Source organism: Mytilus edulis, chromosome 5, assembly GCF_963676685.1.
Source record: "Mytilus edulis chromosome 5, xbMytEdul2.2, whole genome shotgun sequence".
Classification (NCBI taxonomy): Eukaryota; Metazoa; Mollusca; class Bivalvia; order Mytilida; family Mytilidae; genus Mytilus; species Mytilus edulis.
The window spans coordinates 56,148,780-56,220,868 of record NC_092348.1 but is presented as its reverse complement, the minus strand read 5'-3'; the positions used below and the strand labels follow the sequence as shown (position 1 = coordinate 56,220,868).

At 32.2% G+C, this 72,089-nt stretch overlaps 6 protein-coding genes across 6 annotated transcripts; 4 read left to right on the top strand and 2 right to left on the bottom strand.

The window, feature by feature from the left end:
• Nucleotides 1-8,208: 8,208 nt before the first annotated feature.
• Nucleotides 8,209-19,196, bottom strand: LOC139524024 (lysosomal phospholipase A and acyltransferase-like). Its single transcript, XM_071318548.1, has 5 exons — nt 19,066-19,196; nt 13,610-13,763; nt 12,240-12,358; nt 11,402-11,500; nt 8,209-8,515 (listed from the first exon to the last, which is right to left on the bottom strand). Exons 1-5 carry the CDS (start codon nt 19,139-19,141, stop codon nt 8,238-8,240), a joined length of 726 nt encoding a protein of 241 aa, XP_071174649.1. The 5' UTR covers nt 19,142-19,196; the 3' UTR covers nt 8,209-8,237.
• Nucleotides 19,197-36,873: 17,677 nt separating this feature from the next.
• Nucleotides 36,874-46,459, bottom strand: LOC139524023 (lysosomal phospholipase A and acyltransferase-like). The gene is made up of 7 exons (XM_071318547.1): nt 46,235-46,459; nt 43,894-44,050; nt 42,480-42,598; nt 41,951-42,049; nt 40,472-40,699; nt 37,823-39,584; nt 36,874-37,079 (listed from the first exon to the last, which is right to left on the bottom strand). Exons 1-6 carry the CDS (start codon nt 46,308-46,310, stop codon nt 39,070-39,072), a joined length of 1,194 nt encoding a protein of 397 aa, XP_071174648.1. The 5' UTR covers nt 46,311-46,459; the 3' UTR covers nt 36,874-37,079; nt 37,823-39,069.
• Nucleotides 46,460-50,645: 4,186 nt separating this feature from the next.
• Nucleotides 50,646-53,052, top strand: LOC139524028 (apolipoprotein D-like). Its single transcript, XM_071318553.1, has 4 exons — nt 50,646-50,795; nt 51,342-51,469; nt 52,212-52,297; nt 52,728-53,052. Exons 1-4 carry the CDS (start codon nt 50,685-50,687, stop codon nt 52,949-52,951), a joined length of 549 nt encoding a protein of 182 aa, XP_071174654.1. The 5' UTR covers nt 50,646-50,684; the 3' UTR covers nt 52,952-53,052.
• A 2,978-nt stretch (nt 53,053-56,030) lies between these two features.
• On the top strand, nt 56,031-59,310 carry LOC139524027 (apolipoprotein D-like). The gene is made up of 4 exons (XM_071318552.1): nt 56,031-56,204; nt 56,553-56,677; nt 57,412-57,497; nt 59,009-59,310. Exons 1-4 carry the CDS (start codon nt 56,046-56,048, stop codon nt 59,233-59,235), a joined length of 597 nt encoding a protein of 198 aa, XP_071174653.1. The 5' UTR covers nt 56,031-56,045; the 3' UTR covers nt 59,236-59,310.
• Nucleotides 59,311-61,797: 2,487 nt separating this feature from the next.
• On the top strand, nt 61,798-64,022 carry LOC139524029 (uncharacterized). The gene is made up of 3 exons (XM_071318554.1): nt 61,798-61,970; nt 63,140-63,275; nt 63,690-64,022. Exons 1-3 carry the CDS (start codon nt 61,865-61,867, stop codon nt 63,925-63,927), a joined length of 480 nt encoding a protein of 159 aa, XP_071174655.1. The 5' UTR covers nt 61,798-61,864; the 3' UTR covers nt 63,928-64,022.
• Nucleotides 64,023-67,024: 3,002 nt separating this feature from the next.
• On the top strand, nt 67,025-70,085 carry LOC139524026 (uncharacterized). Its single transcript, XM_071318551.1, has 4 exons — nt 67,025-67,211; nt 67,806-67,984; nt 69,158-69,293; nt 69,753-70,085. Exons 1-4 carry the CDS (start codon nt 67,078-67,080, stop codon nt 69,988-69,990), a joined length of 687 nt encoding a protein of 228 aa, XP_071174652.1. The 5' UTR covers nt 67,025-67,077; the 3' UTR covers nt 69,991-70,085.
• Nucleotides 70,086-72,089: the final 2,004 nt, after the last annotated feature.

The window sequence follows — 72,089 nt, the reverse complement described above, 5'->3', positions numbered from 1 at the left end:
AGAATAACCGATATGGCACTTACTTAACAAACATAGATCAGATATTTCTTCGCTTTCTTTGTTTTAAATGAAAAATTTAGTACAGAATTGAACATTTTATGAGTTGTAACAGTAATACTGTGTGTACCAAATTAGAGAATCCTAAAAATTTTTTTTTTATTAACCTTCATAATGTGTCCTCTGAAGTTGATCGAAACAAAATTTTAACTTAAATTAAAAAAAAATATTCTAAGAACCATCAATTTATATTAATGGTATCACAAATTGCAATCTCTATAAACTAAATCAGTTTAAAAATTATACATGATACCTTATCATTAATAAGATAGATACAATTGCAACAATACTTCTAAACAAATATTTTCACCATTACCGTATGGGAAAAATTTCCAGATGTACATTGATTTCATTAATTGAAATCCAAGATGTCACTCTATACACGTGCATAAAAAACAAGTTTGGAATTTGAAATGACTGAAGGAATTCCACAAGCAGAATAAATTTTAACAAAAGGAACAAAAGGATTAAATAGGTATCTTCTGTCGTAAAGTTAGGCATAGTCATCAAATAGTCAGTCTCTTCAAAAGATGAAATATCCAAATCAATAAAGGTCAATATATTGCAAAAATCTCTAAGAAAGCATTTCTTGTTTGTACCTACTGACAAAGGACTCTGTAGTGTGATTTACGTACAATATTGTTATACTCAAAACTGAAAACACAAATTCATGAAATTTCAACTTCTATTGAAGATAAGATCGAAGATCAAAACAAAATTCAACAATGACTGAACTGAAAGTTGGAATTGATCACCTCCAGAATCAACACTATATTTGCCTTCTAAATCTTAGTCACTAGATGAAAAGCAGACAATATTTCACCCAATATAATAAATGAACAAATATTTAAATGATAAGACAACAAGATTTTTCCAGGTGAATGCATTTGAAATGTACTTGAAAGTATAAGACTGCAACTATTTCTTTTAGAAGGAATTCATTGGTAAAAACTGGTGAAATTAACATTCTCTTTATACACTAGCAAATTAACACTTTTGGAAAATGATAATTTTCCTTCTAATCTCCCTTCGTGTCATTTACGTATCCTAAAATGAACTTTATCCAAAATTCGACAATGAAAATGGTCACTTTGAGTATATGTCAAAATGACACATACCCACAAACACAAACATAATACCTTTTCAAATTTTGTTTAGAAGGTATTGAACTTAGTCAAAAGGTATAGAACCAAAAAAATAAGATGACTTTCCAAATCAAATTCGTTATCAATAAACAGCTGCGCCATGAGCAAATGATAAGCCTGTCAAATTTTCAAAGAATAAAGTTCAATAACTTCTAAAAGAGGGACGAAAGATACCAAAGGGACAGTCAAACTCATAAATCTAAAACAAATTGACAACGCCATGGCTAAAAATGAAAAAGACAAACAGAAAAACAATAGTACACATGACACAACATAGAAAACTAAAGAATAAACAACACGAAGCCCACCAAAAACTAGGGGTGATCTCAGGTGCTCCGGAAGGGTAAGCAGATCCTGCTCCACGTGTTGCTTATGTGATTACAAATCCGGTAAATAGTCTAATCGGGAAGGTCATATTCATGAAAGGGAAGGGGATTGTAGTTACGACGTAAGGAACATATCCGATATCATTTGTGAAACGGTTATTCCATAACGGTCAACCAACTCGTGATGGCGTCCGTAAAATTTACGAAGGGATGATTTCAACTTCACCATTTGGAACTCTTGGTTTAATAGCTTCCTTGTGAGTAGCAAACCTCTATCAAGAAAATCATGATAGGAAATGCAAGCACGGGAATATCGTATCAATTGGGAGATATATACCCCGTATGCAGGTGCTGCTGGAATGTTGGTACTTAGAAATGGAAAGTTCACAATTGGAAAGCTGAAATCATCTCTTTTCCTGCATGAAGTCAGCCTCATAATAATAAAGAAACAAGTCGGCGAGTAGAGGGGCACAGTTTGTTCCCATTGGAATGCCGACAATCTGTTGAAAAACACGCCCCTGAACGTAACAAATATGTTGTCAATCAAGAAATCAAGCATCTTGATAATATCAGTTTCAGAGAATTTTTTGTTTGAATCAGAGTGATTCTTTGCAAAGTAGGATTTATCCCTCTAAGTGTCATATCAGAAAATCATGAAAACTAAAGGGAGATTATCTTAAAAGATACAAAGCAGTCACCAGAGTTTCATGATAACTGCACAAGGTGTTGACCAAAAAACTTGCAAATCCACCCTTTTTTATGAATAAAATTACATAACTCTGAAACGCAAAATCTAAAATTAATAAAAATCGAAAGGGAGCTTTACGTCGATAGATATGAACAATTCATCAAAGTTGCATGCACATTGATGAAAGCGTTTTTGTGTTATTGTTTTTCGGAAACTGGAAAATACCCCCCCCCCCCCACTTTTTTATTGAAAAAATTTAAAACTCAGAAACTTATTTAGATAAAAAAAAACAAAAGGGAGCTCACGTCAATACTGAATAGATATATACAACTCATCAAAGTTTCATGACAATTGGTTCAAATGTTTTTGAGTTATTGTCTGGTATGGTGACGACAGAAAATGGCTTACCATAATATGTCCTGTAAAAAGGCGTATAAAAACATATAACTATTTTTTTTACATTTAATTAAAAAAAAAGGTGATAGAACAAATATTGACAAGTAAACAGTACATTTAAACTGAATAAATACATTATTTTTTATGGAAATATTCTGTATAAAGCACAAAAATGTCAGTATTCACCTCAGAAACTAACAAAACCTTTAAATAGACTTATCAAGAAGGGATATAGTTACGATACTGTTGTCAGGTCACTAAAGATTGCTTATTTTGGCGTTAATATTGATTCACTTATAGGGTCTTTGCATCAGAACTAAACACATTTATTAAAAAAACAATTGTTGGCATGACACGGGTTATGTTCTTCTCATATATGTTATGATGGTATGATACTAAACCCCTAACGGGAAGGATTGTGCCTGATATTCATATGATGAAATCGTAATGTTTCAATCAGTTTAATTGAAGTCTGGAGCTGGCATGTCAGTTAACTGCTAGTAGTTTGTTGTTATTTATGTATTATTGTCATTTTGTTTATTTTCTTTGGTTACATCTTCTGACATCAGACTCGGACTTCTCTTGAATTGAATTTTAAATGTGCGTATTGTTATGCATTTACTTTTCTACATTGGGTAGAGGTATAGGGGGAGGGTTGAGATCTCATAAACATGTTTAACCCCGCCGCATTTTTGCGCCTGTCCCAAGTCAGGAGCCTCTGGCCTTTGTTAGTCTTGCATTTTTTTAATTTTAGTTTCTTGTGTACAATTCGGAAATTAGTATGGCGTTCATTATCACTGAACTAGTATTTATTTGTGTAGGGGCCAGCTGAAGGACGCCTCCGGGTGCGGGAATGTCTCGCTACATTGAGGACCTGTTAGTGACCTTCTGTTGTTGTTTTTTCTATGGTCGGGTTGTTGTCTGTTTGACACATTCCCCATTTCCATTCTCAATTTTATTAACAGTCAATAATCAAACACGGCAAATTTGGAATGGTAAAACTCACATTTATTTTTCAAATAATAATTTACCATTTTACACTCCTGACACAGATTTACATTACAATGCATTCACACATGTGTTAATCATTTAATTTCAAGAGAGCAATATTAAAAAACAAAAGTTCAAACTACGATCAATCTAAGATTAAATCATTCAAGTCAAACTGTTTATTTGAAAATCACAATATTGTTTTTATTTTAGTCTAAGAAAAATACAATAGAGTTGCTTTCTTGCAAGAAAAAGGTTTACAAATGCCACTATTTGATACAAGTGAGACTGTGGTATACTAAGGATTTATATAGTATGCCATTTGAATCTTTGGATATACAAAATTTATCAAATGAAGATAAAACTTGTTGATACACAACATGATACATTTTGTGACAGTTAAAAATTAAGATAAGATAAGAAAAAAAATCTTTCAAAAAACTCACACAAAGAGAAAACCCAAATTTTTATATATTAGTCACTATTGAAATCTGAATCAATCATATATTCATAAAATGAAATGCACTTCTCATAAATGTTAATACTATAGTAAAGAATATCATGGGTTCAAATGGTATAACACAATTCAGAAAGACTTCATTAAAAAGTAAAAACACAAAAATACTGAACTCCGAGGAAAATTCAAAAAGGAAAGTCCCAAATCAAATGGCAAAATCAAATGTTCAAACACATCAAACGAATGGATAACAATTGTCATATTCCTAACTTGGTACAGGCATTTTCTTATGTAGAAAATGGTGGATTGAACCTGGTTTTATAGCTAGCTAAACCTCTCACTTGTATGACAGTCGCATCGAATTCCATTATATTGTTAACGATGCGTGAACAAAACAAACAGACACAATAAGTAAAAATGTCAAAAAAAAAGGGTACAGCAGTCAACATTGTGTTATCATCTTAATGACGTAATCACTATAAAAACAACAAATGTAACGATGAAGCACAAAAAGGCATACATTAAATTTAACATCCTCATTTTGCTTATATTATACAATTGTATTTATCTATGTAAAATCCACCCATAAAGGATGGAAGTTTTTCAGCACTAGTGTAAAGTTGCGCGATTGAAATTCGCACAGGTTGACATAAAAAATAATTTTGTCGTTTAAAGTATGACGGAATACATAAATGCATAGGAGCCTCTGGCCTTTGTTAGTCTTGTATGATTTTAAATTTTAGTTTCTTGTGTATAATTCGGAGTTTAGTATGACGTCCATTATCACTGTACTATTATGCATATTTTAGGGGCCAGCTGAAGGACACCTACGGGTGCGGGAATTCTCGCTACATTGAAGACCCATTGGTTGCCTTCGGCTGTTGTTTGCTCTATGGTCGGGTGTTTGTCGCTTTGACATATTCACCATTTCCTTTCTCAATTCTATAGTCACGTAAAGTAGATATAACAAAAAACAGACTTAAGCTGCAGAAGTATTTTGAATAGAATTAATTAATAATTGTAAAAAATGACAGACAACTGCAAAGCAAAAGTTTGAAGACACCAATTCATCCCAAAAGATTATTTAATAAACATAAATCTTTAGTTTAAACAATTTAATATCAACTAGGCAAAATAAACTTGAAGTTTATCATCCATTCATTTCATTGAACGCTGACATAGTGAAATATGTTTATACTCCTCATTTGACATCATTTAATATAATTCTTTTTTTAAGATCCATACATATTCCAAATTAACAAAGAAAAAGGAGTTGTTATAGTGAATTTATAAACATGTTTTTACCTACTCTTTATCTAACTTCTTAAATAAATCATCTTCACTTCAGTCTTTGGTTAAAGGACTTCTTTATTTTTTCTAAATATGGTATAATTCAATAAAAAGCTTCGTTGAGCGCAGCCTGATACGACAACAAAGGTCGAACCCTGAACAGTAGGGGCAACTTTGGACACAATATTCAAGCTTGAAACTGTCTGAATTTGAATTGTGATCAAAGTTTTGACATAATAAAGGTTTCTGACACAAAATAAATATGGTAAAAGATCTGACAAAATCCATTGCCTAATACTGTGCAGTTGAAGATTTCTTCTTGAAACTTTTCCAAAATTAGAAATTTGAAAAGTTTTGAAAACAAATATGAATACCCGCATTGTAACAATAACCACAAAACTCAATCCCAGCCTTTCCTTTGTAGTATGGAACCTTGTAGTACAATTTCATACACTTATACAAAAGTTTTGTCTGGAAACTAGAAAGATGCTTGTCTTTGGCCCCTAATTCCTTCATGTTTTGGGCAACTACCCTTAAACTCAATCCCAGCATTTCCTTTGTGATATGAAACCTTGTGGTACAATGTCAGAGAGATCCATACACATACACACAAGTTATTGTCTGGAAACTTAGAAAACTGCTTGTTTTTTGCCCTTATTTAACCCTTAATTCCTGAACTGTTGGTCCTATAACCCCTATATTGAATCCCAACCTTCTACTTGTGTTATTAAACATTGTGGTACAGTTTCAGAGCAATCAAAATACCTACACAGATTTTATTATCATAAAACTAGAAAAAATGGTTGATTTGGGCCCCATTTGGGCTCCTAATTCTTAAACGGTTGGGACCATGATCCCAAAAATCAATTACAATCTTTCTTTTGTGGTATTGAACCATCGTTAAAAATTCAAAGACAACGCAATTTTACAAAAAAATGAGATGAAAGACATATGATTTTCATTGGGTTTTCTGAAAGATATATGTAAACTGTTTCAGATAGGGTATTTATTCATGCGATTGAAATTCTACTTTTAGCCAAATTTTGGGGAAATATGTGACATCTTTTCCCCCCTTTTTGCAATATTTTATAGCAAATACATGCAGATTGTTGCCATGGATACACCCAAAGAAATGATAATTTACCATTTTATACACTGCATATAAAATCTATATTATCAACTGTTTATTGCTACCTTATGTGATCCCAAAGATTTTTTTTGCGGTCGTATAAAAATATAAAAATGATATCTTGTTTCATTTTTAAATTTTCAAACAAGCAAATATTTTGAATGGTCAGTTTTGTCTTGAAATCATAAAATCAATCTGACACTGATGTCAGATCTCTGACCTTTTGTTTTGACATTTGAATTACACATGAAGAACAGGTGTTTGACTCATGTGTGTTTTACCAATTGATCATCAAGTAAAGATTATGTAAAATCACCTACCAATATAAATAATATGTGATATGGCTGTCAATAAGAGAATGGTCCACCAAAAAAATAGTATGTTACTATTGACAATTGTTTTACAATGTCATTTCGGGGCCTTTTTCAGCTGACTATGCGGTATTGGCTATGCTCATTGTTGAAGGCCTTATGGTGACCTATAGTTATTAATTTCTGTGTCATTTTGGTCTCTTGTGGAGCGCTATCTCCTTGGCAATCGTACCACATCTATTTTTTAAAATGTTTATATTTCTTATTTTACATTCTTGTACATTGAAATTGTAAAAACCCACTGGTTATTAGCTATGATAAAATTGAGAAAGGAAATGGGGAATGTGTCAAAGCGACAACAACCCAACCATAGAGCAGACAACAGCCGAAGGCCACCAATGGGTCTTCAATGTAGCGAGAAACTTCAAAGACGATATGGTATAATGAAACGTCATGTAATCTTAAATTACTGAAGATTCAGGAAACCAGTGGAATTTGTGCCGTTTTTTTATGTTTAACTACATATATATGCATAGTCCAAATAATTATGACGTCTTGAAAGGCTATTATAATTTTTTCTTTGACGCCTTTCTTCGAAGTAAGGCGTCAAAGAAAAAAATTATAATAGCCTTTCAAGACGTCATAATTATTTGGACTAATATATGCATATTTCTTTGAAAATTGAAAGATATTACATGGACGTTCCTGATTATTTCCACAGAATAATACAAAACATCAGCAGTGTAAAAGCAAATAAATTTAATAGTAGTATTGATGAATCAATCACATCTAAATGATTCATTTTATTTTCCTATATTCTATGTAATGATACATATATTTAAGCTTACACAGTAGAATACCACCGAAACATTAACTCTAATTCATGTGTTATATACAAAAAGTAAGATGTACCCTCACGTATACAAAAAAATATTTTACAGAAAATTATTTTTTACCTGAAGCATTATATTTTGGTACCAGAAATATCAATCCTATTTCGAATTTTTACAACTTATAAAAGAAGAAATAGTGCATTTATGTGATATAAGTTCGATTGTATAATTTACTTTTCAAATAATATGTACAATGGATTTAATATTTTCTGAATATTGATACTGCTGCAAGTCAACAAATATTTAAACAGCACTGTCGTTAAGATATCTAGTTTGTAGTTGTATATTTTGCCAGTTCAAGAAATTTTGGAAATCAACCAAAATCCTTTTACAGAAAGTAAATAAAAAAGGCTTTTTAATGCCATCATACATCCATTTATTGTTACATCAATACCGGCAATGTTTATTACAAGTTTGTAGCTTCAGTTTAAATTATTTCATTTTTGTCATGGCCACAAGATTAGGGAAATCTTAAATTAAAAGTATTTCTGGACATATTATTAGGCTTTCATCTTTTACATTGTACTAATTCAAAACATAAATGTTGGTGATCTTTCAATCTACTCTCACATATTTAATGCCTTTTACAAAAAAATATGTCTTACCTGAAGCAAAGAGTCTTAGTGGTTTAACAGATCCTCCCCATACACCAGCTAATGATATAAATGACTGAATAAATTTATCTTTCCATGACGGTGGCTGGTGGTTAAGGAAGTACAGTGTGGTAGGGTTCCCCATGCTATGGCCTAGCAAGACAACTTTAGTATTGTTGTTTAGAGCATATGTTTCCTCAACCAAATTTCTCAAATTCTGGTAAAAATCAGCATATTCATCTACAAAAGGGACAGTTTTCTTTATACCCGAATAGCAATCACATTTTAATACTAAATTAATGTTATACAACAAATTCTGTTTTTACATTACGTCCTATTTTACTTCTTTTCTTCATGAATTTTTCATGTTCAATGGGAGACAACTCACGGTGTTTTTTTTTTTAGATTGATAGAATATTATCTCTATGTTTCTGGTGTGTAAGAAGATTTTAAAGTACAGCTATATGCATTAAAAAACAAAACCATCAAACCGCTACCACTGATAAAATTCATACAAAACAATGTATATGAGAGTTGGCCATTTACAATACTCCAATAGATTTGTTCTGTTGTTCCTTTCTATATGGAAGAAATATTTAACAAATTAAAAACCAATTGTTCAGAGAACAATTGAAGGTCTTTCCACCTCGATAATAAGAATGAAATTGAAAAAACGATGTTAGAAAATGTAACTTCTTGTTCATGTAATTTGATACTTCTAACTCATATGAAAAAATAGCATTAATAGGTATATGCAGAAGACTTAATTATTTTATAATGAACAAGAAAGAATTTTTAGCAAAGGTCAAAATCTAGAACGTCAAATTGACATTTGACCTTGACCTCAATTTCAAGGTCATAGGTCAGTGATCTCAAATCAAAAGACCCCAGGTCAATCACTTGTATGATTGTGGAGAAATACCAATTTCAAATACAAAAGGGGAGAAAACTCCTATAAGGGATAACCAAAACTCTTCGACTTAAATATGCTGAAGTTGCGCCTTTTTGTAAACAGTTATTTTGCAAACACATCATATCATTTACTGTCAGTTTCTTTGGAATAATGATAACAAGCAAATTCAAAATTTATTACATGACCTTAATTGACATTTGACCTTGACCTCAATTTTCTTCAAATGGACCAAGGACTTCATATCTAAAGACTGTAGGCCTCTACGACTTATAACGTATGAATTTATCCAACAAATCGCCTTTCTTAAATTTTCAAAGAGAAATAACTCCCATAAGATGTCTTCCGATCACTCAGGTCAATATAAACCAAATCATTCTCAAGAGTAGACGACCAATTTTGTGAAAACAGTTTGCTAAAATCTTTTACGGTTTTAGCGATATAGCGATAACAAGAAAAGAGGGACACGGGGAGATAACTCCTATAAGAATAAGTGTTCGGTCACGCAGGGTTAGTTTTGAAAAAAAAAATCAGAAGAAAAACAAAAGGTCTTTCCTCGAAAAGTGGAAAGACCTAATAATCAGAAGAAAAACAAAAGGTCTTTCCACGAAAAGTGGAAAGACCTAAATAATCAGAAGAAAAACAAAAGGTCTTTCCACGAAAAGTGGAACGACCTAATTAACTGAAAAACTTTAAAATCTAGCTTACATCAATTTCACTTTAATACCAACAGCCTATTGCAAAATTTTTTTGCTTGTTTTCAGGTTTCGATAAGGCCATAATTTTCTAGCTGAAACTTTAAATCATGATTAATTTACCTATTTCACAATGGATCATAGCAAATACAATGACTTGATAGGAAATACATCTTTTCGTTGAAATTTACGTTCTTGCGTTCTATTCATGACATCTCAAATAGCACCCATTTTGATTGTCAGTGAGAATTCGATGAAAACGGGTAAATTTACATTGATTTGTAGACAGGAAACAAAGAGCACATGCGTCGACATATTCTAACATAATCTTTGTTATGACATTTTACATTTTGGACTTGAATATCAAGTTTGTTGCACTCGATGTTTACTTGCACTAACATATACAAAATTTAGTTTAAATCCTATCACTTTATCAGTAATAAGGTTTAAGTACAAAGCAGAAGGTTCAAGAAGGGCTACAATTGGCCCTTAGAATTTTATGTTTTTCAATCTGACAGGACAAAATACAACAAATTTCACATATAAATTGTTTTTTTAACCATTCATACAAATGAAACTCTTTCTTATGGCACCTCACATTTTAAATCACGAAGTTATGAGATCTGCTTATATATGATTTGTGTTGTAAAGTTAGTTTGTGTATACATTTTCGAGAAATTATGACAGTTTTAGCTTAATTCATAAAATTTATGTTTATTTACCGTATTGCTTTTTTTCATTCAAATAAAAATATGATTTTCAATAGAAATTATGTAAAAACAAAACCTTATAAAAAAATAAGGCCTTTATAATAATAATGTTTAAATATATAAGATATCAATAAAATATCTTTCGAAAATATTTTATTACCTTAAAATCGTCAGATTCATAGTTAAGAATAATTTTCACAATATGAATGCCCTTTGTTTTCTTTAAAACGTATTTGGATGGTACATTGTAATTCTTAGAAAAAAACACCATTTTCCTTTATATAGCCATTAGCTATCACATTCAATGATTTTTTTAATTATGATAAGTCACAAAATTAGAGTCTGCAGGTAAAGGTGTCACTCTACCATAATATAATTATTTTGAAATGAGGTCAAGCTGACCTGTACTTGCTCTTGTTAACTATGAATTTTCAGTTCAATGACCAGATATCAAACGCATGACATTCCAATTCAATGTGGGAACTTACCAATAAGACTACTGACACACATATTAAAACTGATAAGTATTTCCACCTGTTCTACTGACATAATTAATAGTTAGCCTGATTTATTCCTGTGTAAAATATTGTAAATTCAGAAATTAGTGCCAATGTTTTATAAATGCGAATGATGCAACTGGTGAGTATAACAATAATAGGACTTGCCTTTTTGATATCTTATACATATTTCCCTGAAATTGCAATAATTGATATCGCGTTTTTGTCCATTTTCCAAAAAATGGCAAAATACATGCAAACAATAATTTCTGAATTTACAGTATAGTTTTTAATGATTAAGTTATTACGCTTACTTGGAGCCTTCCTGAAGTCATATGGAGCACCTCTAACTGATACCTTCCTCTTATATCCCCATTTTACCATGGCATTTACAATGGATGAAAAGTAATATGCTGAAAAAACCCAACACAATTGTTTTGCGAAAACATTCAATGAAAGACACAGTATTTCATGTCATCATAGTGTATTTTTCTAAAATATCATATTTTATCTAAAAATATTTAAAAAGTTTATAGATTACTTTTTTGAAGGTTTTGTGCAAATCATATTTGTTGTGAATAAATGATTCTTTTTTTCCAGTCAACTCAATGTTGCAAATAAACTCATCATAGATACCACGATTAAAAAAAAATGTATTTGCGCCAGACGCGCGTTTCGTCTTCAAAAGACTTATCAATGACTGTCGAATCAAAAACCAAAGCAAAAGCTGTAAGGTGTAAGACAGATCATCCTGGTCTGAATAATCAAGATCTGACACTTTTTAGAACTGATTAACTGCTTTTGACAATCCTAGTAGGAGTTAGCAACTGAGGCAAATACCCCAGCCTGTCTTTTATATATATTTTGAAATACAAAAATATCATATTATTTAAAAAAAAAAAGATACCTATACATGAAGTTATCATGATAAAGCTATTTCATGGAGAGATAACTACAGATATATGTAAAAGCAACATTTGATTAGTTTCAGATATCTATGATTCAATCAGGAACTTATCATATCTTTCATCTTACTTTTTCCAACCTTATCATATGTGTCCTTATGATTGAAATAGTGACCTATTCCAGCAACTCATCCCAAATTAGTGGCCCTATTCCCCTCACTCTGACATACCTACGTCATATACTTACGCAGACTACATTGTGAAGGGTCAAGCCACTCCACCGTCCGTGTATCTCCCCACCCTGGAATCTTTGTCTCAACACCCGGTGGATTGCGGGTTACATGTTTCTCCCGGTCATATAACAATCTGAAATTAAGAAACAATATATACAAAATTTGTATTGAATGAGGTTATAAATGAAACAAACAATGGGTAATGGAAGAACCTGAAAACATTCATACATATATCATATTTTCTAGAATTAGACTATTTACCGGATTTGTTATCACATAAGCAACACGACGGGTGCCACATGTGGAGCAGGATCTGCTTACCCTTCCGAAGCACCCGAGATCACCCCTAGTTTTTTGGTGGGGTTCGTTTTGTTTATTCTTTAGTTTTCTATGTTGTGTCGTATGTGCTGTTGTTTGTCCTTTTCATTTTTAGCCATGGCGTTGTCAGTTTGTTTTAGATTTATGAGTTTGACTGTCCCTTTGGTATCTTTCGTCCCTCTTTTTCTATACCAAAGATATCAATATATCATGTGAACAGCGACCTTGTGCATAACAATTTGAAGTTTTGGTACTTAACTACATAAAAATGACCACAATTTTATGCCAGTTGACATAACGACATTTGCAAAACAATCATTCATGGTCTTTGACAAATACCAGTTTGCTATTGCAAACCTAATCCATTGCATGAAAAGATTATATTTCCTGCAATGGCAGACATCGTAAAGTACGATTCATCATGATGAAGAAGCATCAACAACTAATATAATTATTTGAAAAAGAGGTAACATATAGTCCACTTCCCTGTACAACCAATCTGTCGTGAGGATTGAGTGATTGATTAATATTTAATGCGTTTTACAACACTATTGTACTATTTCATGGCGGTAATTTGTTTGGGTGTAGGATGCGAAAGTGCCCTGAGAGAACCACAGACCTGTGGAAGGAAAACTGACAATTCTAGTCAATTAAGACTGGACTGGAGCACACCTGTCATACGGGGGATTCGAACTCACAACATCAGTGAAAGTTGTATCATTCAATATATGTACATTTTAAATTAAATATTGCATATGTACAATGCATTTAATTCTAAGTATCAATGAACAAAGATGTCATTTGCAACTAAAATCACCAAGTTATTACTTTATTTGGTCTCATTATAAAAAGTCATTTTCAGAATGAGCGACAGGAAAACATCATTTTCCTGATGTTTTTTGTTTACATTATTTAACAAAATAATTCTTTAGTCTTTTCAAACATAGTCAATGCTGTATTATATATATTATACAGTAACCATATAAATTGTACATGTACCTGTAAAAAAATGTATCTTGTATCAATTTAAATAGAAAAATTTCGAAAACATTTACCTTTGACTTACTTCATGTTATCAGTGAAGCAATCTATTATAAAGGGAGCTAACTGATCGAGATTTAGCCATAAACTAAAGAAATCTGTATGACGAAAACACCAAAAATGAGGAGCAGTTGTCTTGTTCAGTTTTGCTACAAATTCACTTCCACCATCACCAGGTACTACAAAATATTCAAAGAAATGAAAAATTAAGTAAAGATTTTTTCTATATTTTATGATGTGTCCAGCATTCATTCTTACTTTTCTCATATCATGTAAAATGTATATCACCAAGTCCAAAACTTTAAAGGAAAAAATAAACCACATGAAAATTTTGATGCCGCAGCAATTCACTACGCATGCAAAAATTCAAGTATCCTCGACAGGAAAACTAGAAAGCCTAGACAATTTAAGACTAGCGACCATCGCCTTCAAATAATCACATCATTGTCAACGTGTGATGAAAAGGATAAGGTCCCTATTTCTAACAAAAATAATAAGGATTTATTGACCAATATTCCCATGAATCATACCTAAAACTATGACTAGATAGGAAACACGTCTATTTGCTGAAAATTTGTGTATTGGCAATCTTTTCATGACTTTATAAATAGCAGACATTTTTATTTTTCACAAAATTTCGATAAAAACAGTTACATTTTCATTGATAATTTGGACCAAAAAACATGTAGCAAACATCAACAAAAAATATCTTTTAAAATAATGTTTGTTTAGCCTGCGCGCACTGTTTTCTAAGCCTAAATTTGTTTGAAATCCAAAACGATTTTGTCAAATTTGATAAAAATCTCAATTTAAGGCCCAATATTAACTTATGGTTGCATTACATGTACATAATGTACCTTTACATGAAGGTTTGCCTTTTATCATGAGCACTTTAAAAGAAAATTCAGAATTACCGAAATGCATTTGGACACAGAAAATCATTATAAAACAATAGCTCCTTATGAATCCATTGTCATCTGTAAAATGGTGAAGATATAATTTTCTCCTCAAAGACAAGACTCCATTTCAAATGCAAAGGTCACAATTTGATTAATATTGATGATATTATTCATGCATCAATAATTATAATGTCATGTATCATGAATTTTCTGTATCATTAAGAAAACTATGAAGACTTGTATGATTAGACAAGCAAGAACATGAAGTAGGTCACTACAGGACCAGATAGCTCAACTTTAGAAGGACAAAATTTACTCATCCTGTAGTCAAAGACAATCAAACAAAATCTTCCATTTCGGTTCTTTATTTAGAAATCGGTTTGTGTATTTCCGTATTTAACATACATGTCAAAGGAAAATACCTCATATTAATGAGAAATAAATGAATTGTCAAAAACTTTTAAATCAAATCAAGGATAATCAGTTACAATGTACATACTTACTTTAGATTTCGAAAAATAAAAATGAAAACCATACTTTAAAATAAGCAATCAAATGACGCGTTTAGGAGTAGGTCCGGTAAGGGCCGATTTTGGCCCTCAAATTTCAGGTTCATCAAACGAAAGATTTTGGACCTTTTTTAAACATTTAGTGTCTATTTCAATTGACTCAATTAGTTTATATGAAAGATTTTAACTGATAAAGTCATTAAAAACGCTCCGATTCAAACTTAAATATGAAAAATCTATCACAAATGCCAAAAAAACGTCACTTTTCAGATGGTTTTTATAAAAATTAAAAGTGGCCGCATCCGTGTTCATCCTCAATCAACCTTTGTATATGTTATGTAATATCATCAAATACAACTTATGTTTCAATATTATGGATAAACACGAATGCGGCCACTTTCATTTAAGACGGAAACCTTCTAAAATTTAACTAAAATGCTAAAATTGTGAAGATTTCAGTAATTTAGCATGACTTAATGATGCTAGTACCCGATATATGTGCATTGTGTTGTCAAAAACAGGCCATATTTATGTAATAGAAGCCTTCTGCTTTCCAGTAAATAACTAAAAGATTAAATTTTCACAATTTTGTAAAACTGCTTTATTTTGGGGCCAAAAGGGGGTCTTACTGAACCTACTCCTTTTCCCAATAGAATAATTTAAAAGATACTAAAAGTTACAAATATTAATGTATAAGTGAAAAATATTAATGTGAACATTTGAATAAAAATAATGTATAAAGTTTAAAAGCATATATACAGTATCATATCCTACATGTCATTCATCAAATCTATATGATATAGAAAAGAATTCTATAAACTACAACATTGTGTTAATTTTTGTTCAACAAAACATGTACTGTACATCCAGAAAATGTCTGTCTTAATTTCCAATAATTATACTTCACATGAGGACAAGATCTTTTTATTTTTTCCATCTGAATTAATGTTCTTAAAAAAAATCAAGCACATTGTTTGTTTATGGTGTGATTAAAACTAGAACAAAATGTATAAAATTTACCATTAAAACTTCAAGATTTCAAAGTTTATTTTTCCACAAATTTAACTCTTTTCCTTACTAGATAATGTGCATATTCCATGTGAGGGTCATCAAATGACGGGAGACACAAGCATAATATTTTTTTTTATTGTATTAAACAACTACTGACCTGTACTACAAAGGTTAACAGAGTTCTTGTCTCATTCATTTTGGCCAAAATAAGATCTTTTGTCAGCTCAATATTTTTTTTCAAACGGAAATTTCTAAATTAAAATTTTTTTTCTCAATAAATCTGATAACCATTATTATTCCCACGATTAGAAATATATATCTATATGTATGTAACTTAGTCTTTTGCATAATTATTTATTGTAACATAAAGGAATTTGCAAACAAGAAACAAAATAATCATTGTTCTTCAGTGAAAATGGGTTTATTTTGAGTTAAACCAATACTTAAGAATTAAATGCTTTAAAATGCTTTAAAACATACATGTTAGAGTTTATAGTGCAAGTTTGAACGTGTGAACACTATTTGTATGAAGCTCAGCCTTTGGTTTCGTTTTTTCTATGCATTTTTTTAAGGTTGTCCGGAAGAGTATGTGCACTTATTAATGTTGTATTTTAAAAGCAAACATATATATCTTTCAGGATGCCTCAGCCGTAGTATCATAATTACGGAATTGATTAAAGTTTCCTAATCTTATTATAAATATATGTACATATATTTTCATTTAGCTTTAACAATAGGTACTAAATGTTTCTTGCCATTTTGGTATTTAAGATTTACAAAAATTAGGCATGTGACTGCAAAGGAGGGTCGAAAATACCAGAGGGAAAGTCAAACTCATAGATTGAAAATAAACTGACAACGCCATGGCTAAAGAAAAAAAGACAAACAGACAAATAATAGTATAGAAGACACAACATAGCAAACTAAATACTAAGCAACACAAATCCAACCAAAAACCTGGGGGTGATCTCAGGTGCTCGAGAAGTGTAAGCAGATCCTGCTCCCCATGTTGCACCCGTCGTGTTGCTTATGTTATTACAAATTCGGTAAATAGTCTTATTTGGTAAGTCACATTCGTGAAAAGGGAAGGATTATTGTAGTTTCGACATAAGGAACATATCCGATATCATCTGTGAAACGGTTATTCTATAACGGTCAACCAACTCGTGATGTCGTCAGTAAAATTAACGAAGGGATGATTTCAACTTTGAACTCTTTGTTTAATAGCTTCCTTGTGAGCAGCGATCCTCTATTAAGAAAATCATGATGGGAAAAATAAGCCCGGATATATCGTATCAATTGGGAGATATATACTTCGTATGCAAGCGCTGCTGGAATGTTGCTACATAGAAATGGAAAGTTCACAATTGAAAAGCTGAAATCATCTCTTGTGTCGTTAAGTTTTGTTTTCAATCGACCCTCATTTTCAATTTCTAGATGTAAGTCAAGATATGAGGCAGACTTAACTGTATCTGTAGTATCCTTTATCTCTTGTTCGATGGGATAGATTAGCTAGTCAACACATTTTGTATTATTTAGTGAGAGGACATCATCTATTAAGCGGAACATCAAGTTAAAGGATGTTGCTAACTTCTTATCTTTCTTCCTAAAAAACATCCTGTATGAAGCCAGCCTCATAATAATAAAGAATCAAGTCGACAAAAAAAGGGACACAATTGGTTCCCATTTGAATCCCGACAGTCTGTTGAAAAACACGTCCTCCAAACGTAACAAATATGTTTTCAATCAAGAAATCAAGCATCTTGATAATGTCAGTTTCGGAGAATTTTTTGTTTGAATCAGAGTGATTCTTTAGAAAGTAGGATTAATCCTTCCCCAAGACAAGATACTTGTATCTACGTTCGCCATTCTTTTTAATGAAACAAAGTAATACCAACTGTTTCAATTTGTCTTATAGTTTGGAATGGGGAATACTTGTGTGAAGTGTAGAAAAGTCGAATGTTTTAATACTATTGCAAGATGAGAGAGAATTGGATTGTATGTACTCTAAAAGATCTTATTTTAGTATACAAATCTGATTCACGCCACCTCTAGAATATGCAGTTTCACAATAATTTGAAACCGGCTTTGATTGCTGATAAAAAAAGATGTTAATAATTTGGAAAAAGGTTTCGTGGAGCACTTGGAAGATCCAGCAATTTGCCGTTGTTTGTATGGACACTTATGTAGTTTAGATATCCAATACAGTGATGGAAGATCCAGTTCTTTATCTTTGATTGAAATTCCAAAGGAACATAGAACAGACCTATGATTATCCAGGATTTCCTCTTTTGTATGTGTCGTGAGGGTATATGTTGAGTTTCCAAATAAATTGTCAATACCTAATTCATTTATTAATTAGTTTTTGTAATGATATTTACATACAAAAAACGATGTTGTTTGGGGCTTTATCTGCGGGAACAACAACATATTTGTCGTGGAGATAGGACAAGTGTTTTGCAACATTTTTGTCTCTAAAAATTGACGTAGCGTGGGTATTGATAGACCCATTTAGTTTCTAAATTCGGATTTGTATCAACGACCTCACAGCCTTAATTCATACGGAAAGGGTATCTATGTCTTCTTTCTCGCGTTTAGCCCATTGCCTGGCTTAATTTTCTACTGAATCGATCAGTATTTTGTAGTTGTATTTCCAATTGATGGATTAAGGCTCACAATATTTCGGACCTTTGGATAACAAATTTCGCAGGGAAGTGTTTAACGTGGCAAGCCGGGTATTTTATCTGCCTGTTATCTGATCAGAAAAAAACAAAACAATTTTTTTGTAAAACATTCATGTCATGGGATATATACCTTATAACATCGAACTGTATTGTAAAAAGAAGATGCAAGTTTGAGACAATTTTGAAATGTTTCCATGTTTTCTAATAAACAAGTTAGTAACGTCATGTTTTTCTTACTCATGCTAATGATGCTTCCCATCTGACATGTGCATGAACATTTGTCCGATTACCTGTAAATAAAGGCAACAGTAGTATACCCTGTTCAAAAGTCATAAATCTGTTAAATTATGTAAGCTCTAAAACAAAGATGTACATTACCTAATATCACAGGATTCAGGATCTTACATTCACAATAAAAGATTAATATCAAACAGGTAAATATCAAACGAAACATATTTGAAAAAATTAAGCTTTTAAAATCGTAATACTCGTTATATAAGCAAAGAATCATACGGAAATAATGATTTCCGGAAAAAGGAACTTGTGACACGTTAATCGTAACTTGTGACACGTTAATTGACAATGAGGTCACATCTTATTAGAAAGTGGTCACACATTATAATTCATACTAACAACGCATATTTTATAAGAACAGAATAAACAGATTTCCTCTCAATATCACTATTGACCGGATGAGGGACGAGAATAACCTTTCATTATTTTCTGTGTTACTGCACGGGACCAATATTTTAATTCATATTGCAATACAAGGGTGCACACGCTGAAATGTCTCGCATTCTATACTAATCATTGATATTATGTTGATAGTCCTAAGTAAAAAGCTAAGCTTAATAACAACTGTACCATAAACTTAACATTAACCAAGATAACAAAACAAAGACCAATGAACCTTGAAAATGAGGTCACGGTCAGATGAACCATGCCAGGCAGACATGTACAGCTAACAATGCTTCTATACAACATATTTAGTTGACCTATTACTTATAGTTTAAGAAAAATAGACCAAAACACAAAAACTTAACACTGTGCAATGAACCGTGAAAGTGAGGTCACTGTCAAATAAAACCTGCGCGACTGACATAAAGATCATTAAATATTTCCATACACCAAATATAGTTGACCTATGGCATATAGTATTAGATAAAAAGGACCTATGGCATATAGTATTAGATAAAAAGGACCTATGGCATATAGTATTAGATAAAAAGACCAAAATTTAAAAATTTAACTTTGACCACTGAACCATGAAAATGAGGTCAAGGTCACATGACATCTGCCCGCTAGACATGTACACCTTACAATCATTCCATACAACAAATATAGTAGACCTATTGCATATAGTATGAGAACAACAGACCAAAACACAAAAATTCAACTATAACCACTGAACCATGAAAATGAGGTCAAGGTCAGATGACACCTGCCAGTTGGACATGTACACCTTACAGTCCTTCCATACACCGAATATACTAGCCCTATTGCTTATAGTATCTGAGATATGGACTTGACCACCAAAACTTAACCTTGTTCACTGATCCATGAAATGAGGTCGAGGTCAAGTGAAAACTGTCTAACAGACATATGAGGACCTTGCAAGGTACGCACATATCAAATATAGTTATCCTATTACTTATAATAAGAGAGAATTCAACATTACAAAAAATTTGAACTTTTTTTTCAAGTGGTCATTGAACCATGAAAATGAGGTCAAGGACATTGGACATGTGACTGACGGAAACTTCGTAACATGAGGCATAGTATGAAGCATCCAGGTCTTCCACCTTCTAAAATATAAAGCTTTTAAGAAGTTAGCTAACGCCGCCGCCGTAGCCGCCGCCGCAGGGTCACTATCCCTATGTCGAGCTTTCTGCAACAAAAGTTGCAGGCTCGACAATATGTAGTATTAGTCCCAGTTTACAGATTGATATGGTCAATTTAAATTTAATTTATCATTTCAACGCATTTTCCTCGTTTATAACATCCCAATCTGGTCGTGAAATAAGAATTCCGTCTTATACACGACATTTGTCTCTTCGAAAAGTTATGTGACTTATATACTCATCTCTGAATATGTTGTTTACCTATATATCTTAATCAGAGACATTTACAGTCAGCCTTAAAATACCAAGGTTTAAGGTAGAACAAGAGGCTGTCACAACGACAGCAAACCGGATTTATTAACATTTATTTGTGTCCTGGCAATATCACAAGAACCATTACTGATGAATGGTGAAAGTGAAAATCGTCAATATCATATTTGAGCTCCATTTTGTCATCAGTATCAACATATTAAAATTTGAAAAGCTTAGATTGAATGGTTAATGAGTAAATGCAACAACGTGAATGGAAACGCAATTTTACAATCTTTCAAGAACCATAACTCCTGAACGATAAAAGTCAAAATCGTCATTATTGAACTTGACCTCTATTTTGTCATCAGTAACAACATATAAAAATTTAAAAGCTTTGGTTGAATAGTTCATGAGAAAATGCACGGACACGACTGGAAACACCATTTTTCAATCTTTCAAGAGCCGTAACTCCTGAACGGTTAAAGTCAAAATCGTCATTATTGAACTTGACCTCTATTTTGTCATCAGTAACAACATATTACAATTAGGGGAACTTTGGTAGAACAGTTCATGCGTAAATGCACGGACACGACTGGAAACTCCATTTTTCAATCTTTCAAGAACCATGTTGTGAAAGTAGGAGGAAGAAAAATATTTAAGAGACCAAATAGAAACTGGAGTCGTTAGACCATCTTCATCTGCCTGGTCATCACCTGTGGTTTTAGTCCGTAAGAAGGATGGTTCTGTCAGGTGGTGTGTTGACTATAGGAAAGTAAATGATTTGACCATAAAGGACGCGTATCCATTGCCAAGAATCGATATGTGCCTTGACTGTCTGTCATCTGCAAAGATATTTTCCTGTTTTGACCTTCAAAGTGGATATTGGCAGATAGAGCTGAATGAAAAAGACCACGAGAAAACAGCATTTACAACAAAATATGGACTGTTTGAATACACCAAGATGCCTTTTGGTTTATGTAATGCTCCGAGTACTTTTCAAAGATGCATGGAATTAGTATTTACTGGACTTCAATGGAAAACACTTTTAATATATTTAGATGACATCATTATATTCAGCTCCAATTTAGAAGACCACTTCAAACAATTAGACGAAGTTTTAAATAGACTTAGAGAGGCTGGACTGAAATTGAAACCTTCTAAATGTGACCTTTAGAAACCGGAAGTCCTGTCTCTGGGTCATATTGTTGGTCAAGATGGAATAAAACCGAATCCAAAAATTTCAGAATCTATTTCAAGTTGGAAGATTCCCGAAAATGTCAAAGAAGTTCAACAATTTCTTGGTCTTTGCAACTACTATAGGCGCTTCATTATACATTTTAGTGAAATTGCATCACCGCTGACTCAGCTCACAGGAAAAAATGTCAAGTTTGAATGGACAAAAGATTGTGAAGCAGCTTTCACCCAACTGAAGAATGCTTTAATGTCAACACCAGTCTTAGCATATCCAAATCCACAGTTACCATTCATTTTGGATACAGATGCATCTAATGTAGGCATAGGAGCAGTTTTGTCACAAGTGCAAGATGGACAAGAAAAAGCCATTGCCTTTGGTTCAAAGAAATTAAATAAAGCACAGCAACGTTATAATGTCACGAGGAGAGAACTTCTGGCAGTAATCACATTTGTCCATCAGTTTAGACATTTTCTTCTAGGGAACAAGTTTTTACTACGAACTGACCACAGTTCACTAAGATGGCTGTTCAATTTTAAAGATCCCCAAGGCCAGTTAGCCAGATGGCACGAAGTTTTGTCACAATTAAATTTTGACATTCAACATAGAGCTGGAATAAAACACACCAATGCCGATGCACTGTCAAGAAAAGACTATGATTCTTTTCCAGTACACGAAGACAAATCAGATGACTGGACTGAGTTCCATGATAAAGTAGACAATATCAAAGACATTGGAAGAACTAATGAATCAATTCGTGCAGTAACACGAAGTAGTACTAAACAAGCAAGAAAACCTGCCAACTGGTTACAGAAGTATACTGCTTCTGAAATGAAAGAACTACAGAGGAAAGACAATGATATTGGCCCTTTATTTACATGGAAGGAGTCAAAAGAACCGACAACAAGAGAACTGGTTGCTAGATTTAGTCCTGCCACAAGGAAATATTGTCTTAACTGGAATAATATCATAAGTATGGATAATGTATTGTACCAAAGATTAGTTCCAAACAACCCTACTGATGTACCAAAAATGCAGTTGTTGGTTCCTGAGATTTTAAGGTCTGAAATATTGTCGCTGTGCCATGATTCTATATTTTCTGCTCATTTTGGCATCAAGAAAACAACAATGAAAATAAAGGAACATTTTCATTGGTACAGAATGAGGGAAGATATAAAGCAACATATCAGACAGTGTCCATCATGCTGTAAACTGCGGAAAACAATCAATAATAACCATGCAGCTTTGCAGAATTATCATGTTGGATATCCAATGGACAGAGTAGCGTTGGATGTCATGGGACCATTTCCCAAATCCAAAAATGGCAATCGATTTATATTAGTGATCGGTGATCATTTTACAAGATGGATGGAAGCCTATCCATTGCCCAACCAATATTCCCATATCGTTGCCGAGAAACTTGCTAATGAGTTCGTTTCTAGATTCGGAATTCCGCTTGAAATCCATACTGATCAAGGGACTAATTTTCAAAGCAATTTATTCCAAGAATTGTGTAGGCTCCTTGATATCCATAAAACGAAATCAACCCCTTTTTACCCATCATCTAATGGCCTAATTGAAAAATTCAACCAAACTTTAGGAAAAATGATCAAATCTTATGTAGATGAAAACAAAAGAAAATGGGATTTCTATATTCCAATATTAATGAGTGCATACAGAAGTACTGTTCATCCCTCTACTGGTTTTAGTCCAAATAAATTAATGTTAGGACGAGAAGTGAACCTACCCCATGAGTTACTATATCCATTACCCCGTCATAATGCCCAGAAACCTGTAAATGAATACGTTCATGATTTGAGAGTTCATATGGAAGATATATACCATGTAGCTCGAGAAAATCTTAAACAGTCAGGGGAAAAGCAAAAACGAGACCATGATACGAGAATAATTGATAAACCATTTTTAGTTGGATCTCTTGTATTTAGGAAGAAACCATTTTTTAAAAAGCTTGAAAGTCCATGGAGTGGTCCATTTGTAGTTATTAAACAACTTAGTTCTGTAGTTTATCAAATCAGAGATTCCAGAAAAAGTTTTAATATCCATTTTGATAACCTTAGAGCATATGAATCTTCTGTTTTTCCATCCTGGGTTAAAAAAGTAAAGAAACAGTTTTTGTCCATGTAGCTGATTTACTTGTTCAACATTTTCCATAGTAACCGATACTTACCATGTGTTTTGTTTTCTGTTTATTGCAGATGGAAGATGAGAATGACCAAGCCACCTTTAACTGTAGGAAATGTGGAGATGAGATGAAATCATTAAAAGAAGCCATCTGGCATGTTCAATTTAATCACACAAACATATAACCACTGTCCTTATTTGTGTACCATATGTCATTTCAAATGTAACAGTTTAAACCGTTTGGAGAACCATGTTACAAAATATAAACTACATGCAAAATTAGCAGCTGATGTTCAAGATAGTTTAGACAATACATTTCTTAAGAAGAACACTGCTCCTTATAATGTTACATGGGGTAATCAGGGTACAGAAGATCTTGCCATCAACTATCCCGGGATCGTCATTGATGTGCAAGAAGAAGTGGTTGAAATTATTACAAACACAGAAACACCAATTAAAACCACAGATGCAGAGACCCAAACTGATACAAAATGTAACATGGAAGATTTTGAGAAACAACTAAAGGATCAAAGAAAAGAAGTATTGACACTTAGTGAGGAAGCAACATTTTGGAAGGCCAAAGTCCTTGCCATGAAGAGACAGCCAGAAGAGGACATAACCAAACCATCGCCACAGAAGAAGAGAAGACTGGGAAAAGAAAATAGGAAGATACAATGTGTGGTGTTCTTTCCGTACAAGTCACCTGTTGATAAACTGTATAAATAAATTTGACAATGTTTGAACAATATATATTTATATGTTGATGATTTATTGCTTTATGATTTAAATGTGTTGGTTTTAATTGTTATGAATATGCATTTACATAAGAGGTGATTTTTGAAATTTAGAAATTATGCATATTGTTTATTTTTCATGTCGTTATTGTAGATGTTGTTTTTTTACTGTAAATAAGGTACATATAGGTAATGTTTTAATTTCGAGGGCGAAATGATTTTTTTGAAAAGGGGGGCAGTGTTGTGAAAGTACAATTTACACGACGTTACGTTATATTTATTCCCGTACTTTCACTTTCCCATTGTTGACGTCAACTTCCGCCCAGCAATTGTTTATATGGTTTTAAAGAGTGGAGTTGATATACACCTCGAAGAATAAGAAGATTGATATTTGACTTGATATATATTTTATAAAAGGTAAACAGCATACATTTACACACTGTAGTATTTTACTGATCTCCGCATCAGGTTTTAAATATATACTTTGCCCTATTTATAGATCGTAGTTTCCCCTGTTAAATATAGCGCGATCGGCAATTCAAACACATTAACGTTGGTTGTTCATTTGTTATTATTCATTCGCGTATTCCTGTGTGAATAAACTGTGTTGTATATTTATTGTGTATTATAATAAAGTATTGTATTTTTACATGTTGTTTGCATATAAACGTAACTGCCGTATAAAGTTGTGGTAATTGTTAAATGAGACAAATATACTTGTTGTGAAGCCCATGTATGATTTTACCCGCTCGTACCCGTTTGTTCTATAAATAAGTAAGTTCACAACAAACCATAACTCCTGAGCGGTAAAAGTCAAAATCGTCATTATTGAACTTGACATCCATTTTGTTATCAGAAACAACATATTAAAATTTGGGAAGCTTTGGTAGAACAGTTCATGCGTAAATGCACGGACACTACTGGAAACTCCATTTTTCAAACTTTCAAGAACCATAACTCCTGAACGGTAAAAGTCAAAATCGTCATTATTGAAATTGACCTCCATTTTGTCATCAGAAACAACATATTAAAATTTGGGAAGCTTTGGTAGAACAGTTCATGCGTAAATGCACGGACACTACTGGAAACTCCATTTTTCAAACTTTCAAGAACCATAACTCCTGAACGGTAAAAGTCAAAATCGTCATTATTGAAATTGACCTCCATTTTGTCATCAGAAACAACATATTAAAATTTGGGAAGCTTTGGTAGAACAGTTCATGCGTAAATGCACGGACACGACTGGAAACTCCATTTTTCAATCTTTCAAGATCCATAACTCCTGAACGGTAAAAATCAAAATCGTCATTATTGAACTTGACCTCCATTTTGTCATCAGAAACAACATATTAAAATTTGGAAAGCTTTGGTAGAACAGTTCATGCGTAAATGCACGGACACGACTGGAAACTCCATTTTTCAATCTTTCAAGAACCATAACTCCTGAACGGTAAAAGTCAAAATCGCCATTATTGAACTTGACCTTCATTTAGTTGTCAGTAACAACATATTTAAATTTTAAAAGCTTTGGTTGAACGGTTCATGAGTTAATGCACGGACAACATTTGATTGCCGCCCGCCCACCCGCCCGACCGCCGTACATCCCCAATTCAATAACCGACATTTTTGTCACAAAAATCCGGTTAAAAAACCGACACAAGTGCCTGTGCTATTGTGTTCTATCCTTCAATTATCCTTTTTTCTTACAAAATAAAGAACTGTGTTGCAATTTGGTTAGAATTTTGAATAAACCGCAACTACGTGTTGAGCAATACTAACAATCAAGTTATAGAAAGTTTATTCGAATGCAATTACGTTATCATTATTTCGTGTTTCGTAAGACTCTCATGTGACAATCGAGTCCCAAAAAAATTTACAAAGCTAAATAAATATGAAGTTGAGGAGCACAAGAACTCAACATTCCAAAAGGTTGCCAAATACAGCAAATGTAAACTATTCCTTGGGTAGAAAATCCCCAGTGTTTCAAAAAAATCCAAAACTTTAAATACAGTGAATTTATAATTATGGCCATATCAGTGATAATTCTTGCCAACAAAAAAATGCTGTCTACTAGACTGGTGATACCATCGAGAAGGAAACCTACACCAGCAGTGGCATCAAGTGGTTGTAAATAAACTCGTCATAGATGCCAGGATGAATAATGTGTACGGCAAATTGTACAAAAACTCACCAGTGACGCTCGAATCAAAAAAGTTTAAAAGGCCAAATAAAGTTTTGTAAACAGTTAATTTATAAATATGATCATATCAATGACTACTGGGCTGGTGATACACCCGGGGAATTAAAACTCCACCAGTACTGGCATCGACCCAGTGATAGTAAATACTCATTATAGATACCAGAATAAAATTTTATATCCACGCCAAACGTGCGTTTCGTTTACAATACTCAGCAGTGACGCTCGAATGTTCATGTTTCTACTATTTGTTGTCATTTATTGTAACAAAATTATCATAAGCAATGAGAGAATTGATTTCTATGGCGTTTGCCGTACACATTATTCATCCTGGTACCTTTGATAACTATTAACACCACTGGGTCGATGCCACTGCTGGTGGACGTTTCGTCCCCGAGGGTATCACCAGCCCAGTAGTCAACATTTAAACTGAGGAATTCACATTGGACAAACACGTGTTTTTGATGTAGTCGCTGAACCATGAAAATAAGGTAAAGGACAATGGACATAAGACAAGTGTAAACTAGAAAACTGTTAATAATAAAGTCAATATTAGTGTCCAAGTCTGTGTCTCTACTCATGAAATTGGTGTTTTCGTGTTCTAATATCTTAAATTAAGATTATTCAGTACAGATAATTAAATAGTATGCCAGTGAAAAAATGTACAAAAACGAAAATTTAAGGTTCTAAAAAGTGTGCAATATTATCGATAGCAGACTAGGACCAATATAAAACATTACATTTCCGCATACGATTAAAACGTAAGCAGGTTCAAGTAGTAAGTACTTACTCCCATTCCCAATCTTTTACATTTGGCATAATCCCTTCAAAAATTATATTCAATTGTACATCATTTTAATCACAGTATCTATGATGAGTCTATTCAAAACCACTGGGTCGTTGCCACTGATGGTGGAGGTTTCCTCCCAGATTGTATCTGCAACCCAGTAGTCAGCACTTCTGTGTTAATCATTGATATGATAATAACTATAAATGAACGTTTACAAATATTGAAAGGAGTAGGTCCAGTAAGTCCCCTCTTTGGCCACCAAAATATAGCAGTTTTACAAAATTTTTAAAATAGAAACTTTAAGTTATTTATTGGGACGTAGAATGCCTGTGCTACATGCATATGGGCTGTTTTTGACAATACAATGCAGTATATCGGGTACTAGCATCATTAAGTCATGCTAAATTACTGAAATCTTCACAATTTTAGCATTTTAGTTAAATTTTAGATGTTTCCGACTTACATACTAGTAAATGTGGCCGCATTTGTTTTCTTTCTTAATATTGAAATGTAAGATGTATTTGATAATACATAACATATATAAAGGTTGAGGATGAACACGGATGCGGCCACTTTCATATTTGATAAAAAAACATCTGAAAAGTGACATTTTTTGGCAAATTTGATAGATTTGTCATATTTAAGCTAGAATCGGAGCCTTTATAATGAGTAAATCAGTAAAAAATCTTTCACATTAACTAATTGAATAACTGAAATAGACACTTAAGTGTTTATAAAGTGTCCAAAATCTTTCGTCAGATGAAAGTGAAATTTGAGGCCAAAATCTGCCCTTACACTTGTTCGAAATACCAAGGATTTTTTTAGATTGATTAAGCAGTAAATGACAAAACCTTTCAGAAATTTGGGTCCTCAATGCCTTCAACCTCGTACTATATTTGGCCTTGTTTGGTTCCTGTTCAGTGTTTTGAAGACGACATTTTAATCGGATAGTAGTGAGGATAACGCATTAACTGACAAAATAGAGGTTAATGTAATTAAATAGGGGGAAGATTCCTATCCCGTGAAGGAATTGTTGATTAATATGAGATTTAGCAAACCTTATTTTCCGATAAACAAGATGAAATATTCTTTGCATTTCCCATTACTTTTAACTGTTGTATTCATGATTTCTTTACGCACAGATAAAGAATGATGACAACTATGGACATATTCTCTCCAAAGGATCAAACACTGTTTAATTTCATATCAGTATTACATATTTTCGTACAATTAACGATTTTGCACTAACTTGATTAAAATAAAAACAGATATTTCTGGGAAGGCACATTGTATTAATAATACATGGGTGATGGGTATCAGAGCAACTTTTCACACTATAATGCACTATAATTCTCAATTACAATAGCCTGGGTGGCGGGTGCTGACAAAAACTGCCTTCCAACCCCCCCATACATTTTTTTCTGGAATAGCCCTCATTGAAATCCAAGATGTCAAATCACACAAATGCATTTCGAACAACTTTGAAATTATACATACCATAAGAAAGCACCAATGAAACTTCACTATCCAGAAAAAAATATAAACAAGAGGAACCGAGGTAAACAAAAAGTAGTTGCCTATGTTGTAAATGTAAGTAAGCATAGTGAGAATTTCCTTTGTGAGGTTTATATATTTAAATCAATAAAGGACAATAGGTCACAATATTTTCAATTGAAGTTTTTCTAATGTTTACATGCAGACAAAGTATCCAAGGTTGTTGTTTTAATTCAGAACTATATTCTTATACTCATAACTCAGATCACAAATTCGAGTATGTACTTCAATTTCACTGAAAATAAACAAAATTCAACGATGACCGACTTGAAATTTTTTAATGAACACCACAAGTATCCCATTTTGTATTGGCTTCTTAAAGGTTTATCACTAGGCAGTGCGTGAACTGGTGACAAAATATTATCGCCCCTGTAAACAGTGGGCTCTTCTGACTAGAGGTAATCGGTAAAGAATAGCGGAAAATGGTGTACATTGTTTACGAGCTTGAAATGAGCTAACACAGACGAACTGAGACGTGTCAACGTAATGTGAATATGATAATGCACCAGGTAATTTATTAATTGTTAAGTTTATCACATCATCGTATCTTCATATGATAGGTAAATAAGTGAATTTTCGATTTTAAGTGTCGTCAGGGTTCAAACCTGGAATCATGCCAACCTTTCATTATTTTTTTTTAATACTAACCTATAGTCGGAACATCTTGATTTTCTCCCAATTTGTAAAGTTAATTATGCTGCTTGACATATTTTTTTTGGGGAAAAAAATTGATATGCAGTCAAATGTGGCAGTTTTTAATATTTGTTGCTATGTGAAATAAAGGGAAGTAAATTAAAGTAAAAGAAGGCGCGCTTTTTCAAATAGTAAACAATTTAATTCAGATGCATAGTATTTTGTCAAATGATAAAGATTATCGTAGAAACTTGCTAGAAATTGATCTAATTTATAAAAGATATACAACGTGACATACTGAAATCTGAAAAGGGGTAAAACCACCATACCTTGAACAAATTCAGTTAAAAAAAGGGGGGGGGGGTAAAATGCTACGAAATTTAGATTTTATATATTTTTTGTCGACAGCCAAAAGATGATTTGATATGTAAACTAACTACTTTTTCAATTTCATTGTAAAGTAAAATTGGCTTTTTTTTGGGTCTCTGTTTATTGTGGTCTGATGTTTTCAGGTTCTCTTTGGATTGCCAAATAATATTATAATCATCTAATTGAATGTTCAAATTATTTTGCAGCGATGGTGTGTATGGAAGGAAGACTGTCATAAAACCCAACAGATCCGGATGGCCCTTTAAATAATTGCTTAACATCAATAGCGATGTAAGATTCAAGTGTTTGATTTAGCACAAGTTTAGCCAGGTTTTCCTTGTAATTGTGGCAGAAAAACCACTAGACAGTGTCATGCATTGAAAGGATATCAAACGGATATTTTATGGAATGATTCTCATACATATAAAATCATATGCATAGGAATGTGGAGCTAGTGTCTTTCATGCAGCAATTTTTAATTTCCAATATAAACTCTGAAAAGACAAGAGCATAGAAATGTATACCAATGAGAAACATTCTTTGTGAATAAAATCATTCCAAAACTTAAATGTGTCATTAGTGTTGCATTATTTATCAGTAGAGATAATCAGATTCCAGATTGTCCAACTGATGGTTTTTGTTTGTAATCATTTTTGTAAATCTTAGATGTTTTGACAATCCGGGCTGTGCATGTTGCCCGGCTGCCCCTTTCAGTGTGAGACAATATTTTGTTTATGATAAACAAAATCACTGATTCAAGACTGGAGCGGACCCCTTTTAGGCAGGGGGAAGATTTTTTTTTACAGAGTCAAACATTTTTCCTAATAATAATACATTGAGATTTAATATATACTTTGTTATATGTAGTGTGTAGATTAAAGTATTGCCAACAAAATTCATCAAATTTGGGATCATAATACTGTTTAAGAAAAACCCTTAGCCCCTGTACATCATAAAAGTTCATAATCTTCTGTAACACACGTGCATGATTAATTCGGATCACATATTTTCTATTCCGATGTTATAAGAATTCGAAGGTTCATATCATTTACAATATCATTCAAAAAATTTCTGGGATTTTTTTTTACTATCAACCTTGAACCTCGAGGTTACATTGTAGTAAAAAAAAAATCCAATAAAAACGTTGAATGTAAATGATATGCACCTTTAAATCCTATATTGTAGGACTCATGTTGTTCAAACATAATGTGTTGATCAATTATGTTATGATGATTTTGATAAACTTCACATTAGGTAATCTTTCACGTATATTGATTACATTATATCGAGTTGTCCCAACGATATACTTGTCGGTATGCTCGATCATACGAATTTACCGACATTCATATAGACAAAATGACACAACTTTGAAAAATTCTTGTGACGAAACTACATTTCGGAACACGTTAAAAATTGGATACCCAGAAAGCTACATTATTAAGGTTTGATATATATTTTTTTCAAAAAAAAAGAAAAATATGCAGGCAAATGTGGCAGTTTTTTACACACCCCTATGTTGAACAATAGGTTGTTCAATTAACAGCATGTTTGGCAATTAAAAAATCATATATTAACACATTTAGCTTTAACATATACTTTATTTATAGTGGTTGTATAAAAGTTATATAATGGTTTTGTGTTTTAAGAGATATTCATCCCTATGCATATCGGGTTTTATGCGTAAATTGTCTCTCCTGTTTTTAGACCTTTTCTATCTCTTTCATAAGAAGAGTGACTTTTCTATTGTTCTAGTGTCACTGGAAATCCCACTGTAGGGGTAAACATTTACAAAAAAAAAAGAGGAGGTAACCAAATTGTTCCGGGTGAAATAAATTGCAATTTAAATGTACTGAGAGTCTAAGATTGCAACAATTTTTTTTCTAAAAGAATTAAAATTAAACAATTATGAGATGTACGTATGAACAGACATACGTATAGATGGAAGAGGGTAAAACTTACTAACCCATGAACACAAACACATTCCTTTTCATAATTTGAGTATGTAGGTTTTGAACTTAGTCAAGCAGTATAGTAGAAAAATGTATAACTTTCAAATTCAAATTCATCATTTAAACCAGAAAGATATTTTTCATACATTTAATTAAATCAAAGATGATAAAACAAATATTGACAAGTAAACAGTACATTCAAACTGAATAAATACATTTACAATCAATTATCAAACCATGCAAATTTAGCTCAATTGAAGTGTAAAACTCACATTCATTTTTTTAAACAATAGTTTATAATTTTACACTTCTGACTCAAATTTACATTACAATGCATTCATAAATGTGTTAACCATTTAATTGCAAGGGATTGAGCAATATTAAAATAAAAGTTCAAACAAAGATCAATCTAAGATTAAATCATCCTGAAAACTTTTTATTTCAAAATCACAATATTGCTTTTATCTTAGTCGCAGAATAATAAAATAGAGTTGTTTTCTTGCAAGAAAAAGGTGTACACATATTATTACCTCTTGATACAAGTCAGATTGTTTTATACCAAAGATTAATATAGTAAAGTACGCCATAATACATCTTTGGATATACAAGATTTATGATATGCAGATAAAATTGATTGTTACACAACATGATACATTTTGTGCCAGTTTAAAATAAAATACAAATAAAGTAAGAAAACACTCATTCAATACTCATACATACACCAATATTTTTTTTTACATTAATCACTATTTCATGCTGTATCAATCCTATATGTATAACTGTAGCAATAGCACTTCTCTTAAATGTTAATACTTTGGTGAAGAATATGTAAATTCATATGGAATAACACAATTCAGAAAGACTCCATCATGTTATTTGAAACAAAATATTAATTGTAGAACACAAAGGACAACTGCAAATAAAAACTTGCAGAACTCCCACCCCTTTCAATCAAGGGTATTTAATGAATACAAATCTTTAGTAATACAAATATACTATTAACTAGGCATAAGAAAACTAGATATGGATCCTCCTTTCACATTAATCATTGAAACCTTTCATAGTAAAACTGTTGATGATAATGGTCATTCAGCATCATTGATAAAGTTTAGTTTAAAGATCCATAATTGTTTCCCAAAACTCCAACTTAATAAGGAAAAAAAGGGTGTTCCAATTAAATTTTCAACATTTTGTTGACCTACTCTTGATATGCCAACAAAGAACAAGATAAAGGGTTTTATTACATTGGTTGCAATGAATTACATTGATTTCCCAGTCAAATAAAAACCGATAATTTCACATGTGAAATAAACGTGGTTATTTCACTCTCTGACGTCATACAACAATAGGCGTTGTCAAGACGTCAACAACGTCGGATCAAAACATGTGTAGGAAAAACATATAGTTCCTTACATTTTCTACATTAATTTCATAAAAAAAGAGCCATTTGCCAATGTAATAAAAAGAATAACTAATCAAAGAATTCAAATATCGAAAAATATTCAACTCGTGACCGAACAACACTGATAATTAATGCTACGCGCATTCATGAATTAATGTGTTGTTCTGTCACTCGTTGAATATTTTTCTCTTTTTGAATTCTTCAATTAGTTATTCTATAAAACTTTTTTTCACTTTGGGTATTGGACCTATATAATAGGCAATATTAGTCTGCTTTTTTTTCTAAATAATTTTTCAAAAAATTAAAAATAATTTTATTTTTTTTCCTTAAGTTTTATTAAGGAAATACTTGTTTTAAATGGTTTACAAGTCGGACTCAAAATATTAAAAAAATAAAGCACTACCCTCAGATATGTGACCTTTGCTCTTGATTTTTATAACTTACACATTGAGAACAGGTGTTTGACTTTCTACCGATTAAAAAAACTTATGAAGAGATAAAATTTGTCATTTTCTTTTAGTCTTGTTAAACAACCACTTCAATTGAATATCACCTAAGGGTTGTGTAGAATCAATTACCAATATAAAAATGGATATGTGATCTGATTGTCAATAAGAGAACAGTCCACAAAAAAACTAGGATGTAAACATTGACAGGTCACTGTAAGACCTTCAACAATGATGATAACCCCATACCATGTAGTAAACTATAAAATCTTTGGATAACATCATAACAAAATGTGTACAATAGAAAAAAAATGCCTGATCCATAAAAGCCCTTTGATAACAAAATGTGAAACATTACAATAGAAAAAAAATGTGAAACATTACCACATTGGAAACTAAATGCCTGATTAAATCTAATAACAAACAAGTAATAACAGATGGCAACCAATAGCAACCACTGGTCTACAAGCTAACCCATGTTCTTTCAACGCTATGTGAAAATATAAACATACTTTTGTTGGCCTTTCAAAAATATGAAATCAGAAATCTACAAATAAAACTATAAAAAGTAGCTAAATAATGGGTGGCCAAAGTCCTAATAAAATAAAAGTGCACCATTTTATAAAACAGTCAGCAGGAGTTTAATTTGCATCAGATCTATAAATAGACTACAAGTTGTCATATGCATAAGATAAAGTTATGTGGAACTGTGAAACTAGCTAACTCTTGTAACCACAGGTTATATACAGTATGGCAAATTCTTACATTTAAGACAAAGATTTTGACATGTACATAATAAATGGCACTTATTTTATATCCTAAACCTCTATATAAGGCACTAAATATATGAATGACATATGTTGTACAATGTATGTAAACTAATTTAAATCGTTTGAATTAAAATGAAAATTGCCATATTATATTATAAATGCACAAATGCTTAAAAGATGATTATTTATTTTGTAATAATTTATTTAACATTATATACACACTATACAGGAATCAAATGGTAAAAAACCTAAATCTCCCTCCTTCTAATGTATAGACAGGTTTTTGCATGGTAAATCCCTGTCTATAGTGTATATTGATCAAAATTCTTGGCATAACAGTTTTCCATCGCCTAAAACTTAACAGTGTTTAATATAAACAAAATCTGCAGTATTAAAAAGTTTGATGTAGAAAAGTTTCACTACACTATAAATCTGACTAAATACGGATTTCAAATATTATGCACCAATAAAATACCATCTGGTTATACATATCCGACAAGAAATGGCTCAATTTTTGCTGCAAAAAAAATATGAACCTTGCATCATTCTTACAATCATAAAATGATTTGTAAAACATTTTATCAAAAAAAACCAGAGTTATTTAAGGTAAATAATTTTTTAGAACTCTCAAAACTTCAGAAAATCAACAAAAGTAAAATTTGAAAAATGAAATATAAATACAATGACAAAACTAAAACGTTGCATTTTTTTGTAACCGTGACAACTACTAATTGCCAGCAATTTTCAAAATTTTTTACCTAAATTTTAAATATACAACAATTACAAGGATATACACATTTTTAGGAGTACAATAGATGATGATGTTATTTGATTATCATTATTTGAATGCTAGAAAAACCTTTGACCACAGAATCAAAATAAAATAAAATCATACACTGCATCGGATATTAAAAATCTGAACACAGATTACCCGTACATACATCATCAAATAATTAAATAAAAAAAAATAGTAGAAAATATCTTTCCCATAACTGTGTCTCACTGAACTTCAGAGCCTTTAACTTGAACAAAGCAGATGGCTCATGGCACTAATATATTGACGCAGTGCAGTTACTGCAGTCGTACATTTTTGTAAATCTAGATTTTTTTGAAGGGGGTGTTTTTTCAGACAACTGAATATATACTTCTGAGGAGCGCTGATAAAAATGTTTTGGACAATATTCTGCTAAAATAAAATCAATAAATCATGAGAAACATGAGCTTTTTTTTTTTATGGCAATCAAATTTCCTCACATAGATTCAGCACTGTTCTGTATATATATTAGGAAAAACCAGCAGTATATTAAGGACTTGTCTTCAAAAAACTTTAAAAGCATTGAATTATATATTGCAACAAATATTTGTAGTGATTGTATCATTACTAAAACATTAGGTCTAATTATATTTAAAAAGATAACTGAATTTGACAATGTATGGAATGTTTTTGAAAAACTTTTATTGAATACCAGCTATTGTCTTTTTTTTTGTTTCACTTATGACTACTTCATTATAATCTATTTTAAAGAAAATATTATTGTCATGTTATGTACTTGATTGGTGTAGATGGCTGTTGCGAAAGAAATATGTCTCGGTAATTTTGAATTTTTTTCTTTTCAACATAATTATGGGATATTTAAAATATAGATAGGGATGTAACTGGATAATCCTTTTGTGTTTTATTTTTTGTTTTTCTTCTTTATTTAATTTTTTATTTCTTATCTTTTCAATAGAAAATGTAAAATATTTCCAATTAAGATTTATTTATAAAAATGACATTGTATTTATCTTATATGTATTATATTGTATGTATGTCATGTTGTAATTGTTGGAAATAAAAAATCAAAAGTTAAAAAAAAAAGGGGTCTTATTATTGATAAATGTATTTTGAAGAAAAGAAAGATGATCTGAAAAGTTATTTTTATTTGATTTTTTTTTATTACACATACTGTTCAAAAGTTGAAAGAGGGCAAAAAGAGACTTGAATTTGAATTAAAGATGTTGTCATTTTCAGAAACATGCTTAAAGGCAAAAATAAAAAAGATGCACAGACTCCACTGGGAATCTGTGAACTTTTTAGTAGGCAAGAGTCTAGTTTGTCATCATAATGAACCAGACAAATTGCTTAAGGTTTATGTACCCTTCTGTAGCCATTTTTGTACGAATTTTTCAAACCTCAATTGTATCAAAACTAAAGATATAATAAATAATAGAGATAGACCATTTAGTACATGTTCCAAGGGGAAACTTGATGCAAAGCATTATTTTTTACTGTTTCATTGCATTTGATAGAAAAAGAGGACTTTGTGGCAAATAAATCAAGATTTTTATAGAAAATCCACAGCCTTTAATACAGAGATTTTTGTTACAAAATTTGAAACATAAATTACTCACTTGATTTTCTATGATGTGCTAGTGTTTATTTTTGACAAAAAGTGCTAAGTAACCTGTAAAGTCCAAAACACCTCGTGCTGAGTCACTAAAGTCGAGCGCACCCTAAAAGGTGTACTTGATTTTGGTCATATTTATACTTGTCTTAACCAATAACTACATTTATAAACTTGTTTTAAGGAAATCAATGCTAGCACTGCATGCAATAATCCTATATCTATCAGTCATTAAATTGCCAAATATGAGAGTACAAGGATAAAGGCTGTGGATTTTCTATAAAAATCTTGATTTATTTGCCACAAAGTCCTCTTTTTCTATTAAATGCAATGGAACAGTAAAAAATAATGCTTTGCATCAAGTTTCCCCTTGGAATATGTACAAAATGGCCTATCTCTATTATTCATTATATCTGTAGTTTTGATACAATTGAAGTTTGAAAAGTTCGTACAAAAATGGCTACAGAAGCGTACATAAACCTTAAATTGCAGAAAATATCAAATTGGCATCAGCTATTTAGATATAACTGCAAAAAATAATACTACCTAACTACGACTACACTCAGGATCAATCAATATCATGAATATTGCACTAATTAACCTGATATATTTTGATTTAAAGGAGATGTTTGGTAAACTGCACTCAACAAATAGAAAAAAAAGTCTTTAATTGATAAAGTATAAACATGAGGTCTTCAACAATAGACAAGTGTCTCTCTATGCTAATGCTCTAATTCACATTGAGGCTTTCTAAGGAGTCTAGAAAATTTAACAGATATTATCAAAGTTTTTTTTAACTTGGTTTTCAAGCAATTAAAGCTGTTTCTTTAACTCTCACTTTTATAGCTTCACCCTTAAACCCACATATTTAAACCCCCTACTTAATAATCTCTGTTTTTTACCTAAAAGTTACGACATAGAAAAAAATTTCTAAATTTAAATTATATTATGCATAAATAAAAGATTAGTTTACATTAGAATTAGCATTTCAAGGGACAATTGCTTCAAATATAGAAACATATCCCAAGCTTTGAAACAATTTCAAATTCTAAAAATTTACATTCTCATACAATAAAATAGTACAAACACACTGGTTATTAGACTAGTTAGTATAATGAGACATCATTTGATCTTATAATACAGAAATCCATTATTACTTACAGAAAATTAGTGGAATCTGTGTAACTATAAATGGCATTTCTATGTTTTAACTACATGTATACGAATATTCTTCTGAAAAGAGTAAAAGATAGTTCTTGTCCAACCATTCTTGATTATTTCCACAAAAAGAGACAAAATTCAGCAATGTAAAATAAATAAGCAAATAAATTTTAGAGTAGTTTTGATAAATTAATCAGATCTTGACTTTTAAGATCATTTTCCTATATCCTATGGAATGTTATGGAATGATACATGTATTTACACAACTAAAACCTTAGAATACCACTGAAATATTAGCTCAATTCATATGTTTGGTTGGGAATTTAGGTCAACTGTTCATCCACACTTGTAGTATCCATGAAGAAGTTGTCAAATTTGTGTAATAAAATCAGCTTGGATTTCTGTAATGTTATTCTTAGGTCTGCTATATTTCCTGGCAAATATTGGACAGAGGTGCCAACCTCTCAACCTCTTATCCCCCCCCCCCCAAAAAAAAAATAATATTGCATCCACAAATAAAATGATTCTTCAGCAACTGCCACAAATCAACCCTAAAAATTCAAACATCAACTTGTCAAGGTTTTCTTTAAATAAGCTAAAACAGCCTTATTGTCAAGAATCTCCATATGCTCAGCTCCTTTGACAGGAACGTGATAAATTTTCTGGGGTTGTTTCCCTTGCCAGTGTAAACATCCTTTCAAACTACGAATATTTACTGTACCATCGCCATCGTCTGTTCTGACATTTGGTTGTGAATCAGGCCACATATTGCCTGTATAAACAAGAGTTCCTGGAGTTGGAATGCCGTAACCATGGACACAGTGAACCTCCACACCAGGGGGCGTCAGCGATCTGATAAGATTGACAGTGTCTTGTCTCATATACCACCCGTCCATAAAATTAATATCCATGAAGAATTGTTTGTAATCATTGACTGTATAATTCCTTCCAGGTCTTTCAATAAGGATTTCATCCTTACCCCAAAACATATCTGACGGCATCAGCCAAGCAGAGCTAGGCATAGATCGCTGTTGGACTCTCGCATTTAAAGCTTTTACAAAGGCTACACCAAGATTATCACCTGAAATGAACCAGTTTATACACATATTATTTATTTTGTTGATGATGCTGACCTTGAACATGTTGAACAAAGGTTACACACAAATTATTGCCTGCAGTCAACCAACTGATACACATTTTACATTTTAACCCAGATTGTCATCTGTAATGAAACTCATTGACACATCTTTGTATAGGTGATGCTGTGTGGGGATTGTAACTTCTATAAAAAAAAATTATCTAACTTGGTTTTAAGCAAAATTACTAAAAGTTGGATGTATAATATGAAACAAAAAATATAAATCCTGTGATCATGGTTATGAATTCTAACAATTATTTAAGAAAAAAAATTTTGCACTTCTGTAAGAGAAGTTCTGACTGTTGTTTATTTATTGTACACTTTTCACACGTATAGTAAGTTCAACAAATGTTGCCTTTGGTATATAATTGATATTTTTTTACTATGGTATAAATTTCTGGAATTAAGGGGAAATAATTAAACAAGATACTAGTTATAGGTCAATCAGTTTTCAAGCAACACCTTGGTAATTTAACTATTTTGTTCATAAACAATTTGGATATCAAGCAAAATCTTTGTACAGAAATATGTTAAAAAAATTTTGTCAATGCAATCATAAATTTTTTTATTGTAACGTAATTACCCTTATGCTTCAAGTTTTTTATTTTGAATTATTTCATTTTCAATTTGTCTTTAAATAAAGCCAAATTTTAAGTTAAAAGCCAAATTTTAAGTTAAAAGCCAAATTTTAAGGTGAAATTTTAGGACAAATTACCAAAGTTTTCACCTTGTCCTTTCAGAAGAAATTGTACTTTATCAAAACTTAAATGTTTTAAAGGGTTCCATTAAGTATATAAACCCTCCAACAAATTTAAATTTGTATTTCTTACCTGATGCAAAGAGTCTCAGTGGTTTGACAGATCCTCCCCATACACCAGCTAATGAAATAAATGACTGAATAAATTTATCTTTCCATGCCTGAGGCTGGTGGTTAAGGAAGTACAGTGTGGTAGGGTTCCCCATGCTGTGGCCTAGCAAGATTACTTTTGTATTGTTGTTTAGAGCATATGTTTCCTCAACTAACGTTACCAAATTCTGGTAAAAATCAGCATATTCATCTGGAAAAAGTGAAAGATTTTCTTTATAATATGCATTCAAATCATATTAATTCAAATAATAACAATTTCATACAATAAATTCTGTTTTTACTTTTTAACTTTGGGCACCACCATTCAACTGAGAAGAAAAAACTTTTTAGTAAATTGTTCATGTTCAATGGGAGATAACTTTTTTTTTTTATGATTGAATGATTTTGCAATTTTAATATTTCTCTCCTATTCTGGTGTGTCAGAATGTTTATACAAATAATGACCATAAAAAACAATCAAATCAATAGCACTGATAAAAGGAGTAGGTTCAGTAAGACCCCTTTTTGGCCCCCAAAAATAGCAGTTTTAGAAAAATGTGAAAATGCAATCGTTAAGATATTAATTGAAAAGTAGAATGCTTCTGCTACATAAATATGGGCTGTTTTTGACAATACAATGCACATATATCGGGTACTAGCATCATTTAGTCATGCTAAATTACTGAAATCTTCACAATTTTCGCATTTTAGTTAAATTTTAGACGGTTTCCGTCTTAAATGAAAGTGGCCGCATTCATGTTCATTCATAATATTGAAATGTAAGTTGTATTGGGGGATAATACATAATATATATAAAGGTTGAGGATGAACACTGATGCGGCCACTTTCATTTTTGACAAAAACCATCTGAAAAGTCACGATTTTTCATATTTAAGCTTGAATCGAAGCGTTTTGAATGACTTAATCAGTTAAAATCTTTCACATAAACTAATTGAATCAATTAAAATAGACACTTAAGTGTTTAAAAATTGCCCAAAATCTTTCGTTCGATGAACTTGAAAATTGAGGCCGAAATCGGTCCTTACCGGACCTACTCCTTTATACAAAACCATTTATATAAGGGTTGGCTATTTCTATTTACTTTAATCTCCTACATGGGGAAATCTAAAAAAAAACTTTTTTGAATCTTGCTTATATTGTACATGATGACTGATGCAAAGGTAAATAGTTTAATACTACATATGACCATGAAATATATATGATTATTTCAATCAATGTACATGTACTACAGCAGTGATAGTCTGCTAATTTCTGTGTAAAATACTTTAAATTCAGAAATTATCTCGATGTTTATATCAACGTGGATAATGTAACTGGGTGAGTTTTACAATAACTAATCTCATATTTTTGTCTATCTTTTTTTTTTAATTTGCATTGACAAATACAAATACACACAACAATAATTGCTTTGTGAGATATCTAATGAAGTGTTTACACTTACTTGGGGCCTTCCTGAAGTCATATGGAGCACCTCTTACCGATACATTTCTCTCATATCCCCATTTCACCATGGCATTAACTATTGGCGAAAAGTAAGATGCTGGAAAGAATAAAAACAAAAATTCTAACAAACATTTTAATACCATGTTATTTCATCAAAGTCTTTTTTTATATGTACCCCATTTAATACAACAATACATACATTATAATAATAGGCCTTATTTTTTAGGATTTTCTGCAATTTGTACATGTATAAGTTTTCCCTCCTTTTCCTTTCTCTAAAATGTAAATTGCCAATGCATGTTAAGGTGTCTTTGGTATTCAATTGTACAAATGTACTCAGTACTTTTTTATTGTTTAAATATCATGATGTACATTTAAACCAAGACCAAAGCTGTTATGCAAAGGATCAACCTGCCTAAAATTACTGGCCTGATACACCTAAACCCAATACTGGTAAGAAAACTAAAAAGAACCTATTATTAACTGTCTGACATACCTACATGTACAAATGTAGGTCTTATACTTACTAGGACTTATATGTGAAGGATCAAGCCACTCTACCGTCCTTGTATCTCCCCATCCTGGTATCTTTGTTTCTACACCTGGTGGATTATGAGTTATATGTTTCTCTCTATCATATATTACTCTGAAAAAGGGAACAGAATAATTTGAATCCCTGGAGGATATTAATGACACATACAGGAATATAAAAATTTAAAAACATGTATTATATGATCTAATTCTATTACACATATTTATCTAATTCTTACTAGATTTTTTTCTTTTCCTGACCTGTTAATTATTTTTTATCTAATCAACATGTTTTTTTTATCTCAGTTATTTCGTATACGTATCAGACTTGATGCAGTGGTAGAATCTATATATATCAAAGTGTTCACATCATATTAATTTATGACTTGTACATGTACTCACTTAAATGTATGCATATATATCAAACTTAAGAATGAACACTTATGTATCAATTTTGATTTTGAAAACTTTACCGCATCTAACAAGTGTTGAGCATGTAAACCACATTCCTATCAATCTAACCTGGGCTTTTGAAACTGATTTTTATAGTTTTTCTTATGTTGTGCTGTTACACCATTATTCAAGGTTAGGAAGGGTTGAGTACTCACAACAAACTTTAACCCTACCTTATTTTTAATGTGCCTGTCTCATGTAAAGAGCCAGTTATTCAGTGGTTGCCTTTGGTTAATGTCTTTCATATTTGATTTGGTAAAGTGTGTTGTTATAAATAAATTCAACAGTTTCTAATTTGAATTGTTTCACAATTTTATGTCAGGGCATTTTGTAGCTTTCTATATTAATATTGTTTATTTACGAAAATGGTGACTACCAGTGAAACCCTGGTACGGTAGCTATAAAATAATGCACATGTACAATGTATTTTATTTAACAATGAACAAATCAGTTATTTGCAACTAAGTTTGTAAAATCACCAAGTTGTTATTCTAGTATTTGGCCTTAAAATGATTGTAAACATAAGAAAAAATCATTTTCAGGATGAGTGACAGGAAAACATGTTTTTTCCTGTTGTTTTTAGTTTACATTATTTAACATAGTATACTGTAAATTGAGAAATTATTGCGAGGTTTTTATTATTGCGAAAAATGCGACAGAGTTGTAAATGCAATAATTTAAACTCGCATTTTGAAATGCTTTATATGAATTAAACAGGATTTTTCTTAAAATCGTAATAATTAAAATTGCATTTTAGTCTAAAATGACAAAATCGCAATAATAAATGCACGCAATAATTTCTGAATTAACAGTAACCAATTCTTAAATTTTTAAACATACATGTAAGTTTATAGTGGCTGATGTTTACAAACAGCTGTAACCATATAAATTACACATGTGCCTGTAAAAAATGAATAAGCTTAAATTTCAGAAAGCAAAATCAATTTTCTGACTTACCTCATGTTATCAGTGAAGCAATCTATTACAAAGGGAGCTAACTCTTCGAGATTTAGCCATAAACTGAAGTAATAATCTGTATGGAGAACACACCATGAATGAGGAGCAGTTGTCTTGTTTAGTTTTGCTACAAATTCACTTCCACCATCTCCAGGTACTGAAAAATATTCAAGGAGTTAAAAATTAAAAGAAGATTTTGCTTGTGTACTTTCCAACCCAATCCAGGGGTTCAAATAAACCTTTGGTACTGAAAAGGTCCAGGACCTATGACACTCCAAAGTGTAAGGTCTACAACCTAAATTCCAGGTTCTACTTTAACTTGAAATATATGTCATAACTCAGTAAATCACAAAATTAATGTGCTTTTGATGTTAGGTAAGCTTGTTTCATTGTCAGTGTCAGTGGTGTATAACATGTGTAATAATATATGATATTGTTTTGTATATTATGAATTCAAATAATGGTTAGTTTTTTTTTTGGTATTGGGGAGGGTGTCACTGTTTGGGTGTGTTGTCTCAACGATTGGTAAGGCCACACTTAAAAATATTTTGGTTTGCCCAAACCCTACCCAAAGGTTGAGACAGTGGGAAGGTACATGTAGGTAGGCATTTTCTTTTTTTTTTTTCAAAAAAAGAAATTGAAGTATCAGATGTTTATTAGTCTTCATGTCTATTTGATTAAAAAAAAACTTCTTCAAATCAGGACAATAAAAGAATTTGAGTAGGCAGCTTTTTTCTGGGTAGGTAGCGTTTGGGCAAACAAACCTATTATTCATTATGGCCTAATTAATTACTAATTATACCATAAGTTTACCATTGTAAAAAACAGTTCAAATTCAAAGCTGTTCAGGTGTATCATATCTAGTTGCCTTATTATATTAGTTTCTCTGTGGAAATTAATAAAGTATTAAAGAAACTTTAAGATTTTTACTGGCACTTCAAAATTGAAAGGAAATTGGCTCTTAGAATTGCAGTACATGTAATATGTTTCACTATAAAAACATTTATTAATGATAAAATAAATTACTGTCACATTTTATTCGATTTTGACATGAAATTTGTTAACTACATTTGTAATCATGGTAATTAAGTAATTTTCATTTTCTGTCTAAAATATTTCCTGCTTTTTCTTTCTTTTCAATATACATGTATCTTTAATTTTGGTTAACAATTCTAGTGTTTATATTTCATCATCCATGTCATCATAGATGTATTTTGTCACCTGCCTGAAATTTATTTTTTGCAAATACCTTTATTGGGACTTCAGGATTGGGTGTTACCTGTAACCTACATATAATCTGTAGATTCCGACTCTGTCAGGTGCACCACCATAAGGTGTAATTTGGGTGTTGCTATACATACAGGGGCCAAATCACACCTTAACTACATGATTTATTATGGGTTTCATCATGAACTTCATGTTAACCGGGTATATACAAATAATGACCATAAATGGGAAGTTTAATATATACTTTAATGGGAAGTTAAATATACTTTAACCATGTGAAATTGTAATATACATGTCATTCCTGCCAACTGTTACTACATCATTGTACATGTATCTGCGGGGAATTTCCCCCATGAAAATTTGAAAGAGCAATTTTTTCCACAATTTTAAACAAAACAATTAGATTTACAATGACTTCAAGCTTATAAATGTATGAAGAAGCCAAAAAACAACATTAAAATGTATTTGAATGCCCCCATCAACATGATCAAGGTTTTTTTTTTGTATATATACTTTAACATGTTTAAAGCAAATATGTACATGACTCCTCTCCTGGCTTTATATTCATACTTCTGCTTGCAAATTTCGAAACAGTTCTCCACATGGTATTAATCACAGTTTCAAGATTATTGTCAATTGAATAATGAAGATAACTACATGTACATGCTCTTCTTTGATGTAGTCTATAACAATAACCTCAGTCTAGATACACATTCAATATAAGAAATGGTGGATTCATCTAAGAATTCAAAGGATGAATAGTCAATACATGTTACAAGTTTTTAAGCCCGGATTTCGGGACCTGAGAACCACTCCTACCCCATGTACCCACCTTTTTTTAATGTGTCTGTGATTAGTCAAAACCAGTTGATTCTTTAATTGTCTAGATGAAAGTGTACATTTTATCATCATGTACCAAAAATTACATTTGGCAAGAATTTTTACCGTTATTCGTCATGAAGGTACCCTTATTACGACCCTCAAGGATAGTCGATAGAAACAAGTGCTTGTCCACCTGACAAAAGTGACAAAAAAATGACATGTGCATTTTCTATTTATATTTTTCGTCATTTGTTCGATTAACTGGAAACTTTAAAACAAAAATGTACATTACCTAATATCACAGGATTCAGGATCTTACAATCACAATAAAAAAATAGGAACAAAAACGTAAATATCAAACGAAACATGTTTGATAAAAATCGTAAATTCAAGTCGTTAAGATGTATATAAATACAGAATCCTACTTCCGGTTGGAATTATATCCGGAAAGGAAACTTGTGACACGTCAAATGACAATGAGGTCACATCTTTTCTAAAGCGGTCAAACTCATAATCTATAATATGGGGACGAAGTCCCCAATAACAGTAGAAAATTCAATAAAAAAAAAATCGGGAAAATTTCCCGAATTTTTCATTGTACTAATGAACTCAAAATCGTTCAATTTTTTTTATGTCATGTTTTGAAATCCCGGACCTGCGCAGAAATGTACAATGTACTTCCTTTTTCCGGTCTCGTTTGTATGAAACTTTGAGTAAAATATATATTTATCAGTCTAGTATAAAATAGGAAGGAATGCGCAATACCAATTTCATTTTTAATAATTCCTTGATATGAAAAAACGTTACCTGATGATAGCGTTTCTTTGTTTACATTGCATATGACGTCATAACTTAAATAACGTCACAACTAAAATCCCTAACAAAAGAACCAAAATCGGAAACGTTACGGTATTTCCGTTTCTTTTTCTTAACAAATATATAAATGTAAGTTACAAAAAAATAATTCATACAGACTTCGTCCCCATTTACAGGTAATGCCTGCCTCATATTATGGGGACGAAGTCCCCAATAACAGTAGAAAATTCAATAAAAAAAAAATTCGGGAAAATTTCCCGAATTTTTCATTGTACTAATGAACTCAAAATCGTTCAATTTTTTTTATGTCATGTTTTGAAATCCCGGACCTGCGCAGAAATGTACAATGTACTTCCTTTTTCCGGTCTCGTTTGTATGAAACTTTGAGTAAAATATATATTTATCAGTCTAGTATAAAATAGGAAGGAATGCGCAATACCAATTACATTTTTAATAATTCCTTGATATGAAAAAACGTTACCTGATGATAGCGTTTCTTTGTTTGCATTGCATATGACGTCATAATTTAAATAACGTCTCAACTAAAATTCCTAACAACAGAACCAAAATCGGAAACGTTACGGTATTTCCGTTTCTTTTTTTTTTAACAAATATTTAAGTTACAAAAAATAATTCATACAGACTTCGTCCCCATTTACAGGTAATGCCTGCCTCATATTACTAAACAATGCACGTTATATAAGAAAGAATTATATAAAGTAGCACCATTTACCAGATGAAGGACGAATATCTCCATTTATTAATGTCTATTTTATTTGACAGAATCATTGCCGATATGCTGAGCCGACATCACGGAGGGGGGGGGGGGGGGGGGGGGGGTCTCAACATGGGATTTTGGGTACAGGTGTGCAGCTGGGATTTTAAAAACACCACCCATTCATATATTGAATAATTGTGAAATCCCTACCTATACATATATTTCACAGCGAAATCATAACCCATTCATATATTTATCAGCTCAAATAGTACCTATATCGGTCAATTACTACCTATTGATATATTTCCTCGGTAAAATTGCAGCCCATTGATATATTTGACAGATCAAAAAAGGGACCCATTCCAGCGGCACATATGTATATACCTTTATATAGGAAGAGACACCCCCCCCCCCCCCCCCCCCCCGTGGCCGACATGCGGCCGACTAGTCACTCTAAATTAACTTGATCATTTCAGCTTATATGAACAAAGTGTAGTTGTCAGCCGAGAACCAGCCTAATTTTCCTTGCCAATGTGTTTATCAAATACAAATACAAATATTTTTATTGGCACAAACTCATTAAACAATAAATGGTTAAGACCAAGGACTGAATTGTATTTAAATATACAATTCCTTGTTAAGACCAATGATTTTACATATAACTATAACAGAGAAATGTCTCTGACTATAATAATGGACATGGTATAATGAAAGGTTCCATGATAGAAATTTAATATCATGCTATAATGAAAAGTTACATATTGATGTGTCATATAAGTTCACTATTTCTTATATTTAGACAGTCTGATATGAAAGAGGAAGACAGTCTAATTAATAATCGGCTGAGCTATTATTAATCAATAGAGATATTTTTTCATCAACGGTAATGTTTCGCTGTATTTGAAATATACCATTTATTTTATTTTCTAATATTTCTCGCTTTGAGGTCAATCTATTACATTTTAATAAGAAATGTTGTTCATCCTCAATTTCCCCATTTTTACAGACAGGACAGTATCTTTCCTCTCTAGGAATATTAAGATGTCTTCCCCTTTCAATCATTTAAGGATGTGCACTTATGCGTATTTTTATGGTGGCCGGATGCGGCCATTTCGCCTTTTCGCGTTTTCGCGTTTTCTCCTTTCACTTTGCAAACGCGAAATCGCGAAATCCAGACATCTGGAAATCGGGAAATCGAGAAATTGAGAAATCAGGAAATCGGGAAATCGGGAAAGCGAGAAAGCGAAAACGCGAAATTAAGAAATCAAGAAAGCAAAAACGCGAAAATAGATTTCTCGATTTCGTGTTTTCGCTTTCCCGAGTTCTGGATTTCTGGATTTCGCATTTTGCTTTCTTGATTTCTCGATTTCCCGATTTCCGGATTTCTCGATTTCCCGATTTCCCGATTTCTCGATTTCGCGTGAAAGTGAAAAGAGAAAACGCGAAAACGCGAAAAGGCGAAATGACCGCATCCGGCCACCATATATTTTGCATATTGCTGCTCTATCATTTGTATTGTTTAGTGAATCAACATATGATGGTCTTTGACCCATTTTGTAGACTTGACGAAAGAAACTTAGCTTAGAAGACTCCTGTATGTTTGCATTTTGATTTTGCAAGCACTGATCATAAATTATCATATAAAATGCACTGAGTTGAATAAAGCATAAAGAAGAATATTTAAAGAAAAGTCCTCAATTACAACAATTATCAAACTAATTTACTTTCGAGTTTGTTGCCGAAGTTTACCGGATCGTGAAAATGAAACGTAAGCAATCAACACAAAGCACGTGATTGAAAGCACGACGTGACAAATACTGAAAGTGCGAAATGATATTTTTTATCATTATATTTTTCATGCGTTCCCATTCGTTAAATATTCCTTTTTTTTCACAGTTGTTTATTAATATATATGTTATTAACTATAAAAAGGTGGGGGGGGGGGGGGGGGGAGGGTCCACTGTGAACTACATGTCCTCATTCAAATGCATTGCTCGCCCCCCCCCCCCAAAAAAAAAAATGGGGGGTTTCAACCCCCGGACCCCCCTGGATCCGGGCCTGTGAATATAGGGTCAATATTTCCAATACGGACTGGACTGGCAACGATATGAATATAGGGCCAATATTTCGAATACGGACTGGCAATGATGTAAATATATTAGGGCCAATATTCCAAATACGGACTGGCAATGAATCATGAAGTACAAGCACAATATATGTTTACATGTTATTCAGGATTCATTGCCAGTCCGTATTGGAAATATTGGACCAGGCCGAAAAAACAATATAGATCACATGAATTATATGACCAAGACGACGTCACCAGTATGACAAGGCTGTTTTTATCGTATTATATAATAATTTGATGTATTAAATTTGTTTTTCTATGACTCAGCTATCAATTTGTACATTCTAGTACACATTTGTTAACCGGACATTCTTTAATGTACGTTCGGTTTTCTCTCCAACAGTCTATTCCAGCAGCTTGTCCTTTTTCACCTTGAATATAGGAAGTGGACCCCCCCCCCCCCCCTTTCCCCGAGCGTTGTGCAACTTTGAGAGGTTTCGTAGTTATGGTTACTGCATACTGAAAAATCGTCTGTAACAGATGGGGAAAGAAAATCAGTATTCATTTTTGTTGATTAATAGTGTGTCTCATTACAAAGAATATATAGATTGCTTTCTGTTGGTGAATTGCGTATTCAGTTTTGTCGACAAGACCTCTAAGTCTGTGCGAACTTAACAAGGGCCTGGATGAGTATTTCTTTTGCTTCTGTATTCTTCTTTTTTTGGTCTAATGATTTGTCATTATTTATTTCGCCAATTACTCTCCATTGTCTAATTTTTGCACCCCATTATTTTCTATTCTTTATTTTTATTTGGGTCTATTTTTTTCTCTATTCTTTTGTCGTTTTTTGCATGATTCTTTTTTCTGTGAATCCCATCAATACCCAGCTTCACAGCTGGTCCTGGATCAAGGACAAATGAACACGTTTGACACCATGGGATCAACTTGCTAGGTCACTCAAGTTCAATCATTTAAAAACTCAAACTTTACAGTTAGCGACAATGGAATGTTTCCTCCCATTTTTGATAAGAAAGATTTCATAAACAAACTTATATAACTGTTCATACTTCTGTCCACGTGAGTTGATAAGCCGCTTCTATAAAACCAAGTTTCTGACAATGAGTGCCTTAAATCATCAAAATGTGGTACATCGTACTAGTAGCAGCGATAGTTACTGTTGCCAAAGCACAGGTCTTTGGGGCTCTGGGATGTCCAACAGTAAAGCCACAAGCTAGTTTCGACCTCCAAAAAGTAAGTTTCTTTTATTATTTACAGAACATGATTCATTGTGTCACTGTAAATGTCTACGAGGATACAATAACATACTTTTAAACGATTTTAAAAATTTGTGTTCAATATATTTTGGAGTGCAAATCAGATGATATTTGATTTGAACGCAATTGTCCTTCAGCGTTACAAGGGCAAAACAAAGATACAAACGTCCTAATTGTTAAAAAGAAGATGTGGTATATGATAGACAATAAGACAACTCTCTACAAGATACCATACGACACAGACATTAACGACTATAGGTCAAAAGCTCATTCGACCCCTCCTTGTAATGAACTTGGCATTCAAAAAACAATATCTTCCCGATAAAGTTTATAGTGACAGTGTATATCACCAGCACAGTTACTTAGTCTTTAGTTTTCTATGTTGTGTCATGTGTACTATTATATGTATGTTTGCCTTTTTTTTAGCCATGGCGTTGTCAGTTTATTTTCGATCTATTAGTTTGCCTGTCCCTCTGGTATTGTTCGCCCCTATTTTATATAGCATTTGTTTTTATATTTTCAGTATCTTGGTGATTGGTATGAAATATACAAATTTAAAGCCAATTTTGAAAATGGACAAAAATGTGCTCATGCCAACTATCTGTTGAAAGACGATGGTCACATTAGAGTCAACAACTCTGGAAAAACTGCGTAAGTATGGTATTTTGAAAATAACTTACTACACGACGTATATATATTGCAGATCTTTCCAATCTAATTAAAAACCGATCTCTCATCGCTCCTGTTTCTGATATGTCGCGTGGGAGATCTCACGAAACCGGCTTTGAGGTCACATGTGAGTGAACTAAAAGTTATGAATTTATAAAGATATGCAAATGAGTTGACGACCTTTTAATAAGCCAATCAAAAAAGTTTATGAATTATTTTGACTGACGATTTCGTCGTAAATAAAATGAGTTACATCCCTTTGCCTTACGTTAAACTTCCAAGATCGTGGAAGACTCAATTTCATTGGTCGAAAAAGACATTGAGATCTTTCATGCAGGCATTCATCTTATGTCCCTGGTTTTTTCTCCAAAACTAAGATTTCAGATTCATTACCTTTCTTGCATTCACTCACGATACACATATATGCACAACAAGATGAAAGGTAGTAACATATGTGAAACTTGCAGACATGTTTACAAATGATAAATGGCAGTGAATACCGTATGTTGTTTTTTATGGACATGGACCGATTTTGAAGTCAAAAAGGTTTTAGATGTGCGCCAGATAATAAACTACCGAGAAGTGCTAGACACTAATCATTTTGTTATGATTCATATATTTTATGAATACCAAACTGTTTCAGTAATAAGTGTTATAGGATAAAAAAATCTACTTACATATCGACACGAAACATACTCTTACTATATAACTTTTATTTCCATAGTGATGGTAAAATGGTACAAGCATTAGGGGACCTGTATATGCCAGACTCAACTAAGCCATCAAGTCTGAAAGTTAAATTTGCCAGCGGTAGGTTACCATGGTTACTATTATGTTCAGTCTTTAGTGCAGCTTCTTTAATTTATTAACTCAATATTCCAATTTTTGGCTCAATTAAAGTTTTACAAATACCAAAGTGACACTTTTCATAGTTGGCTTTGGATAGAGAAAAAGGAATCTCTCAACATTGAAACCCCTTTTAACCCTTAATTTAAAATAAAATAGTCATTCAGATGTTAAAGCTTTATGTAACAAGTTTATGTGATCTGGAGAATTCAAGACTGTCAATATTATCCGGCCTATTTTCGGAACAACTTTAAATTGGTATCCAAAATATCTCAAAACGGTTGATTTATATGACGGTTTTTGGTTATGATTTAGTTTAGTTTAGTCTTGATTATCTATTACTTTTTCCTTTATTCTGTATTTTCAACATTTCTTTTTTTCGTTTTGTTTTCAGCTGCTCCATATGGAAATTATGTAGTTATTGATACAGATTACACCAACTACACTCTTATATACTCATGTACCAGTATTTTGGGAATCAGCCATTTTGAATTTGCATGGATTCTTGGAAGGCAGAGGACAATGGACCAAGCACTTGTAGATAGACTTTTTGCAGAACTAAAAAGTTATAATGTAAACGTTGGACATTTTATGAAGGAAGATCAAACTGGATGTTAACTAAAAACTATGTGATATTTGTATTATTGTTTTGAAATTTTGCATTTGTTATGTTATATTTGTTTTTTTTCTATTGACTAATAAAAAAAAATAATCATAAACACATGTGAATGTTTCTACCACTTGATATGATTACTGGCGGGAAACTTTTACAAGGTATGAAAGAATGAATTTTGAATGCAATTTTAACGACAAGTTTCATTGCTTCAAAAAAAAAAACACCACCCTGAAACTGTAGAATTGAAAGATGAAGTAGATTTATAAAATCCAAAGATCGGAATAATATAAAAATAAGAAGATGTAGTATGGTTGCTACCGAGACGATTAAACTTGATTACAGCAAACTAACAAGAAGTTGACAATCTAATGTATAAAAGAAAGTGGTTTACTCACTTTACAGTTTATATACCATCGGATAGCAAAAAAAAACCAATTTTGGTTTAAAGAAAACCAAAACGAACGTGAGTCTGTTAATGATGCCAATGATTGGTTTAGCTTTAAAAGGACAAAACACTTACATATACTATTTAAATGAAGTATCGTCCTCGACGACATGAACTATTTGCAACTGGACGTTAAGCAACTTGGCCTGCAAACAATCTATATATATTGACCAAATGATTTAAAAACAAACAAAAAGTAAAATCACAAAAATACTAAAATCCAAGGAACAAGAATGTGTCCAAAGTACACAAATGCCACACTCGCACTATCCTTTTCCATATTCCATGGACTGTGAAATTGGGTCATAATCTAATTTGGCATTAAAATTAGAAAGATTATACTATAGGGAACATATGTACTAAGTTTCAAGTTGATTGGACTTCAATTTCATCAAAAACTACCTTGACCAAAAACTTGAACCTGAAACTCCCACTTTCATTTTCTATGTTCAATGGACCGTGAAATTGGGGTCAAAAGTCTTATTTGGCTCTAAAATTAGAAAGATCATATCATAAGCAACAAGTGTACTAAGTTTCAAGTTGATTGAACTTCAGCTTCATCAAAAACTACCTTGACCAAAAACTTTAACCTGAACGAACGCACAGACGAACGGACGGACGAATGAACAAACGAACAGAGCCACAGACCAGAAAACATAATGCCCCTCTACTATCGTAGGTGGGGCATAAAAATCAAAACGGAAAGTCCCTAATCAAATGGCAAAATCAAAAGCTCAAACACACCAAACGAATGGATAACAACTGTCATATTCCTGAATCGGTATATACATTTTCTTATGTAGAAAACCACACACTACATCAAAACTAGATGATACACATCGTATTTTAGGCTCTTACAGAAAACTTGACACTTTCGTTTACATATAAATGGCATTGGTGCCTAAGTCGTCTGAGAGACTCCTGACTTGTGATAGACTAAAACAGGGGTTAACATGTTTTGTGAGATTACAACCGCCCCTATAAAGAAACACACAGCAATACGCACAGTAAGCTTAAGTTTTGGAGGAGTCCGAGTCCGATGTCAGAATAGGTAACAAAAGGAACTAAGCAAAATGACAATGATACACAAATTTACAAAGGACTTCTAGCAGTTACTGACATGCCAGCTATACACCTCAATTAAACTGATTAAAAGATTATGTCTTCATCATATCAAAATCAAGTACAATCCCTCCTGTTAGGGGTTTAGTATCATACCATCACAATATTTATGAGAACAATACAAAGACCCTATGAGTGAATCTAATATACTGAATGAGATTCCCCTATCCATTTCGGACCCTTAATTCATTGTTTTACAATTATGTCGTTATATTTATCCAATAGGACGGTCAACAGCCATCCATCTAGTCATAAAACTTATCAGTCATTTACATTGTATAGAATGATCAGTACACTGTTCAATAATCTTATTGAATATACAAACTACAGGGAATTTTTCATATCAACGGTTAACGTTTTACACCAGCTTCATAAGTGAAACATTGTTTTTCGAATATCACAAAAGCAGAACAAAAATACTAAACTCCAAGGCAAATTTTTAAAAAGTGGGAAGTCCACAAAAACTTACAAAATCAACCGCTTTGAATCAACAGAACAAGTGACAAACAACTGCAATATTCCTAACTTGGTGCTTTAAAACCTGGTTTTATATCTATCTAAACCATGCAACTACTAATATGCTAGTTGTTAAAATAGTTCCGTAATATTGACAAAATTGAGTAAGTAACCCAAACAGACATAATAGATTAATGTAATACTATAAGGGATTCAGCTGTCAAAACTATGTACACATACAACAGAGTAAAAAAATGCATATAAACATACAAATGAATCTAATAAAGACACTGGCAAAAAGAGTAGAGTAAATAGCAATAACTCATCATAGATTCCAAGACCAACAAGTTCATCCCCGGTTTGTGGTGACCAACAAGTTCGTCCCCGGTTTGTGGTGACCAACAAGTTCGTCCCCGGTTTGTGGTGTTCATGTTGCTATATTTTTTAGTTTTCTGAGAGTTGTGTTTTTGAATTTACTTTCTCTGTTATTTTCTATTTCATGTTCTTGTCCAGTTTTTGTTCGAATTTGGATTGTTTCTCCTTTTTTGAAAAGTAATTATGAAATTGTCATAGTTAACTGACCTTGTTGTTACACATAAAAGGACGGCAGGCATAATCAAGACTCCTTACTCCAAATGACAGTGACTTCTAACCGCTTCGATGTAATTGAAAGAGAAAAAAAAAACGCAAGAAAAATATCATTTCTGCCTTTTCAAGATCTCAGTCTAGAAACAACCAACGAGCATTCAGTGTAATTTGTTCATCATCAAGTTAATCATTTTTTTAATAATCAGTCATTTCGGCTGCTTGTACTCCTTGTGTTCAGTTCTATCGTAAAGAAAGGATTGCGTCTCTGAGTACTGGTTAAAATTTCGTCATGTAAGCAAATTTTGTTATTAAAACTATTATGACAAAAGTTCAAGGCTATTGGTCAGTGAACTTAATAAATAATTTCCTTAACTGTAATGGAATGTCCAGTCTCGATAAAGTTTCTTTTCATAAACAAAATTACATAAAATTTCACGCCGGAATCAACGTGATGGAAGATAAGCTTGTAAGCATGGTATAAAAGCATGCCATTACCGTGTGTGGTATCACAAATACAAAATACTCCCGCTAAGATGTGGTCAGCTCTTGTCTTTCTTGGTTGTGTGTGGGCAACTACTGCTCAGGTAGTCAGGCCCGGTGGATGTCCAAAGACTGTTACTCAAACAACGCTTGATCTACAACAAGTAAGCTTTTGGTTATCATTTTTTTTCTCTCTCTCTCTCAATGAAATGAAAGCTTAAGGGTTTTGCGATTTCCCCTTGCTGTCCAATGATAAGATAGTTTTTGCGTTGTTATTTTTTCATTATATTTAGGGCGGACAGTCTTAAAAAGCTTGTATATATATAATATCATAAGGCGACAAGGTCTCGGCATTTTGAAGTCAGGGTTAATTTAATGCCTGACAAAAAAATGGTGCTTTGTATTTTCGGAGAAGAGACAATTGATAACACTACCTATGTTTCTTCATAGCAACATTTTTTTTTATTAATAATAGAAAAATGTTCTTAATCAACTTTTAATATTATTTTCAGTATCTTGGAAACTGGTATGAAATCTACAAATTTTGGGCAATTTTTGAAGTTGGACAAAAATGTGTAGGTGCCAACTACCAGATGAAGAACGACAGTCATATCAGGGTGGATAACTCTGGCATTAGGTGAATATAACAAAAAAGTTATTACTAGTATTGTCGCAAAAAAAAACCATGTCATTTGTTTCTAAAATACAAACAGACTGTGAAAATATGGGTAAACGGAGAAAAGGACTAGTTATGAAACTATTTGTATTTTTCAAGAGTTCCCCCCAAAAAACTGACTATTGAATAAAGGCAACAGTAGTATACCGCTGTTCAAACTCATAAATCCATGGACAAAAAACAAAATCGGGGTAACAAACTAAAACTGAGGGAAACGCATAAATATAAGAGGAGAACAACGACACAACACTACAATGTAACACACACAGAAACGGACCAAGCATCAGACAAAATCCCACGAGAATAACAAAAATAACATCAAAACCAAATACATGAATTTGGGATAGACAAGTACCGTGACACGTCTTATCGCAATATCAATTTACACTAAAAAATAAGACAAAACAAACGACGCAACGTTAAATTGTAACACACATAGAAACGAACTATAATATAACAATGGCCATATTCCTGACTTGGTACAGGACATTTTTAAAGGAAAAAAATGGTGGGTTGAACCTGGTTTTGTGGCATGCCAAACCTCGCACTTTAATGGCAATGTTAAACGGTTTTTATATTTTATAAGTGATTCCATTTTCTAGCCCTTACTACAGCGAAAATAATATCCAGTAATCAAGTGTTGTTTTGTATGTCGCTTTTTGTAATTTTAAGATCAATTTTCTTTCAATTTGTAGATCTGGCAGTAAAGTAGAAGCAATAGGTGACCTTTATATGCCAGATACAAAGCATCCTGCTAATTTAAAAGTGAAATTTGCTACAAGTAAGTTTTTATATCCAAAATGCTTTCAACATAGATACCAGGATTGAATTTGTGTACGCCAGACGAAAGACTCACCAGCAGTGACGCTCGAATTAATTAGCAAAAAGTAAAAAAAAAAAAAACAAATAATGCACGAAGTTGAAACAGTGTTAACTACATTATTTTGCACATTTTGAGTATTTTATTTAAAATTAAATGAATGGGAGGATATTACAAATTCGACCAAAGGTTAAGCTTTTTCGATTTCCTTTAATAATGCAAAATTGTGAAAAATGTCTATGCATTTTTTTTGTCATGCGGTGGTTTTGAGCGTGTATCAAGTTTCAGCCAGATGTTTTTTCCTTGAAGAATTAATTGCAGTCGGTTCTGTTTGCAGCCCAAAGAGGTCCCAAGATAAGGTTAAAAAAATCCTAATGTCACTGAGTCACTTTTAAGCAATATATACAGTTCTCAACTGATCTAATTCTCGATTTTGAACATCTTTAAAGATAGTAGGTCTTTTTAAATGAGACGCTAGTTCACAAAGTTGTACGTTTACCTTTCAATGTTGCAAGTCGGATTTGGCCTTGCTGGAGCCACCTTTTTACCTAAAGTATTTGGCGTTTGGTGTGCGTATCTGTATCGTCTTTTACCATTAACCATATTTTCCGAATCAAAAATTAAATTGAAATTTCAGAAATACACATGAAACAGCTTTTACAATACAATGACATTAATAGATACAAAATATTAAGGTTTTATCTTTCATTTAAAAATACTAATTTTAAATTGTATCTATGAATGAAAGAAATTTGATCTATAAATGATATGATATAATGTTATAATTCTACTTTCTTATTAGTGATATTCATCATCGTCATAAATAATGTGGCGTAAAGCAAACAAGAATCAATCAATCATCGTCATAACTTTAGTACCACATCTTCTTATTTTTAAAACACTATTATTTAATCTGAATTCCTAATAATAAGCGGTATGTTTTTCGATACTTTTAGTATACTAGTTAATTATACATGCTAATTTTCATTTTGAAAGTTGCGTGTTTAGTTCGTTTTGTTTCATTCAAGCAAGCGATTTTTCCTTTCATTAAAAAACTGCATATATCTTTACCGAACATTAAAATTCCGAATAACTACCAAACAGCTCAAAAAGGAGTCACAAATGGAATAGACAATGCGCATTAGGCTATACTTTTTTCAACCAAATTGCCGCGATGTATGAGGGTTTGGATGGGGTTAAATGATTAAAGAATAATGCCTTTAAAAAATGAAGATTAGAGAATAACGGGCCAAAAAAAATGAAGATTAGAGAAATGCGTGGTCTAATTTTTTGAAGATTGGAGAAAAAAGGGGTTAATTTCATGAAAATTAGAGAAAAAAGGGGTGAAAATTAAATGTTTACAGAATAACAGACCCCCCCCTCCAGACCCTCATATATGGGTTTGTGTCAGTCAGAAATAACTTCATTGACTAACTAAAGAATTCTGTAATCATTAATCACATTTTTTTCAGGTGCTCCATACGGAGACTATTGGGTGTTGGACACTGATTATAAAAACTATACATTGATTTACTCATGCGGTCCTTTTCTTGGACCACTCGGACATGTCGAGTTTGCGTGGATACTCAGTAGACAGAGGACTTTGGATCAATCTATTGTGGACAAACTTATGGCAAAGGCCAAAGCTTTTGGAATAGACACAGGTCATTTTTCAAAGACCGATCAAACTGGATGCTAAAAGACAATTATTGTTTGTGATAATTTACTATGTTTTATATCTTTGTTACTTCTTAATAAAATAATGTCTAAAGAATTTAAACACCTAACATGTTGTTAAACCTCGTAAAAATGTGTAAGTGCCTGGCCGAAGCAAGTAGACTGTACTCGAGTACATGTAGTCGCTTGTGGCCCTCTGTACTAATTGTTTTCGTTTATTAGAATATAAGCTTTTATCAGGCCATTAAAACAGGTGGAAGATATCAAATGGACAATCAGAATTATATGTCGAAGATAACTGACCAAAGCATAGAAAAATTAATAAGAACAAAAAAAAACCAACGAAATGTAAAAAAACAGTATACAAAACATATTTTATGTACAGATAACTAACGACTGACCAACACGAACATCATAATAAACTGTTTGCAAATTCATTTCACAATAGTTCAAGTTGATATGTCAGTGCCTTTTACAGCTTATAACACGGTAGGGGTATTTTTAAATGCTGTACGGCTTGCAGTGGTTTACATCATTCAAATCTATCAATGTAATTCACATATGCCCTTTGTGTTTTTGTTATATTTATACCATGCGGTATGGGATATGCTCATTATTGAAGGCCGTGCGGTGAACTATAGCGATTAATTTCTGTGTTATTTGGTCTCTTCTGGAGAGTTGTCTTATTGACAATCATACCACATCTTATTTTTGTATACCTATAGTGTATATGGACTTTGGTAACACTCTATCCATGGTAAAGAAGGTGTCCTATAATCATAGCATACCACATTTGATATGTTGATATTCATTCATTTATCTTAAAGTCGTTTGCGACGTGCTCTCTCATATTAAGTTAAACTTTTAAGTGAATATGCCTATATTCTGTCTCAAAAAATCTTTATGTGAAAAACAAATGGGAAATGTAAGATATGTTTATTTTTTTAATGTAGGTTACCGTATTTAGACGAATTAAATGGACGACGAGGTATCTAGATATGGCAACCGAAAAGTTTCAGGATCCTCTTTATCTGTAAGACCAGAAATGACACAGAGTGTGTGTACATTGACTTAAACAATTCTTTTAAAGTTATCAATATTCTACATTCAAACTTCGTATAGGTATAGAAAATCCCTTCAATAACATGTCCAAAATAGACGAAAATACAGCTTTCACATACACTTCACAGAAAAATAAAAATTGAGCACCATCAACTCAAATAAAAAAAAAGAAGTAAAAAATGGGATTTGAACTCGTGTACTTCGGAAAGGTAAGCAGTCCCTGCTTAACAATATTGACAACCCTATCAAAATTATTAGTTACCCGTGTTATAACACTCCGTTGGTGCTGTTTTATTCTACAATATACAAATTTTGAGCCACCAAAAACACAAATATCAATTTACAAAATGTACTGAAAATATATTATTTATCATAAAATAAGCGATTTTTAATATTTTACTAGCTTTTGACTTTCATCGTTTATTTCAATTTCCATATTCTGGATACTGGTGTTTCTGAATGTTCGTATACACACATAATGAAGATCATTGAATGAACAATAGAAATACACCAAAGAAAAACAGTATAAACAGTTTACTATAAATGTTTAATTGAAATAAAAGAATGAACATAGGAAACAACTATGACAAATGCATAAAGCTTAAAGTTCAACAGTAACACCCCCCCCCCCCCCCCCCCCCCCACAACATGCATTATTATACATTATTTGACATGCGTTTATCAATTCAACTTTGAACTTTTGACACACGATTGTGAAGTTTAAAAAATCTAAAATTCATTTACTCTACTTATGTTATTCTACTATCAAGTTATAAATATACTGAGCTAAAATGGGAACGCAGGCTAACATTAAACTAGAGTTTACTAACGATGGAATTGCGATAATACGACTGTTGAATGGAGAAAATCGACTGAATAATTCGTTTCTTTATGAATTTAACAAGGCTTTGGATTTTGTGCTGGAGTAAGTGAAAATTTACTTATATCTATATCCGAAGTTTTTATATTAGGTAAGTTTAAAATGTAGAACGTTCCACATTTGGACCACAGGCGCTTGGGTATATGATACAGATTTTTTTTTTTTTTTTGCTGATTAAAATATTCAATTTTCTATATTTATAATACATATCTATCACTTCTGTGCATGTCTCACCTAGTTTCGAGTGATTTAAACGACCCAGAGAAAATACCCAATTTTAGTTTCTTAGTATGGATAGTAAAATTGGGTATTTTCTCTGGGTCGTTTAAATCACTCGAAACTAGGTGAGACATGCACAGAAGTGATAGATACGTATTATAAATATAGAAAATTGAATATTTTAATCAGCAAAAAAAAAAAAAAAAAAAATAAATCTGTATCATATACCCAAGCGCCTGTGAATGAAACTATGAAGTCAAATTCAAGAATTTTGTATCGATTGACCTCCTCATTCATGATTTGTGACTCTAAACATGTTTTGACATTTAGATTTTTCCTTTAAAGCCTTTAAATTGTCCAATCTTTTGTACGGAAAGTTTTGTTATGCGTTTGAAGAAGACATAACTTTTTTTTCAGAAATAAAGATTGTAAGGCCCTTATTACAACTTCAGAAGGGAAAATTTACAGCAATGGTCTAGATTTGAAATGGATGGCACCATTAACAGACAAAAAGAGGGATCAGTTCAGAGCATCCCTAGCAGATTGCATATGGAGGGTTATGCACTTTCCAGTTCCAACTGTAGCAGCATTAAATGGTTTGTTTTTACATTTTACAAACCAATAACTTTGAAAAAGAAATCTTTTGTTTTTGCTACGTATAGCTATATGTATCATGGATTTTATCCGATCGAATTAGCAATTTTTAACCAGATGACGTCCGTTATTGTTTTGAAGTGATCTTTAAATGTTCTACATAGGAAAATGCCTGTACCAATTAAGTCAGGAATATGACAGTGGTTATGCATTCGTTTGATGTGTTTGAGCTTTTGATTTTGCCATTTCATAAGAGACTTTACGCTTTGAATTTTCCTCGGAGTTCAGTATTTTTGTAATTTTACTTTTCACTTAGTTTTTTTTTTTTTTAGATTTTTGGACATTTTGGTTATTCATTTTCAGTAATTCAATTAAAAGTTGTTATTTTATTATTTGGATACAACTATGAATATATTTTTGTAACAATCGTACGTGATTACTCATCTTCGCTAGCCCGGTTGAAGGGTTACGATCCACTCCCCTCCTCTTCAGAAAAAAAGAGGGAGGAGGTGGATCGTAACCCTTGGTTAGCGAAGAAGGTGAATACCGGGAAGGTACATTTTTTAGTACCTTTATTGATATATATATAAAAAAAGTGTTGAGTGTACCTTTGAAAACATGGAAATCCAAAATAAAAAGGTTTCCGTCACTGTTTTCCCTGATGTGCCGAATTGACGCAAGTGCACAAGTTTATTTCAAAATAAAAAGTTCGCAGTAAAAAAAGAAATCGACTCTTTGAATTTGAAAACACACACACATACAAAGTCTTGCCAAAATGAATATTAAATAACATAATTTAGTAAGGAAAAATGTAAAATGTTTTAAACACATTCTAAACCCCACCCCTGAACATGTGTGTCAAATACTTTTTTTTATCGGTAATTTGTACATTTGTTTGTATTGTATTATGAAAATTATTGATGTTGTAATGTTTATGCCCTTTGGGGACCGTAATTGGAAATAAAATATATTCTTCTATTCGACACTTATAATTAAGCAGTCTTTAAAACTTAGGGGGTCGCCCCAATGTGAGATTAGTTTATGGTTGTGTGTTGGTTTTTTTTGCAATAAAGATTATAATTAAAAATGGCAGCAGAAATTTGAATATAACATTTTAGAAATATAAATGTTTTCAATGTATGGGCATACAACCATATCACAAATATTCTAGGTCATACATTTGCTGGTGGTGCCTTTCTTGCAATGGGACATGATTACAGGGTGATGCGGTCAGATCGAGGATGGTTATGTTGGAATGAAGTTCACATGAATTTACCAATCAGAGCTGACATAATGGGTGTTATAAAGTAATTATATTGTGTTTCCTATCTGTCAATTTTAATTTTTGTAAATATATCACTGCTTACGTTGATCTACATTGTATGTTAGTATCATATTGATTGACTGGGTTTAGAATTTGTCACTTCAATGACTGTTAAACTGGCCATAGTTATAAGCTTATAAAACAGCGAGGTAGGATACACAATTAGATTATTTAAAACTTCTGTTCAGTATTTCAATGAGCATGTACAAAACAGTTGCACAGTTTCAACTTCATACAACCTTAATTAATTTTTTAACTAGTTATACATCTTGGCTAATTTGCCGATTATATGTTCACTATGAAAATTACTTTATACATATCCATGAGCACATGCAGCTTAAAATTGAAACTGTGAACAAACAAAACAAAGCTATTTTACTTTTTTCTTCAATTTCAGCAACAAAATTTCGAATGTTAATGCCCACCGTGAAGCTATTGTATTTGGAAGGAGACTTGCGGCCAAAGAGGCTAAAAAGTTAGGCCTTGTTGATTCAGTTGTAGACATTGATCATCTTCTCCAGGAGGCAAAACGTTTGGCAAATCATGCCCTTGGGAATAATAACATTGACAGGGAAGCATTGGCAATGATGAAAAGGAATACATACACAAGAAAAGTTCATACCTCCAAATTGTGACACGCTTACAATGACTTTAGCCAAGCATATGCATTACTTAGGTTCAAATGTTACTGTACAGTTGTATTCACAATAAATTAATATTTTATGTTTTATTCAAGTACCTAAATAAAAGAGGACGTTGAACGGTGAGTCAATGAGACGGCACGCTTAAACTTTGAATAAAAACTTTTTTGTTATGGTATTTTTTTTTATGTTTCCTCAACCTTCCGGACTTAGAAAGAGCTTAATTGCCATATTATACAAATTTCTGTTTTTGTCGGATACTCTAAGTTACCCTCTTTTGTGTTTTTCTTGTCTTTCTTTTCGAAAGTCTGCAAAATGAGTTCGTATATTAAAATGAAAAAGAAGTAATTTTCTCACGAAATTATTTCCAACAGAGCCGTATTCAAAATGTCGTTATTAAATATGTTGTGCTTCGGATTCGAGATGTCTCGATGCGTGATTTTTGCATTTTTTTTTATACATTGATTTACTCATGTGGTCCTTTCCTTGGACCACTCGGACATGTAGAGTTTGCGTGGATACTCAGTAGACAAAGGACTCTGGATCAATCTATTGTCGACAAATTTATGACAAAGGCCAAAGCTTTTGGAATAGACACAGGTCATTTTTCAAAGACTGATCAAACTGGATGTTAAAAGACATTTATATTGTTTGTGATAATTTACTCTGTTTTATATCTTTGTTATTTCTGAATAAAATCATTTCTAAAGAATTTGAACAGCTACCATGTTGTTTAACCTCGCAAAAATGTGTAAGTACCTGGCCGAAGCAAGTAGACTGTACTCGAGTACATGTAGTCGCTTGTGGCCCTCTGTACTAATTGTTTTCGTTTATTAGACCATAGTCCGATACCACAATTGTCGTCCCTTGATTTTCGTTGTCTCAAATTGCAAGTAGGAGTGTGAAATTACGCTGTAAACAAATTTGGGTCCAGAATTTTAAAGGAAAGTAGTAATTTGGTCCAGCTGAAAAAGGTTAAAAATTAGCACTTTGGAAGGTGTGAAAAGATTTCAAGACGCCCTAAACATAACATTGTCCATATTTTGAGTTAGAGCCGATGAAGTTTTCTGTAATTTTGATATAAATTGTCCCAAAAATAGTACAACACACTGTAAAAGTTTCTTAAAGAAAACGCAGGTGGGACTTTTTTTATTTTCATTTATGTTCTAAACGAAATGCACTATGAAATAATTGTGGTCTCGGACCATATAAGCTTTTATCAGGCCATTAAAAATAGGTGGAAGATATCAAATGGACAATCAGAATTATATGTCGAAGATAAACTGACCAAAGCATAGAAGAATTAATAAGAACAAAAAACAACGAAATGTCAAAAAACAGTATACAAAACATATTTTATTTACAGATAACTAACCACTGACCAACACGAACATCAAAATAAACCGTTTGCAAACTCATTTCACAATAGTTCAAATTGATATTTCAGTGCCTTTTACAGCTTATAACACGGTAAGGGTATTTTTAAATGTTGTACGGCTTGCAGTGGTTTACATCATTCAAATTTATCAATGTAATTCTAATATGCCCTCTGTGTTTTTGTTATATTTATATTTATTCCTTTATGTATCTATATATCTGATGAGTTAAGCCTTTTCAACTGATTTTTATAGTTCGTTCTTATGGTGTACTGTTACACCACTGTCCCAGGTATGGGGAGGGTTGGGATCCCACTAACAGTTAAACCCCGCCACATTCTGTATACATGTATGTGCCTGTTCCAAGTCAGGAGCCTGTAATATAGTGGTTGTCTTAGCTGTGTTATACATATTTGACTTTCGTTCATTTTTTTGTACAATAAATACGTCGTTGGTTTTTCGTTTGAATTGAATTACAATTGTGATTTTTGGACCTTTTACATCTGACCATGCGGTATGGGATATGCTCATTGTTGAAGTCCGTGCGATGAACTATAGCGGTTAATTTCTGTGTTATTTGGTCTCTTCTGGAGAGTTGTCTTATTGGCAATCATACCACATCTTCTTTTTGTATACCTATAGTGTATATGGACTTTGGTAACACTCTATCCATGGTAAAGAAGGTGTCCTATAATCATAGCATACCACATTTGATATGTTGATATTCATTCATTTATTTAAAAGTCGTTTGCGACGTGCTCTCTCATATTAAGTTAAACTTTTAAGTGAATAGGCATATATTCTGTCTCAAAAAATCTTTATGTGAAAAACAAATGGGAAATGTAAGATATGTTTATTTTTTCAATGTAGGTTACCGTATTTAGACGAACTGAATTGACGACGAGGTGTCTAGATATGGCAACCGAAAAGTTTCAGGATCCTCTTTATCAGTAAGACCAGAAATGACACAGATTGTGTGTCCATTGACTTAAACAATTCTTTTAAAGTTATCAAGATTCTACATTCAAACTTCGTATGGGGAAAGAAAATCCCTTCAATAACATGTCCAAAATAGACGAAAATACAGCTTCCACATACACTTCACAGAAAAATAAAAATTGAGCACCATCAACTCAAATAAAAAAAAAAGAGTAAAAAATGGGATTTGAACTCGTGTACTTCGGAAAGGTAAGCAGTCCCTGCTTAACAATATTGACAACCCTATCAAACTTATTAGTTACCCGTGTTATAACACTCCGTTGGTGCTGTTTTATTCTACAATATACAAATTTTGAGCCACCAAAAACACAAATATCAATTTACAAAATGTACTGTAAATATATTATTTATCATAAAATAAGCGATTTTTAATATTTTACTAGCTTTTGACTTTCATCGTTTATTTCAATTTCCATATTCTGGATACTGGTGTTTCTGAATGTTCGTACACACACATAATGAAGATCATTGAATGAACAATAGAAATACACCAAAGAAAAACAGTATAAACAGTTTACTATAAAAGTTTAATTGAAATAAAAGAATGAACATAGGAAACAACTATGACAAACGCATAAAGCTTAAAGTTCAACAGTAACACCCCCCCCCCCCCCCAAAAAAAAAACATGCATTATTATACATTATTTGACATGCGTTTATCAATTCAACTTTGAACTTTTGACACACGATTGTGAAGTTTAAAAAATCTAAAATTCATTTACTCTACTTATGTTATTCTACTATCAAGTTATAAATATACTGAGCTAAAATGGGAACGCAGGCTAACATTAAACTAGAGTTTACTGACGATGGAATTGCGATAATACGACTGTTGAATGGAGAAAATCGACTGAATAATTCGTTTCTTTATGAATTTAACAAGGCTTTGGATCTTGTGCTGGAGTAAGTGAAAATTTACTTATATCTATATCCGAAGTTTTTATATCAGGTAAGTTTAAAATGTAGAACGTTCCACATTTGGACCACAGGCACTTGGGTATATGATACAGATTTTTTTTTTTGCTGATTAAAATATTCAATTTTCTATATTTATAATACATATCTATCACTTCTGTGCATGTCTCACCTAGTTTCGAGTGATTTAAACGACCCAGAGAAAATACCCAATTTTAGTTTCTTAGTATGGATAGTAAAATTGGGTATTTTCTCTGGGTCGTTTAAATCACTCGAAACTAGGTGAGACATGCACAGAAGTGATAGATATGTATTATAAATATAAAAAAATTGAATATTTTAATCAGCAAAAAAAAAAATCTGTATCTTATACCCAAGCGCCTGTGAATGAAACTATGAAGTCAAATTCAAGAATTTTGTATCGATTGACCTCCTCATCCTTGATTTGTGACTCTAAACATGTTTTGACATTTAGATTTTTCCTTGAAAAACAAGCACTTGTTTAGTTGTCTTTAAATTGTCCAATCTTTTGTACGGAAAGTTTTGTTATGCGTTTGAACAAGACATAACTTTTTTTTTCAGAAATAAAGATTGTAAGGCCCTTATTACAACTTCAGAAGGGAAAATTTACAGCAATGGTCTAGATTTGAAATGGATGGCACCATTAACAGACAAAAAGAGGGATCAGTTCAGAGCATCCCTAGCAGATTGCATATGGAGGGTTATGCACTTTCCAGTTCCAACTGTAGCAGCATTAAATGGTTTGTTTTTACATTTTAAAACCAATAACTTTGAAAAAGAAATCTTTTGTTTTTGCTACGTATAGCTATATGTATCATGGATTTTATCCGATCGAATTAGCAATTTTTAACCAGATGACGTCCGTTATTGTTTTGAAGTGATCTTTAAATGTTCTACATAGGAAAATGCCTGTACCAAGTCAGGAATATGACAGTGGTTACCCATTCGTTTGAACTGTTTGAGCTTTAGATTTTGCCATTTCATAAGGGACTTTCCGCTTTGAATTTTCCTCGGAGTTCAGTATTTTTGTAATTTTACTTTTCACTTAGTTTTTTTTTTTAGATTTTTGGGACATTTTGGTTATTCATTCTCAGTAATTCAAACAAAAATTATTATTTTTATTATTTGGATACAACTATGAATATATTTTTGTAACAATCGTACGTGATTACTCATCTTCGCTTTCCCGGTTGAAGGGTTACGATCCACTCCCCTCCTCTTCAGAAAAAAAGAGGGAGGAGGTGGATCGTAACCCTTGGCTAGCGAAGATGGTGAATACCGGGAAGGTACATTTTTTAGTACCTTTATTGATATATATAAAAAAAAAAAGTGTTGAGTGTACCTTTGAAAACACGGAAATCCAAAATAAAATGGTTTCCGTCACTGTTTTCCCTGATGTGCCGAATTGACGCAAGTGCACAAGTTTATTTCAAAATAAAAAGTTCGCAGTAAAAAAAGAAATCGACTCTTTGAATTTGAAAACACACACACATACAAAGTCTTGCCAAAATGAATGGTTAAATAACATAATTTAGTAAGGGAAAATGTAAAATGTTTTAAACACATTCTAAACCCCACCCCTGAACATGTGTGTCAAATACTTTTTTTATCGGTAATTTGTACATTTGTTTGTATTGTATTATGAAAATTATTGATGTTGTAATGTTTATGCCCTTTGGGGACCGTAATTGGAAATAACATATATTCTTCTATTCGACACTTTTAATTAAGCAGTCTTTGGAACTGAGGGGGTCGCCCCAATGTGAGATTAGTTTATGGTTGTGTGTTGGTTTTTTTTTTTTGCAATAAAGATTATAATTAAAAATGGCAGCAGAAATTTGAATATAACATTTTAGAAATATAAATGTTTTCAATGTATGTGCAGGCATACAACCATATCACAAATATTCTAGGTCATACATTTGCTGGTGGTGCCTTTCTTGCAATGGGACATGATTACAGGGTGATGCGGTCAGATCGAGGATGGTTATGTTGGAATGAAGTTCACATGAATTTACCAATCAGAGCTGACATAAGAGGTGTTATAAAGTAATTATATTGTGTTTCCTATCTGTCAATCTTAATTTTTGTAAAGAATCACTGCTTACGTTGATCTACATTGTATGTTAGTATCATATTGATTGACTGGGTTTAGAATTTGTCACTTCAATGCCTGTTAAACTGGTCATAGTTATAAGCTTATAAAACAGCGAGGTAGGATACACAATTAGATTATTTAAAACTTCTGTTCAGTATTTCAATGAGCATGTACAAAACAGTTGCACAGTTTCAACTTCATACAACCTTAATTCATTTAACTAGTTATACATCTTGGCTAATTTGCCGATTATATGTTCACTATATATGAAAATATACATATCCATGAGCACATGCGGCTTAAAATTGAAACTGTGAACAAACGAAACAAAGCTATTTTATTTTTTTCTTCAATTTCAGCAACAAAATTTCGAATGTTGATGCCCACCGTATTTTTTTCTTCAATTTCAGCAACAAAATTTCGAATGTTGATGCCCACCGTGAAGCTATTGTATTTGGAAGGAGACTTACGGCCCCAGAGGCTAAAACGTTAGGCCTTGTTGATTCAGTTGTAGACATTGATCATCTTCTTCAGGAGGCAAAACGTTTGGCAAAGCATGCTCTTGGAAATAATAACATTGACAGGGAAGCATTGGCAATGATGAAAAGGGATACTTATACAAGAAAAGTTCATACCTCCAAATTGTGATACGCTTGCAATGACTTTAGCCAAACATATGCATTACTTAGGTTCAAATGTTACTGTACAGTTGTATTCACAATAAATTAATATTTGATGTTTTATTCAAGTACCTAAATAAAAGAGGACGTTGTAAGCTTTGATTAAAAAAAAATTTTGTTATGGTATTTTTTTTATGTATCCACAACCTTTCGGACTCGGACAGAGCTTGCCATATTTTACACAAATCTGTTTTTGTGGGATACTCTAAGTAACACTCTTTTGTGTTTTTCTTGTCTTTCTTTTCGAAAGTCTTCAAAATGAGTTAGTATGTTGAAATTAAAAAAAAGAAGTAAGTTTCTGACGAAATTATATTCCACCTTAGCCATATTCCAAACGTCCTTGCTAAATGTGCATCGGGTGTGGGATTTCTCGCTGCGTGATTTTTGCCATGACACTTTTGTGTATATATTCCGAACAATTGACCATTTAAGGAATGACTAATATTTTTTTCTGTCTATTCGAAATAACATAAAGAATTTGGTGCATACTGAATAACGCGCGGGTTATATACAGTGTGCACCACATTTTTTATGTTATTTCGAATAGACAGAAAAAATATTGCAGTCATTTCTTATAATTTAATTCTAATTTTCATTTTAAACCGTAGAAAACCATGAAAAAACGTTGATGACGCCACGGTCACATGACTAAATTATGTCTATGGGCTGACAACAAAATAACGTCAGCCAATCAGAAGACGCGTTACATCCAAAATTAAATCATTTATTAATATCAAAAATCTCAAAACCGCAATTTTGATATATCTTTGGCAAAAGTTGTATGATCTTGTATGTATCGCTGAAAAAAAAATAAGAACATTAACGGTCAACACCCGTGAATTTTCCTCGAGGAAATTTCCGTTTGAAGAACCTCGACTATTTTTTGTTTTTTTTTTATACGAAAACTTTGCTTTTGTTATGGAATGCCGGATATCCTGTATTGTTTCAAAATTGCCTTCAACAGCAAATATGCTTCAACACTTACTTACTTAGGGTTTTTTTTACTGATACAGGAACTAAAGTTCCTTTTCATCAGTCTCTAGATCTATATCTAAATCCTCTCCACTTTCGGTGATTGTTGATTTATAGTCTTTGTACATCATTGTTTGGTTCTTTCCGTATTTGTCCAGTCTCTTCTTAAATGTTTTTGTGGTTGGTGATGTCACTATAATTTCGGGTAGTGTATTCCATATTCTCACCACTCGTAGAGCAAATGCAATCCTCCTTAATTCTGTTCTTGCTCTCTGTGGAAATATTTTCAGACTGTTGCCGCGTACCCCTGTTCTTGTAGTCATATCCTTCCATAATTTAACAAATTGTGCCGCCTCTTTATCATATTTTCCGTTCAGTATTTTATATAATTCAATCATGTCATCTCTCGGACCCGTCTAAAATTTAGAGATGGTAGTTTTAATTTTTGCAGTCTTTCTGAGTATGTTAATTTCTTTAATCCTGGTAGCTGTTTAGTTGCCCGGCGTTGCACATTCTCAATCATGTCAATATATTTTATTTTATATAGATGCTATACTGAGCTTGCAAACTCTAAATGTGTTCTTACGAGTGTCTTGTATAGTGGTACAAAGGTATATGTATCTAAATATTGGAAAAGTCCATCTCAGTAGTGCAAACATGGAATTTGCTTCAATTAACTTTCTCACTTATATGTTTTTCGAAATTTAATTCAGAGTCCATTAGTACTCCAATGTCTTTTTCTTCAGTAACTTTTTGTAGTATTGTCGATTTCAGTGTATATTTTGAGTTTGGTTCCGATCCCGGTTTACCTATGTGCATATGTTTGGTAAGCGGAAGAAGGGATCCCGTAGACCGCCCTACGTCACGATTCATGAATTATGCATATTCTATTTATAGGCTATTTTTAAACGATTCGGAAAATACTAATGCTAAAAAAAGAATTTTCTTAACATGTAAAACTATCTTTAAAAAAACAATGCAAAATCATTAACTCTCATGAAGAGTGGTAAAGGGTTATTTTCGTGGAACGTGATCGCGTTTTTTTATTTCACGTTCAACGTGTGTTTACTTTTTTATTACACGTTCAGTCGTGCA

Bases quoted from the DNA above. Each gene is read 5' to 3' on its own strand.
- LOC139524024 (XM_071318548.1), bottom strand. From the start codon at position 19,141: ATGTTTCGTTTGATATTTACCTGTTTGATATTAATCTTTTATTGTGAA. The intron at 11,501-12,239 runs GTAAGTATATGA...GGGTTTTTTCAG, and splicing joins CCCTTCACAATGTAGTCTGC to CATATTACTTTTCATCCATT. The intron at 8,516-11,401 runs GTAAGCGTAATA...TCCCTTTTGTAG, and splicing joins TGACTTCAGGAAGGCTCCAA to ATGAATATGCTGATTTTTAC.
- LOC139524023 (XM_071318547.1), bottom strand. From the start codon at position 46,310: ATGTTTCGTTTGATATTTACGTTTTTGTTCCTATTTTTTTATTGTGAT. The intron at 42,599-43,893 runs GTAAGTCAGAAA...TCCCTTTTTCAG, and splicing joins TGCTTCACTGATAACATGAG to AGTAATATATGATAGAGAGA. The intron at 39,585-40,471 runs GTAAGAAATACA...GGTTCATTTCAG, and splicing joins ACTGAGACTCTTTGCATCAG to GTGATAATCTTGGTGTAGCC.
- LOC139524028 (XM_071318553.1), top strand. From the start codon at position 50,685: ATGTGGTACATCGTACTAGTAGCAGCGATAGTTACTGTTGCCAAAGCA. The intron at 50,796-51,341 runs GTAAGTTTCTTT...TTATATTTTCAG, and splicing joins CTAGTTTCGACCTCCAAAAA to TATCTTGGTGATTGGTATGA. The intron at 52,298-52,727 runs GTAGGTTACCAT...TTTTGTTTTCAG, and splicing joins GAAAGTTAAATTTGCCAGCG to CTGCTCCATATGGAAATTAT.
- LOC139524027 (XM_071318552.1), top strand. From the start codon at position 56,046: ATGCCATTACCGTGTGTGGTATCACAAATACAAAATACTCCCGCTAAG. The intron at 56,205-56,552 runs GTAAGCTTTTGG...TATTATTTTCAG, and splicing joins CAACGCTTGATCTACAACAA to TATCTTGGAAACTGGTATGA. The intron at 56,678-57,411 runs GTGAATATAACA...TTCAATTTGTAG, and splicing joins GTGGATAACTCTGGCATTAG to ATCTGGCAGTAAAGTAGAAG.
- LOC139524029 (XM_071318554.1), top strand. From the start codon at position 61,865: ATGGCACCATTAACAGACAAAAAGAGGGATCAGTTCAGAGCATCCCTA. The intron at 61,971-63,139 runs GTTTGTTTTTAC...CAAATATTCTAG, and splicing joins AACTGTAGCAGCATTAAATG to GTCATACATTTGCTGGTGGT. The intron at 63,276-63,689 runs GTAATTATATTG...CTTCAATTTCAG, and splicing joins GACATAATGGGTGTTATAAA to CAACAAAATTTCGAATGTTA.
- LOC139524026 (XM_071318551.1), top strand. From the start codon at position 67,078: ATGGGAACGCAGGCTAACATTAAACTAGAGTTTACTGACGATGGAATT. The intron at 67,212-67,805 runs GTAAGTGAAAAT...TTTTTTTTTCAG, and splicing joins GCTTTGGATCTTGTGCTGGA to AAATAAAGATTGTAAGGCCC. The intron at 69,294-69,752 runs GTAATTATATTG...CTTCAATTTCAG, and splicing joins GACATAAGAGGTGTTATAAA to CAACAAAATTTCGAATGTTG.